We start from the raw sequence: 71,922 nt of genomic DNA on the forward strand, positions 1-71,922 counted from the left end.
TTTTTGTCACTGAGCAAATGAACGGTGAGGAGAAGCTGGAGATCCGGACTGTGTTTCTGATTTTGCTTCTTGCAAAGGCCACTCCTAATTCTGGCTATGACTCCTTTTACGGAGGAATGAAAAACTGAGGTGGTAAACCTTTTCTCAATACTAGTCTTCTGGAGCCTGGCAATGGCTTTATATGTTGAGCCTGGTGAAGAACCAGAAAGGAGTGCGCCCTCTGCTGGTAATATCTGTCATGGGAGGATCTTGTAGAATTCCTTAACCTGGGGAGAATTTTAGCTCCTAGAGGTAACCCAGAGTCTTCCCTGCAGGAAAGAAATGATTTCCTGGAAAAAACATCACTTTGGAGTGGTATTTTAAAAAAAAACCCTCTAAATATCTTTGTGCAATTTGATTTTCAGGAAAGACAGCCTCGTTAAAAACATTTAAATCTAAAAGCAGAGATATTTCAGAGCTAATGGTAAAGAATCTCCTGCCAATGCAGGAGGCGAAGGAGACACAGATTTGATTCCTGGGTCGGGAAGATCCCCTGGAGAAGGAAATGGCAACCCACTCCAGTATTCTTGCCTAGAGAACCCCATGGACAGAGGAGCCTGGTGGGCTGTGGTCCATGGGGCCAGAGTCGGACACGACTGAGCCACTGAGCATGCACTCACGTGAACTGCACAAGAAGAAATGACCGCGATTGTGAAGCATTTTCTAAACCAGAGAGTGATGCAGTGATCCTAGTTTTAGTCGATGGAGGCCTCCAACTCTTCCCAGGGATTTCAAATCCCCAATGCTGGGAGCTGTGGAGAGTAGGAAATTATGGAGTAGGGGAGCTGAAAACTCAAGACCGGTTAGCACTCTCTTGGCAGTGTGGGGGTAACCAGGGGCATGGCTAAGGCAAAACTAGAAAGGGTCTTTTTTGAGACTGTGATTTTAGGCCAGAGACGCAAAAGCAAAGAGTTGCTTTAGAAAAAGAGTCTCTGTGTAGACTAATTCTGGTGGGCAGGGTGTGGAAGGCAGATGCGCTGGGGGTTGGGGTGCTGTGGTCCTAGAGAGACTGGCCTCCAGGGATCAGAGGAGGATACTACACAGCAAGCCAATAAGGGATTTCAGCTAATTCCTTGAGCGAAGTGTCTAGATTTTAAGTCGATTGGAAAGTCACAGTTCAGAGAGAGCCAGGAAGCATTTAAGGGATAAGGATCTTAAGATGCTATACTTTGGACACCTGGCTAGGAGCTACTCTTCAATAATAGACCTGGTGGGACTTCCCTGGTGGTCCACTTCTAAAGCAGGAGGGCATGGGTTTGATCCCCGGATAGGGAACTAAGATTCCGTATGCCATGTGGCACACCCCAGAAAATGAACAACAACAACAACAACAAAAGACCTGGTAGTGAGCTGAAGCTGAAGCTCCAATACTCTCATGACCTGATGCAAAGAGGTGACTCATTGGAAAAGACCCTTATTCTGGAAAGATAGAGGGCAGGAGGAGAAGGGGGTGACAGAGGATGAGATGGTTGGATAGCATCATTGACTCAGTGGACATGAGTTCGAGCAAACTCTGGGAAACAGTGGACAGGGAGACCTGGCATGCTGCAGTCCACAGGGTTGCAAAGAGTCAGACACAACTGAGCAACTGCACAAATGAACTGAAGAGATGGTATTATGGATAATGTAAAACTAGTCTTGTTAAGAAGATACTACAGGAAGACCAGAGCTGGCTAATTCTGTACTGCCAGACCACTGTGAACCAGCTTTGGTAGTTTTCTTGTGAGGAACTCTTCTCGGGGGTGAGCAGAAATTCTCTCAACGTTCTCACTACCCTTATAATCCTTCCTTTGCAGGAAGTCTTGCCTGAAGGAAACCAGCCCAGAGCTGTGGCCCATTACTCCTGACCTGGGAGCATCTTATATCACAAAGCTGTTAGTTAGTTCTTGGCTGTCCTGTGACCCCCAGCTTATAACCACACAGAAGGGCTAACGTGATGACCAAGGAAACACTTTTAAGTTCTGGTTCCAATGCAGTGGAGGCAGGAGGTGGTCGGAGAACAAGAGTTTGAGGTTGGAGCTGACTCAACACTTGATTGGACCAGCAGAAATGTTTTTGTGGCCTTTGGACTTACCGAGGTGTGGGTTTAAATTCTAGCCTGTTCACTCCTCTCCACAGGGCCTTAGACAAGTTATTTAGCCTGTCTCAGCCCCAGTTTCCTCATCTAAAAAACTGAGGATGATGGCTATGAGTCTGTTGATTGGAAGAAAGTATGTGAAAGTGTTAGTCGTTCAGTCGTATCTGACTGTTTGCGACCCCACAGTCTATAGCCCACCAGGCTCCTCTGTCCAAGGAATTGTCCAGGCAAGAATACTGAAGTGGGTTGCCATTTCCTCCTCCAAGGGATCTTCCTGACCCAGGGATCGAACCAGGGTCTCCCAAGTTGTAGGCAGATTATTTACTCTCCAATCCACCAGGAATCTCTGTTGGTGGTGATGAGCAAAAATGCTTGGTGTCCACCCAACAGGTGTTCACCAGGCGCCCCCTCCCTTATCCTGGCCTCCCTTATCACTGGCCCACCTCCCTCCAGCTCCACCCAGGATCCTGTACCTTTCACATTGACGTTCATGATGGTCTCTCGCGGGACAGCATTCCTGACGTCAATGACAGAGGCGGTGTGGATGACCACTGAGGTGCCCTGGCAGGCCCCCTTCAGGCACTGCTCATCCAGAATGTCTCCTTCCAGCAGGGTCAGCTTGATCTTGCTCTGGAGCTCTGTGTGAACAGGAGGCAGGTCACTGGAAAGCTCTCTGCATCTGAAAGTTTCCTGATAAAGGTGGCATTTTACCTAGGTCTTCAAGGATAGGTAGACTGAGGGGAAGGAGAGATCGGGAGGAGAGGTGAACAGCCCATGGAAGGAGCAAGTCAACAAGGGCATAGCAATCAGAATGTGCAGCATTTCTTGAGAAACAGCAAATATCTCTTTCCATCCCATCTCCTTCCAAAAACATAAAAAAAGAGAGTTTGAGCTATGAGGAGTCATGAGTACCTGGAACACGAAATTGTGAAAGAGACTCATGCGGCATGTATAAAATTCATTAAGGAAAGAATTTGCATTTAATTCAAATTAAATGCAATGGGGAATCAGGTATGGATTTGGAATTAAAGGAGAAATGTAAGCAAGAATTGTGGTGTAGGAAGCAAACCCCTGCTGCAGTATTATAAAGCGGATCAAGGTGGGGGGTGGCTAAGAAAAAGCAAGGTGACTGAGGGATTAATCGGGCCATGGCACCACAGTTTACATGACGAGGATTGGAACCAGGGATCCAGCAGAGGGAGTTGAGAAGAGAAGAAGTACAGAAGGTTTGACTTTCAGACCTTACCTTCCAGGTCCTGGTTCTTACTGGAGACGGGCTGAGAGGAAGAGTCAAAGGCAGCCCGAGTTTTTTCCTCTTGAGTGATTAAGAGCATGGTGGTGCTTTTTAACAGGAATTTAGAATGAGCCCCAATGCTGAATTTAACTGCAAGAGCTCTTATTAGATATCATCAAAAGCAGATATCAGTGCTGAAAATGAGCTAGCCACCAAGGGACTAACATTCTGACTATCTTAGCCAAGGATCACAGAGATGTCATCAGGGTCTCCGGCTCCTCTGAAGCCCAGGGAGGTGGCACAACATCATCACCTCAGATTAGTGTGGTTGCTCAGCTGAGTCCTACTCTGTGCGACCCCACAGACTGTAGCTGGCCAGGCTCCTCTGTCCATGGGATTCTCCAGGCAAGAATACTCGAGTGGGTAGCCTTTCCTTTCTCCAAGGAATCTTCCCAACCCGGTGGTCGAACCCGGGTCTCCTGCATTGCAGCCAGGTTCTTTACTGTCTGAACTACCAGGGAAGGCCCACCTTAGATTAGCCCATGAAATAAATGCCACACAAAGAGCTTAGATAAGTACCCTGCACTTATTTTGTGCTATTTATTTCACACATGACTTTCAGCTTTCTAATTTCCTTCCCCAGCCATCTCATGAGACAGGGATTCCAATTTCCACTTTACAGGCAAGGCCATCCAGGCTCAGAGGAATAGTCTTAAGTCACACTTCTAATGAAGGCTCCAGCCTGCCCACCTGCCTTCAAGCCTTGCTTGCTATCCCATCACCCACTTGCAGGACAGCAGATCAGTTCAGGATCAGTCAATTTAAATGAAATGGGCAATGGAGGCCAGAGAACAGCGAGAGAGAAATCCAGAGTGAAAAGTCTCCTGCATTGCAGGTAGATTTTTTTTACCACGGAGCCACCAGAGGAGCCAGCCAGACAGCCTGGGTTCAAATCCAGTTTTTCCATTTTCCAGGTGTGGGACCTTGAACAAGTTAATTAACCTCTGCTACATCTGGTCTGTATGTTTGTGTCCCCTCAGATCCATTGTTGAAATCCTAATGTGATGGTGTTAGGAGTTAGGGGCCTTTGGGAGGTTATTAGATCGTGAAGGTAGAGACCTCATAGATGGAATTTCCTTCTTCGGTTACAACTTGGTAAAACCATCTGCTCTCCTTTAAGCCTGTTTGAGATTAGCTCCGCCCCAGCCCCTTCCACTCCCAAAAGGCCACAGAGTGGGACAAAGGCAGAGGAGTTAACTGGAGAGCAGAATTTTCTGATTGTGTCTCTACCTCTGCCCTGCCTGTCCCTTCCCCTTCCTCTCTTTCAAGGCTGACTTCAGCAGACTGGCTCAAAGGCCAAGCGAGGAAAGACCGCTCACCCATTAGTCTGCAGGGATGCAGAGTGACAAGCAGAGGGCGCTGTAGATGCCTCAGCTGGAACCCCTAGCTCCCTCCTCCTCCAAGCCTCTGTGGGCTTGGCCAGTGTTTTGCATAGACTGAATATGCAGTGTAAGCTTACCTGTTGTGAGCGGGGTTGGAGGGAGCCCCAGAGAGAAGCTACTAGACAGACTAGCAGTTGAGAGCACAGATACTGCAGCCAGACCGTGCGTGACTCTTTGCAACCCTATGGACTGTTGCCTCCAGGCTCCTATATCCATGGAATTCTCCAGGCAAGAATACTGGACTGGGTTGCCATGACCTCCTCCAGGGGGGCCTCCCTGACCCAGGGATCGAACTGGTGTCTCCTGAGGTGGAACCTTGAACAAATTAGTTAACCTCTGCTATGTCTGCATGTTTCTGTCCCCTCAGAGCCATCGTTGAAATCCTAATTTGATGGTGTTATGAGTTAGGGGCATGTGGGAGGTTATTAGATCATGAAGGTAGAGCACAGATAGGATTAATGTTCTTATAGAAAAGACCCCAGAGAGATCCCTCATGCCTTCCACTGAGAGAGGGCACAGCAAGATGGTGCAGCTATGAACCAGCAAGAGACCTCTGACCAGAACTTGACCCTGCCTGAATTTTGGACTTCTAGACTTCAGATGGCTCAGTGGATAAATAATTCACCTGCAATGCCGGACACACAGGGAGTGCAGGTTCGATCCCCGGGTTGGAAAGATCCCCTGGAGGAGGAAATGGCAACCCACTCCAGTATTCTTGCCTGGAAAATCCCATGGGACAGAGAAGCCTAGCGGGCTACAGTCCATGGGGTCACAGAGTTGGACATGACTGAGTGACTAAGCGCACACACACACAGACTTCAGAACTGTGACCCATACATTTCAAATTATAAGATACCCAGCCTGCAGTATTTTGTTACAGCAGCCTGAATTGACTGGATTCTTCTATGCCTGTATTCTCATAAAAAAAAAAGAAAAAAAATAAACTGAAGCTCTGTTACCCATCCCAGAGAGAGGGTTGTGATGAGGAGCGAATGAGTTGACACACGTAAGATGCTGGGCACAGCGCCTGGCACAAAAGGGACCCTGTAAGTATTCTCTATCATTATCTTGACAGAGGCCCCTGCCCACCCACCACAGCACCTGACTTATTCACCTTGGGAGCTGTTCCGCTAGGTTGAGCATCACTCTCTCTGGGCATAAGTCATCAGCCTGCATATATTGCTGGGATGTAGGGATTACCAAAGGTTGGTGTTAATCATTTGTGAATTTTTTTAAAAAAATCAAAGACACTGTTGAAGCAGAGGGTAGAGGAAACAGACATTTGCAGAGGTCGGGGAGGGGAAAGGAGAAGAGAGTGATGGGCAGGGGCCAGGAGAGTGAGCTGGGGAGGAGGACTTTAAGTGGGGACGGGGGTCCTGGGCAGCCAGGGCCTGTGTGTAGATGGCCAATCCACCGGGGCTGGGGAGGGGAGACAGGGAGTTGGTTTGGGGGCACACAGGCGGGAAATGGGAGAGACTGAAGACTCACTTTGTCAAGAGTTGGCCCTCGGGCCATTGACTGGGGCTCGTCTGAGCTCTGCTCCCCATCGATCCCAGAGACTTTGACAAGTCGCTTTACCTTTGCGGACTTCAATTCCTCATTGTCCAGGCGGGTGTTACCCTCTCCTACCTTCCTCACAAGGATATTTTGAGGATCCGGGAGCAAAGCAGATTGGAAAATACACTATAAATCAAGCGTTTGCCTTGGCACTATGGGCAGCAATCAGGAAAGAGAGCCATGAGCTGCTTTAGCAGATTCTGTAGTCATGTCCTTGTGATGATGAGGAGAGAGGCAAATAGTACAAAGAGACGCACAGGGAATCCCCTCGAGGTGTGTCTCCATTCAGGCTGCCTCTAGTTCTCTTTCTGGCTTCTTTGTTGCATGCCTGTGCATCCTCTCCTCCCCCCTCTTTCTGGCTCCTTCTCTAATTCCCTCTCTCTCTCATTCACACACACACGCTCACAGAGACACACACACACTCACACACTTCACCCCCTCTTCCTTCTATTTCACCTTTAACAGAGATGCTCAGTGAAGCCACAGAAACATAAGGGCAATCAAGAAGCTCTGGAACTCACTGGTGGCATCTCCAGGTTAACAGCACTGGCTCACTCTTTGCAGACGGTACACAACAAGTAACAAGTTGAAACACTGAAGACTCGTGGACAGGGAGAAAACTGAAACATGATTTTCTAGATGAGAAGAACAGACTCTAAGTGTCTGGTCCACCGCCCACCCTCGCACCCTGGGTCGGGGCCCCTGACCCATCTGGGACTGCACCATGTATTACCCTACCCCGTCTTCTGACACTACTTGTGATTACACCATGGTATTACTCCATCTGTGATCTTCCTTTCTGATAACAGGATTAGCCTTGATTTGGCTACCATTTTCCTTAAGCTGCTAGACAAGAACCCCCTCCCCCACACCCACATAAGTCTTCAAAGGGAGCTACACGCCCATGACTCGAGCTTCAGTTCAGTTCCGTCGCTCAGTCACGTCCGACTCTTTGTGACCCCATGAATCGCAGCACGCCAGGCCTCCCTGTCCATCACCAGCTCCCGGAGTTCACTCGCTTACTTACTAGAAAATTCCTCCCGAACTTCTGGTCTGAAGACTTTGTCTAGCACCCGGATTTCCTGCAGATCCTTCTCCTCCACCAACAGGCAGATGATCCTCTGGCCCAGAAAGCCTCCTCCTCCGGTCACGAGGCAGCTCCACCCTGCCATGGCCAAATCTGAGCACTGAGAAACGCTCACCAGGAACCAGAAAGCACTGGGGGGCAGTTTGGGCCAGAGGACGATGCTGGAGAGATCCACAAAGACAGTTCAAGTGATTCCGTGCTCATAAAGATACACTGTGTTCCTTCTATTCCATTTTTGCAAAAATCCCTTGTGCCCACCTCCCAGGAGTAGCAGAAAGAAAGTGAAAAAGCTCTAACCGGTCAGATTGTGGCAAGCCAGATGAAAGCACCCAGGTTCTGATCTCCAGATCTCCAAAAGACGGGACTGGAGAGAGCTTTATATGCTGCTGCCTCTGACTCAGCCCACTCAGCCTTGAATTCTTACAGTGTACACATTGCTCACATCTCCTCACTTCCTCTCCAAGCAGTAGTGACCTTTACCTTGTAGCCCTCATTCCTCTAAGGCATAGGAGGAGAGAGCAAGCTTCGAGGCCACAGCGCGATAAAGATTCTTGATTCTACCCTCAACAGGGCTCCTGGCAGTCAGTGTCTGCTGCCTGGGATCCACCGTCTGTGAACTTAAATGGGACGGGGCGAAATCTCCAGCACTGTGAACTGTTGCCTCATGCAGCAAAGACATCTGGAGGGCGTGGGGGTGAGGTGGATCCACGGTAGCCTGTTGTCTCCTCTGTCAGAGTGTTCTTTGAAGTGTTGCTGTTTTGCAGAGTTTAGAGTTTAGAAATTTGCAGTGATGGAAGCTCCAATCACTAAATTCGGTGGAAGGCAATTTTCTTTCCCACCCAACATATCTGGATCCTCAGTTTCTTTCCCCCTGCAGAGCTCTGGGTTTCTGGAGGAAAAGCACCGTTGAAGGGAAGCTATCTGGTGATAACTGTCTAGTTCTATGACCTGTACAACGTGAGTAGGTATATGGCTGTTAGCATAACTATCTCCACCTTGGTCCCTTACAGTTTCTCCTGTCCTTTCACTAACCCTACCCAGGACTGTACAGTGAACCACTTCTCTGTTATCAAGGGTTTTGTTTTTTTTTTTTTAAAGATATTAGTTGTTGTTGTTATTTGGTCACTAAATGGTGTCCGACTCTTTGTGAACCCATGGACTATAGCCCAACAGTCAATGAAGATTCTCCAAGCAAGAATGCTGGACTGGGTTGCCATTTCCTTCTCCAGGGGATCTTCCTGACCTAGGGATAGAACCTGGGTTTCTTGTGTCTCCTGCATTGGCAGGAGGATTCTTTACTGCTGAGTCACCTGGGAAACGCAATAGATACTGCTTAATAACTGTTAGGGCCAAATGGCCTCTAGGCTCTGTTAGTCCCAAACGACAATGAAACTATTTGTATTCCTGGCACCCATGAAACTAGTTACCCTTTCATAAATACTAATTTAGGAATGTATGTCTTGTATGCAGGAGTTCCTAGCACCTACCTCATACCCTAGGTTAGTTATAAAATTGTCCCCATGGCCCCTCAGCAATGCTGAGTACGTGTGTGAATGCTTGTGGGTCATTGTCCACCAAACCCTACTCTGTAAGTTACACTCTGATAAACTGATCCAACGATTACATGGAGCTGCCTGCTTCACTTTTCCTTCCCAAGATGTCTTCTCAATTTGATGGGCATGCCTCCAACAGTAGGGGTCTGTAGCTGTGGGCCATAGTAGCTTTTATTATGAATGTTTGCACTCAACCCACATTTGGTTTGCAAAAACACTCTCAGTAGATTCTTGAACGGATGATACTTACATGGTTCAGAAGCCTATACCTCAGAGATGTCCAAATACCACTGCCATCAGCATCTCAAGATACTGTCAAAAGATTGAGGTGTAATTTACGTGCCTTAAAATGTCCAGATCTTAAACGTTAGTTCAACGAACCATTGCAATTATGTACAGCTATGTAAGAAACCACCCAAAACAAGATCTAGAATGTTTTTTTTTTCCCTGCAAAAAATTCTTTCCTGCCCATTTTCAGTCAATTCCCACCCTTCCAACCTACCCCAGAAACAACTACAGTCTGGTATTTAGTGGATAGATATTCTCCTAACTTTTCTTCTAAAGCCTTCATCATTCTGGATGTATATTTAAATATAGAATTCATCTAAAATCAAGTTTTATACACTGCATACAGGAAATTTTACTATTGTATTCCTCTATTGTCTATCTATTTTCTCTCATCAATATCTCGTTTTAATTATTTGCTTGCTTTTATGTACTTTGTGTTTAATTTATACTTTTCAAGTTTCTTGTGGTCGAAGATTAGATACTTGATTTCTTCTTTTTGACAACGGGCATTTGCATTTAAAGCTAATTTCTGTCTAAGCACCATATTACCTGCAACCAACAATGTTTTTTTTTTTTTTGGTGGGGCACACATTGAAGGCATGTAGGATCTCAGTTCCCGGACCAGAGACTGAAGCTGCAGACTACCGTGGAAGCACAGGGTCTTAACCACTGGGCCACTAGGGAAGTCCCTTAGCAGTTTTGTTACCATTCAGGTAAAAATATTTTCTGACTTACCTGTGGTTTCTTCCTTAATGCATGAGTTATTCCTAAGCATGTTGTTAAATGTCAGAAACCAGAGATTTTCTAGATAATGTTATCAATTTCTAAGTTAATACTATAGTGGGCAGAGAATATAGCCCGTATGATTTTGATTTTCAGATATTTATTGACAGTTGTTTGGTGGCTCAGTACAAATGGTCTGTCTTAGTGAAACGCCACAAGCACTTGAAAAGAATTCTTTAAATTGCCAACAGTTGCAGAGAGTGATGCTTTATAAGAGTGGGTTTGACACCCTCCTTCAGGTCTCCCCCTCTTCCTGCGTTGTGGACATCCTCCTCTTGTCACTTGGGACTTGCTCCCAATGCCTCAAACGCCCTTGCTTGGGAAAGGCACTGAGCTACAGCGTCTTCTTCTCTGAGCACTAACTAAAGGCCCTCGGTCTCACTGAGACCTGTGGCGCCTATCTGAGGTCATCAAGATGCCTCGTACAGCTTTGCCTGCTGTGGGGATGCTGTAAGTGGGCATTTATACCTCCTATCCCCTCCAAGGCTGCGGCTGAAGAGCTAATTCCCCCAGCTCTTGGAAATGTTGGAGGCTGGTAGATTTCATCTAGTTTCTCTCTGAGGATTGCCTTCAGCCAAAGAACCAGTGGAACAAGAGTTCAGAGTTGATGAGTGGAATTGATAAACTGTGTAGATGGTGAGAGATAAAGGGGAAGGCAGACGGGGGCCAGAACATTACTTTTGTTTTGTTTTCAGACATCTTTGCTGTAAAACAAATTTACATGACATAAAATTAACTTATTTTAAGTGTACAATTCGACTATTTTAAGTAAAATTATGAACTTGTATAACCATCACCATAGTCCTATTTTGGAACATTTCTGGGTTTGTGTATGTGCGTGCGTGTGTGTACTAAGTTGCTTCAGTCGTGCCCAACTTTTTGCAACCCTATGGTCTATAACCTGCCAGGCTCCTCTGTCCATGGGATTTCCCAGGCAAGAATACTGGGGCGGGTTGTCATGTCCTCTTCCAGGGGACCTTCCTGACCCAGGGATGGAACTTGAGTTTCTTACGTCTCCTGCATTGGCAGGTGGGTTCTTTACTGCTCGTGTTGCCTGGGAAGGCCTGGAACGTTTCTATCCCCACTAAAAGATCTCCTGTACCCATTAGCAGCAACTCCTCATTCATGCTCCCCAGCTATGTGAAAGTCGCTCAGTCACGTTCAACTCTTTGTGACGCCATGGAGTATACGGTCCGTAGAATTCTCTAGGCCAGAGTACTGAAGCAGGTAGCCTTTCCCGTCTCCAGGGGATCTTCCCAACCCAGGGACTGAATGTCTCTCACATTGCAGGTGAATTCTTTACCCCAGCTGCAGACACCCTTTAATTAACTTTCTGACTCTATAGATTTGCCTTTTCTGAACACCCTATAGGTAGAGTCATACAGTGAGTGCATGGTCTTTTGTGTCTGGCTTCTTTTTCTTACCACGACACACTTTTGAGGCTCATCAATGTTGCAGCATGTATCAGTATTTCTTTCCTTTTAGGTGTCGAGTACTATTTCATTGTATTGATCTCCCATATTCTGTTTATTCTTTCACCAATTGATAGTTGGGGTGTTTCCACTTTTTGTACTATTATGGATAAAGCTGTTAGGAACATTCCCATACAAGTGTTTGTGGGGATGTATGTTTTCATTTCTTTTGGGTGGATAGCTAGGAGTGAAGTTGTTGGGTCATATGGTAAATTTATCTTTAACTTAAGACATTGCCTAACTGTTTTCCAAAGTGGTTGTGCTCTCTACCAGTACTGGGTGAATATTTCAGTTTTTCCACATTATTGTTTCTTCATATTCTTCAACTGATATTCTCTATTTTTTAAAAAAATTATTTACTTCCGGTTGCGCTGGGTCTTCACTGCCTTGCACAGGCCTTGTCTAGTGGTGGCAGTGGGGGTTACTCCTGTGGTGCATGGGCTTCTCCTTGCGGTGACTTCTCTTGTTGGCGAGCATAAGCTCTAGGCGCACAGGCTTCGGTAGTTGTAGCACGTGGGCTCCGAAGCTGCGGCTCACGGGTTCTAGAGCGTGGGCTGGGTAGTTGCAGACATGCGTTTAGTTGCTCCGCAGCATGTGGAATCTTCCTAGACCAGGGATTGAACCCAGGTTCCCTGCATTGGCAGATGGGCTTTTATCCACGGTGCCACCAACGAAGTCCAGCGTTGTCTATTTTTAAAATCATAGCCATTCTTGTGGGTAAGAAGTGGTATCTCATCTTGGTTTTGATTTGTATTTCACTAATAATGAGTGATGCTAAGCATGTTTTCATATGCTTATTAAACATTCCTATAGCTTTTCGGTGAAAAATCTATGTGATTCTTTGACCATTTTAAAATTGGGTTATTTATCTTTTTGTTTTGATTTGTAAAATATTTTATATTCTATATCAAGTTCTTTCATAGATACACGATTTGAAAATATTTTTCCAAGTCTATAATTTATCTTATCATGTTATTGATAATGTCTTTTGTTTTAATACTTAAAGCATTTTTTTTTTTTACAATTTTGTGTTGGTTCCTGCCATATAACAGTGCAAATCATGCATAATGACACATACACCCCTTCCCTCCCTAGTCTCCCCCCTCCCCCGATCCCATCCCTCCAGGTCGTCACAGAGTGTCAGACTGTGCTCCCTGTGCTCTACAGAAACTTCTCACCAGTTGTCTGTCTTACACCTGATAGTGTGTATGTTGATGCTGCTTTCTCCGCTCTTGTCGCTCTCTCCCTCCCAACTGTGTCCACAGTCCATTCTCTACATCTAAGTCTCCTTTCCTTCCCTGCAAATGCTGGAGAGAATATGGGGAAAACGGAACCCTTCTACACTGTCAGTGGAAATGTAAACTGAGACAGCCATTATGGAGAAATGTATGGAGATTCCTTAAAAAACTAGGAATAAATCTACCGTATGACACAGCAACTCCACTACTGGGCATATACTCTGAGAAAACCATAATCCAAAAAGACACATGTGCCCCAGTGTTTATAGCAGCACTGTTTACAATAGCCAGGACACAGAAGCAACCTAGATGTCCATTGACTGATGAATGGATAAGGAAGATGTGGTACATATATACAATGGAATATTACTCAGCCATAAAAAAGAATGAATTTGAGTCAGTTCTAGTGAGGTGGGTGAACCTAGAACCTGTAATTCAGAGTGAAGTCAGAAAGAGAAAAGCAAATATAGTATATTAATGCATATGTATGGAATCTAGAAAAATGATATTGATAATGTCTTTTGAAGAATAAATATTTTTAATTTTGATTAAGTCCCATTTTTCCATTTTTTTTCTTTTACCACTCGTGTTTTTGTCTAACTCAATGTCGGGAGGTCATGAAGATTTTTAATCTATTTTTTCTTCTAAGAAGTGTATGGTTTTAGCCTTTACATTTATGTCTATGATCGATTTTGAGGGGGTTTTTGCATGTGGTGTGAGTTAATGGTCTAGTTCAGATGGTCAGTTGAAAAGATGTCGAGTAACTTCAGTGGGAGAAAATGATAGCCTTTAAACAAATGACTCTGGGACAACTGGACTGTCCTCCATCCCCTTCAAGACTGAGATTTGTACCTGTTCAGGGAAGGTCAGAGCCTGTTAAGTAAGGCCAGGCCCATCTGGGTTACCCCCAGTTGGCATTGGAGTTTGGGAAGAACTCCTCAATATGACGCAGCATGGGTTGAATAATATGCTGTATCAGGGACACTCACAAAGGCCTAAGGTCAGCAAAGGAACAGAGGGCATGAGTCCCCCATCCTTCTACCCTACACTGATTGATGCATGAATGTTCAGGAAACTGCCAGGCCTGCAGTATGGGTCTGTATTCTAGTGTGGGGACACAAGCTTCCTTTATTCGATTTTTTTTTTTTGATATCCCATTAGCACAAGAAAGCAGGCTAATCAGTAGAGGAAAATACATCCTGTTGGTGCCAAGCAGTCTGAATTTGGAGTGCCAGCTATTTATAAGTTATATGAGGGGACTTCCCTGATGGTCCAGTGGCTAAGACCCTGTGCTCCCAATACAGGGGGCCTGGGTTCGGTCCCTGATCAGGAAACTAGATCCCACATGCTGCAACTAAAGATCTTGCCTGCCACAAGGAAGACAGAAGATCCCATATGCAGCAACTAAGATATGGTGTAGACAAATAAAATAAATAAATAAATATTTAAAAAATAAAAAAATACCAATTAAAAATAATAAATTTTGAAAAAGAGTTGTATGGGAAAGACAACTGCCCAGCACCTGGAGTCCGTGGGGCTCATAGGAAGTGTTTCTCTCTCTTTGGGAAGAAGTCACTGTTTCCAAGGGATCTATTCATGGTACAGTCTCTCATGCTGGGAAGAGGGAATTCCTTTACCTGGATAAGTTGTGAAAGTCCTGGGCCACTTAGGACAATTAAGTTCCTTGTGCCACAGTTCTAGAGAGGCAAATTTGGAAAGAGAAAGCATATGATAATTTTTTAAGCCACAGGGTTAGGTGAGATACTATACGGAAAGAATGCTTGTGGATACAAGGAAAAGCCTCAGAACTGAAACCCGGGAAAAACTTAACAACATATAGAGGTTGAACAGAGGAGGACGAGCCAGCTAAGGTGATGGAGCAGGAGTGGAGTAAGGCAGGAGGAAAATCAGGAGAGTATGACATTAGGAAAATGACATGAGGGAAGTACTTAAAGAAGGAAAATGTGGTCGACTGTGTTGGATGTTGCTGAAGCATCAAGTGCAATGAAGAAAACAATTGACCATTGGTTTTGACAACGTGGAGTTCATAAGTAAGTTGGTAAGATCAATTTCCATGGATTTCGAAATTCTAATTGGAGTATGTTGCAAAACAGATGACGTCAATAGAGCGACTACAAAAAAACACTGGGTCTTGTTTTTAGATCCACTCTGACAGTCTCTGTTTTTTAAATCTTATTTGGTGTATTTAGACCATTGATGCTTAAAGGAAGTATTTATATAGCTGGGTTAATATCTATCATATCATAAGAAATAACAAGTGTTGGTAAGGATATGGAGAACAGGGAACCCTCCACTGTGTATTATTTGTGGGCATGTAAATTGCACCCACTACAGAAAACAGTATGGAGGCTCCTTGAAAAACTAAAAATAGAACTACCATATGATCCATCAGTTCCACTTTTGGGTGTTTATCCAAAGAAAATGAAAACACTAACTTGAAAAGATTTATGCATTCCCCCATGTTCATTGCACCATTATCTACAATAAACAAGATACGCAAATAATCTAAATGTCCATCAGTGGGTAAATAGAAAAAGGAATGGAGAGTTAGTATATATGGAGAGTTAGTTCAAGGAACTGAACAATACAAGTGTGTGTCTGAAACACAAGAATCTGGGAGAGGGTGGAATTAGATGAGGTTGTCAAGGTGAGCTGGGCCTTGACATGCATAGTCTTGAAGTCGTGATAATGATTTTGGCTTTCTCCTAAGAGCAATGTGAAGTCAAAAAAGAAATCTGAGTCATGCAGTGGCATGATGAGAATTACATTTTTAAAAGGTCACTTTGGCTCCTGTGTGTAGAACAGATTAGTGTAAGCTAAGAAGACTCAGAGAAATCCATTGGGAAAGGAGTTTGGAAGTGTAAGACAAAGGATGGTAACTCACTCTCAAGTAGTGATATGGAGACAGAGAAAAGGTGACAGGCGCATTAGCAATAGAAGGAAACATTGCAGTCCTTCTAAACCACATGCCAGGTACACATGTTATGGTCTGTCTGAGTATAGCCACTGGCTGGTGTGTGATACTCCCTGGAAATCCACGATTTTAAGTAGAATGTGCTAGTTCAGATTCATACCCCATGTTCTATGCTGTGTTGGTTGATTTTGTAAGAGGCAGGAGATGGACAGTTTGTAATAATGTCGCAAGGTATGTGTTTTGCCTCCTGGAGCCAGCAGAGGGTAGGCAGCGTAAGGAGTGTAAACAGGTCAAGAGTGCAGAGGAAAGGCTCACCCACTCCCTGCAGGCCCATTGATTTAAAAGGTTAAGCGTCTGCCAAACCTGTAGCCTTATCTAGTCTAGCTGAGCCACTCTTTCTAGACACTTGACAGGACTGTTAACAATCATTAAACATATTTGATTAGTGAAAACTTTCCTCTAAACAGTCCCATGAAATGTACCACATCATTGAAAAAATGCATTAACCCTTCTAAATTCAGTACCAATAGCTCAACACAGAACCCAGTGTAAATATACCCTAAGTATATGATAACAAGGAGGGGTACCAGATAGGCAAAGGGAGAAGGAGTATGAGAACAGTTTGTCTGCTCTACTTAATATCCGATACTTGTAGCTTTCATGCTATGACATCAGACTTAAGTAGATGCAACAGACTGTATGGTCTGCAGTGCTTAAATTTTACCATCTGGCCCTTTAGAGAGAAAAGCGGTCTGTCTCTAAATAGAACCTGTTCAAGAGAGTAGTAGGCTTCTTTTTTATTATTCGTTTATTTACTTCTGGCTGTGCTGGGTCTTCGTTCCTGCGCGGGCTTCTCATTGCAGTGGCTTCTGTTGTTGTGGAGCACAGGTTCTAGGGCACCTGGGCTTCTGTAGTTGTAGGCACATGGGCTCAGTAGCTTTGGCTCTCAGGCTCTAGAGCACAGGCTTGGTAGTTGTGGCATATGGGCTTAGTTGCTCCGAGGCATGTGGAACCTTCCCGAACCAGGCATCAAACTGGCATCCCTTGCACTGCAAGGGAGATTCTTATCCATTGGACCACCAATGGGAAGCCCTGCCAGTTCTTGATGTCCATGCATATATGTAGTTACTCCTGTTTACAGAAACCTTTGAATTTGGCATTAGTGACAAATGGAAATGGAATTGTTCATTGTTATTCAAGAGTAAAGCCAGACATGATGTACTGGGTAAGAGGAACTCCAGTCAATAGGCCTATAGTGATGTGCTGGTAAGGTCTGTGATAGGGAAAGTGTTTTCTAGTCCTATGGTTAGTCTTAGTCTTTTGGTGAGCCTGTAACCATGGACTGTGAATTTCACCAGTGCTTCTTGGTCCCTCCTTGCCCCCTTAAGTGGGACCGGGTGGCTAGAGGGGGCTGGAGTTGGGTATTTCCCATCTCCCAAATTGGTTTCAAAAAACTAAGATCATGGCATCCGGTCCTATCACTTCATGGCAAATATATAAGGAAACAGTGGAAACAGTGACACACTTTATTTTCTTGGGCTCCAAAATCACTGCAGATGGTGACTGCAGCCATGAAATTAAAAGACACTTGCTCCTCGGAAGAAAAGCTATGGCAAACCTAGATAGCATATTAAAAAGCAGAGACATTACTTTGCCAATAAAGGTCCACCTAGTCAAAGCTACGGTTTTTCCAGTAATCCTGTATGGGTGTGAGAGTTGGACCATAAAGAAGACTGAGTGCCAAAGAATTGATGCTTTTGAGTTGTGTTGTTGGAGAAGACTCTTGAGAGTCCCTTGGACTGCAAGGAGATCAAACCAGTTCGTCCTAAAGGAAATCATCCCTGAATATTCATTGGAAGGACTGATGCTGAAGCTGAAGTGCCAATACTTTGGCCACCTGATGCGAAGAGCTGACTCATTAGAAAAGACTCTGGTGCTGGGAAAGGTTGAAGGCAGGAGGAGAAGGGGACGACAGAGAATGAGATGGTTGGATGGCATCACCAACTCAATGGACATGAGTTTGAGCAAGCTCTGAGAGATGGTGTTGGACAGGGAAGTCTGGTGTGCTGCAGTCCATGAGGTCACCAAGAGTCAGACATGACTGAGAGATTGAACAACAACAACAATTTGGTTAGGTTGTGATAAAATCCTAGTCCGTGAGGGTCTGGTAAAGTGGTTTCTCTTGAGGGCATGCTCATGTTCAGTCACCCAGTCATGTCCAACTCTTTGCGACCCCCATGGACTATAGTCTGCCAGGCTCCTCTGTCTGTGGGATTAAATCAGCAAGAATACTGGAGTGTTTTGCCATTTCTTCCTCCAGGGTATCTTCCTGACCTAGGGATCCAGCCGCATCTCCTGGGCTCCTCCATTGGCAGGTTCTTTACCACTGCGCCATCTGGGAAGTCCCTCTTGAGGGCAGGCCTAGATAAGAACAGAACATACTATTGGGACTTCCCTGGTGGTCTAGTGGCTAAGACTCCAGGCTCCCAATGAAAGGGGCCCAGGTTTGATCCCTGGTCAGGGAACTAGATCCTACATGCCGCAACTACGACCCACTGCAGCCAAATAAATAAATAATAAATATTAAAAAAAAAAAAAAAAGAACAGAATTCACCGGAGTACTTCAAAATGGTTACTCCCCCCTCCCAGTGGAAGCTCTGTGGGATTTTTCTCTGGTATTCACTGTGAGAACCTAGTAGAGCTCCTGTTGGTAAAACAAAAGTATGGGGCAGAGTCTCCCCTGACTGTTTCCGCCTGGATTTTGAATTCTCAGATTTGTCCACTATGAGCCTCCAGCTATTCATCAGTTACAGTTCAGGTTTTCTAATGTCAGGGCTGGTTTTCATGGAGGCTTCTGCTCATGGATTTCTGCTCAGACAAATTATAGTTCTCTGTATCTGTTAGTTCTTCCAATCTGAGGGGCAGTGGTGTGCCCTGTGACTTCATTTTTCTGAAGGAACTAGAGGAGCTGTCGATGTTTCAGTTTGTTCAACATTTTGCTTGTTTTTGGGATGGACTAGCAACTTCCAAGCTCCCTATATCTTATATTGGGAATCAGAAGTCCCCTATAGTGTTTAATTTTCACAGTGAGAATCCAAGGAGATTGGTATTATTATTTAGTAGAAGAAGCAAAAGATGTTTTGGGTCTTGCTAAGAGTCTTGAAGATAGTAGAGTCAGAATCTGAATCCAGATAGCCTGACCTTGGAGTGACTCAAAAGCTTATCCTCTTTATCAGAACACATTTCTTTTACATACTCAGTGTTCTGTTCAATTGTTGAAACTTTCTAGTGGGGAGGATTTCTCTGCCTTCTTTACAAATGCATTCTAGTGTGTGACATCTTTGGGCTTCCCAAGTAGCGCTCATGGGAAAGAACCCACCTGCAATGCAGGAAACATAAGAGATGCAGATTCAGTCCTTGGGTTGGGAAGATCCACTGAAGGAGGGCATGGCAACCCACTCCAGTATTCTTGCCTGGAGAATTCCATGGACAGAGGAGTCTGGTGGGCTACGTCTGTAGGGTCGCAAAGAGTTGGACACAACTGAAGAGAGTGAATACGCAGGCACATGGGACATCTTTAGAGGCCAAGAAGTGCCTTCTGATGTTTCATATGTATCCCTCCATGTAACTGAGGCCATTCTGTTGTCCACACTTCTGGTTCATTGGACACTCTCTTTATAACATCTTTGCCCATATCCCTTTGAATCTTAGATCCATCCCTCTGAGTCCAGAAGGAAAAGCAACTCAAAAAATAACACATACATGTGTCCAGGACCAAAAAAGAGTACAGTTATCACCCAAGTAGAAGTGCCCAGGGAGAACTTACATCAGATTCTCTCATAAAGTAAGCTAACTCCATTATCTGCACACCAAATTACCTTCATGCCATATGCTATTATGATTTATTTCTCTCTTACCCCAAACTGGATGACTCAGTCAAGATCCCAGCGGTGATTTCAGGACAGAAGAGACTTCCTGGCCATCATGCCTACTTAGAAGGGGTAGTAGACAGCATACCCTGTAATAAGTACAGTTATTACAGAGAAACTTGGCTAATTTTACTGCATGTTCATCAGCCAGCAAGATAATCTTAGCATGAAAATAAAAAATTTGATTTATGAGATTGTGGTGAGGTGGCTAGGGAAGTGGATGTTCTCTTACCAGTGATTTCTCTGGTGTCAAACCTTACTGTCAAGGCTGCCTATTTATTCTTTTAGACCACAAAGGACAGTGTGGTACTGTGATATTCTCATTTGGTTTCTGACATAAGAGAATCATGAGACCAGAGTCACAGACTTAACACAAATTGGAAGAGACTTCAACAAGTGGTATCTGAGGCATAGTTCTGTGATCTATAAGTGGAATTCTAGAGAGTGAATTTCTAGAAAGTGCACTAAGCCCCAGGGGATGCGATGCCGAGTCGTAATGGGCAACAGGGATATGAGGGCTGAGGAACAGGGCAGAGAAGAGCAAAGTCCATCTAGACATGATGTGGCTGGGCTGTCCAGTTCTCTCAGGAGTCTGTCCAAAGCCTATCTACTGTCAGAGTCCATGTTCTTCGGGACCCTTGTGTAAGAAATTATTTTTTAGACTTTAATCTCTTTAGTTGGTTGAGCACTTAATGGAGAAAGCCTACATCTATCTAGTAAAACTAAAATATGAGTGCAGTAAAGGCCTCTCCTTTCTCATTTATTGGTCAAGAACTGATGCCTATGAGCATGCTTGGTTTCTCAGTCACGTTCAACACTTTGCAACCCCAGGTTCCTCTGTCCATGGGATTATCCCGGCAAGAATACTGGAGTGGGTTGCCATTTCCCCCTCCTGGGGATATTCCCAAACCAGGGATAGAACGCTCATCTCCTGCATTGGCAGGTGGATTCTTTACAACTGAGCCACCCGGGAAGCCCCGCAAGGACTGATACAGTCAATTTTAATTTGTGTTCAGAGTCCCCGAAGCTCTTGACTGAAAACTCTCTCTTTACTACCTGTCCTGGAGGTCAGTGTGCTACACAGAACAGGCATACTTAATGGGCCATTAGGTCCTGTAGCATCCTAGGTCACAAGCACAAATGTTTTACGCTTTCTCTTGCTTTTCTGTTCTCTCATGTCTTTGGTCTTGGCTCTGTGAACTAAAGTAAAAAAAATTCCGGAAGATTCCCACAGCAGTGTGTGAATTAGTCTACACTGTGACCACCCCTGCACCATAAAACCCTTTTAGGTCCTGTGAACCTTCCACATGTTTCTTCTCCAATCTGTGTGTTGAGGGCCTTCTTCAAACCCATGGTCATTTAGGCCTCCTGTCCCACCGCTGTGCAACGGTGATTGCTGTGTCAGCCAGGCAGGTGCCCTTGGACATGGACTTTACTTGGTATGTCCCTAAACTTTGAGCACAAGCACCTATTCTTGCTGCCAAATTAAGACCCCTCCTTGGCCTCAAACTGACCATGAGCCTGACAGTGTAGGAGCCAATTTTAACTTTTAATTGAATAAAAAGATAGGGTCTAGCACAAGGGTCACAGTCAATTACCTTTTTCCTTTTAAAACCCATTAACAATGCCATCTAACTCACTCTCCTGGGCCTCTTTTCAAAGACCACAATTCTATAAAGAGGTTACTGCTCTTTCAGTATTCTAACTACAGTAACTTTCCTTTCCTTCTTTATTCTGGTTCATCTGTTCTGCCCTGTCTGATAGATAGGGAGTATGATTTTTGTTGGGGAATATTTTATGTGGATAGCTCTCTGTCCAGAGTCCAAATTTCCACAGTTATGTCATAAAGATATAGCAGATGTACAAAAAATAGAGCTATTTCAGTCATTGCTGATCTGCCCTTTAAAGATCTTTTATTCAGAGAAGAATCAAAGGAATCGATGATTTGGGAGTCTGGGTGTTCACATCTCCTGTATTCTGGGTTCTAAATAAACCCCAGTATAAGCAAACAAGATTCTCTAATGCCACCATAGTTTAATTTCTCTTTACAAATATGTAGGTGGCATATACTCCATACCTTTGGGTAGGCAGATGGTTAGGGCATCAAGAGTTATGATCAGGGAGGCTACCACAGGACTGCTTTCTCTTTCTGTGTTTTCCATGCTATCTAATGTTCCCTTGATCTTGCTTATATGCAATAAGCTGGGCAACAGAGGACTTTTATTAAGGCAGGAGTTCATGCAGAAAAGTGTCAGCCTAGGAATGATAGGAGACTTTCCGAGTCTGTTGGCTTAGATTGTGATTGATTCAGCTTCTTTCTGTTGCTAACTAACTGTGTTCCCTCTGGGACCATTATATTTCTCCGTATGTGGCAACGCAATTTGATCCAGCTTTTTCTTTTTGGATTAATTCATTTAACACATATTTACTGAAAGCTTTCCATGGAGCTGGGCCTGGTTCATGCTCTGGGAATGAAGAGGTGACCACAGCTGATAAGGGTGCTGTGGTAGTGCAGATGAGCAATAAACAAAGGATAAGTTAATTGCCAATGGTATTAAGTGCTGGGAGGGGAAAACACAGGGTGATGTGATGAGTAAAGGAGAGACTATTCTAGATGGGATTGTCAGGGAACTCTCATCTGATTGGGGTGGTGACACTTAAGTGTAGTTAGTCGCTCAGTCTTGTCTGACTCTTTACAACCCCATGGACTGTAGCCTACCAGACTTCTCAGTCCATGGGATTCTCCAGGCAAGAGTACTGGAGTGGGTTGCCATTCACTTCTTCAGGGAAATCTTCCCAACTTGAATCTTGCCAACCCAAGGATTGAACTCAGATCTCCTGGACTGAAGGCAGATTACCGTCTGAGCTAAGCTGAGATCTAACTATAGGGAAAGAGCCATTCATGGGAAGAGGATGGGGAAGGACATTTTATGTAGAGGGAATAATAAGGATGAAAGTCCAGAGTTTTACTTATTTAAGAAACAGAGATGCAGATGTAGAGAACGGACTTGTGGGCACAGAGGGGGAAGAAGGTGGGATGAACTGAGAGAGCAGCACTGAAATATATACATTACCATGTGTAAAATAGACAGCTAGTGGGAAGTTGCTATATAGCACAGGGAGCTCAGCCTTGTGCTCAGTGATGACCTAGATGAGTGGGATGGGGTGGGAGTGGGTGGGAGGGAGATTCAAGAGGGAGGGGATATGAGTATATTTATAGCTGATTCACTTTGTCATAGAGCAGAAACCAACCATTGTAAAGTGATTATCCTCCAATTAGAAATAATAAAAAGAAAGGAATAGAAAGGACGCATTTTGGCTAAGGCATGATGAGGGAAGGGGAGAGTGAAGGCTGAGGGAAGAACCAGATCATGCAATCTCCTGGAGAGCTGATGCTCAGTGTAGAATTGATACTGAATGGAATAGGAAGCCATAGAAAAGCCTTAAGCAGGTGAGGTATAGCATTTGCCTATTAGAGATCATGGCATCCAGTCCCATCATTTCATGACAGATAGATAGGGAAACAATGGAAACAGTGACACACTTTATTTTCTTGGGCTCCAAAATCACTGCAGGTGGTGACTGCAGCCATGAAATTAAAAGACACTTGCTCCTTGAAAGAAAAGCTATGACAAACCTAGACGGTGTATTAAAAAGCAGAGACATTACTTTGCCAACAAAGTTTTGTCTAGTCAAAGCTATGGTTTTTCCAGTAGTCACGTATGGGTATGAGAGTTGGGCCATAAAGAAACCTGAGCACCAAAGAACTGATGCTTTCAAACTATGTTGTTGGAGAAAACTCTTGAGTGTCCCTTGGACTGCAAGGAAATCAAACCAGTCATTCCTAAAGGAAATCAGTCCTGAATAATCATTAGAGGGACTGATGCTGAGGCTGAAGCTCCAATACTTTGGCCACCTGATACGAAGAGCCCATTCATTAGAAAAGACCCCGATGCTGGGAAAGATTGAAAGCATGAGAAGGGGACAACAGAGAATGAGATGGTTGGATGGCATCACCAACTTAATGGACACCAACTCAATGGACACAAACTTAATGGACATCATCAACTCAATGGACTCCAACTCAATGGAGTTTGAGCAAGCTCTGGGAGTTGGTGATGGACAAGGAAGGCTGGGATGCTGCAGTCCATGGGGTTGCAAAGAGTAAGGCATGACTGAGCGACTGAATTAGGCTCTAAACTAGCAGGATTTGCTTGTACTTAAAAAAGTCAATGACTGTTGTATAGAAAACAGTCTATAACAAGGACCAAGATAGAACATGAACACCAGTTATGAAATTATCAATATTTATTTAGGATATCGGGAATTTATCCTTAACTTCCTTAATGTCTTCAAGTGTCAGATCTTATTTAGCCAAGCGCCCCTGCTCTAGAAGTCTATTCTTGCTGACTGCTGGTCTGGGGAGTTTTTACTCTGATAGGGCATTTATTCATTTTCCCATCTCTCCTTTCACCCTTTTCAGTCCATCCACTCATCTATCCATCCTACAAATGTTTATTGAGATGCTGCTATATGCCAAACCCAGTACCAAGCATATAGTTTCTTGCTCAGAGACATGTAAAGTCTATTTATGGAGAGAGACCAATAAACATAACACATTATAATAAGGATTGTAATAGTATAATGTGCAAAGCACAATAGGAAACCTTTAGCAAGTAGCCAGGTAAGAATAGGTGATATTTGAACAAGATCTTAAAAGATAAATAGGAATTTGCCCAATAATAATCATAAAAGCTAATAGCTCTTTATTTTTTAAGAGGGATTTTTTCAAGTTTTATTTATGTATTTTAATTTTTGGCCACATCCTGCAGCATGTGGGAACTTAATTCCCCCACCATAGCTTGAATCCACACCCCCTATATTAGAAGGTGAAGTCTTAACCACTGGACCACCATGGAAGTCCAAAAACTACTCTTTCTTAAACTTAGGGGCTAAGCATTGTGCTCTGAACTTTATGTATGGTATCTCCCTCAATCTTTCTCCCAACCTAATAGGGTAGGTATTATAAACCTCATTTTATACACAAAGACATGGAAGAACAGAGATCAAAAAACATTCCCAAGTCTCACAGCTTGTCAGTAACAGACCTGGCAATCCTGTGTCTGTATGACTCCAAAGCTTATGTTTTTAACTATATTATTTCTCTGTTGTCTACAGATAGGAGTATGATTTTTGTTGAGGAATATTTTATAGGTATAGCTCTTCTGTTCTTGGGTACAGATTTCCATAGTTATTTCATAGAAACATAGTATATTCAAATAGTTGTAATCACTAGTTATTTCAGCCATTGCTGATCTGCTCTTTTAAGATCTCTGCTTTCAGAGGAGGATTTCAGGCAAGACAGCAACATATACAAGGCGGTGAGGCAAAGAAGGGCATTGGCATATTTGAGGAAGATGAGGGATTTGGGGTGGAGTGGTTGAGGGTGCAGGGATAAACTGCTGGCCAGGATGGGACTGAGGCAAGAGGGCATCACACACCCTATGATTTTGTCTTCCTCCTATGGGCAAACTCTGCAGTCAGGCCATCGGCTGTCTTTCTTTACAACCTGGAGAACTGGATCAGGTCCTGATTGATCTCAGCAACCGATCGGCAACCTAAAAAAAAACAAAAAAAACAAAATGTAGTTTAAAAGCTCATTTCTCTGAAACCCCAGTCACCACCCCACCATGGGGATAGAAACAAGCCTTGACCCTTGCCCTCACCCTGATAAAATGTTATATATACAGAACATATCACGTAATTCTGATTACATTGGGAATTGTTTTGTGAGCCTGTGCTTGTGTCCTCTTTGAAAACAGCCATGGCAAAATGGGATGGTAAAAAACATAAAAGCAGTATTTCAGCCTTTTGAAAAGTCAGTTTGTGTGCAGTGAATACCCCTGACTACTGAACCACCAGGGAAGCCCCTGGTGTTGATGATAGGTGACAGGAACGGCAGGTGAGGGATGCGTAAATAACTCATAAAATGAACTAAGTCAGCAGAAGCAGGAATTTGGAGCCAGAGGTGCTCTCATCAGAAGTGACAATGATTTTGACAGCTCTGGGTTTCCACGGGGCAGACAGAATTGTGCAGCTTTGGAGAGGGTAGACTTCCTCAAGGAGTGCAGAGATGCCAGAATAGAAACTGCTGATACACTGTAGTAGAAATAAATATTTAAACTATGCAAAAATGTCTCAGTAGTTGCATCGAAGTGTGTGATACCATTTTGAGACACTTTGAAGCATCCCATGTAAGCCCTTGTTCTACTTATCAGCATGAGCTCAGCAGATGGAGTCTTGGTCCACATGGTACCAGGGACACTGCCTTGTTCTTGGTAGAGGTTCACTAAAGGTTTAACAATGAATTCATAATTACAAGGTACTCATGTTTTTTTCATTACTGTAAATTAGGAGGATATTCACACTAAAACACTTTGGCTAAATTAAAACAGAGTGGGTAGTTTCGAGCAATAAAACTCAAGAAGATTCAGCCCCTATTGAATCTTCTGTTTCAGCCCCTGTCCCTTACAAGAGATGAGACCTAAGTGAGGTCTGTGTACACATGATTTATATGTGCACAGTTTTGTTTTCCAAGACAAATTGGGATTGTAACGTTCCTATATGTACAGTTTTGGCATGTGGTCTCACAATTAGGAAAAGATGATTTCTAAGCTTATTTTGATTTCACATGCAAATAGGGTTCTCTTCTCAGGGCTGAGATGTCACAAGGTTACAGAGGAAAAATGTCACACATCTCCACGAGGTTTAGGAGAGAGAAGTCATATTGACTGATCACCTCCTGGGTGCTGGTTTTGTGTCAAGCATCTTACATGCATTGTGCAGGGAAGGGCTGATCTTGGACTGCAAGGAGATCCAACCAGTCCATCCTAAAGGAGATCAGTCCTGGGTGTTCATTGGAAGGACTGATGTTGAAGCTGAAACTCCAATACTTTGGCCACCTGATGTGAAGAGCTGACTCATTTGAAAAGACCCTGATACTGGGGAAGATTGAGGGCAGGAGGAGAAGGGGACAGCAGAGGATAAGATGGTTGGATGGTATCACTGACTCAATGGACATGGGTGTGGGTGGACTGTGGGAGTTGGTGATGGACAGGGAGGCCTGGCATGCTGTGGTTCATGGGGTCGCAAAGAGTCGGATGCGACTGAGCGACTGAACTGAACTGAATGTGAAACTCTATGGAGTTTCACATTATGATTTTCTATTTGAGTGAGTTCCACTGAAAACACAGCCCTCCTCACCTGAGACCCCCTTCTCCCCAGGGATCAGCTTGGGGAGTCTTTCCTGCGGGACCGATACCCACAGAGAATGCTGAGGGATGTCCTTCAGCCTAGATTTTCTCTTCTTTCCCTTCTTCCCCAAACCCTCCTGCCTATCCCACATTTAGTTGTTGATTAGTCATTTTTCTCTGCATTTAAACAATACATTCTCATTGGAGAACAATTAGAAGGAAAGAAATATAAAAAGTTAGGCATAAAAGTATTCATCATCCTGTTTTCTCTTTCTTTTTTTTCCTGACCCCATTTAAGAAGAGGGCTCTCTACCCTTTATTTCAGAAAAAGATTTTCCAGTCTCTATTTCCATCCCAGTGGTTGTTAAGTATAAACTTTTGGTGGAATAAAAAAGCTTTGTTATTGTGAATTCCCCCTCCAGGCTTCTGTTTTAAAAGGTCAGACATAATGTCACAAAGACAGGAGAAAATATTTGGGGGAGCAACAGAAGTCACCTCAATCTCTCGGAACCTGCAGAAACTCATAGATCTTTCCATCTCTCTCTCCCTCCCAAGGGCAAAAGACATCAACATGATATCTGTTCACACTTGTGCCCTCCTCGCCCTCATGGGAGAGACTTGGTAACCTTGGGTTATTTATTGACTTATCTTCATAGGCTTTGGCCCCAGATGGAGAGTCCTGGTCCATGATGCCTTAATCCACTCCCCCAGTTTTTTTTCCTATTAATCTACTCAGTTGAAAGGGACTGGCATTAATGCTGGTCTAAGTTTTCTAGCTTAAACTACTTAAGCCCAAAAGGCTGAGTTCACAGCCCCAGTGAACACTATGTAGCTTGGATGCTAAGTACAAGATACTTGTCTAGATAGCTGATGAAAACCAGACTAGAAAAGACCTGGACACCTTGCCTTGTGCCTGGCAGATGGCAGACACTTGGTAGCATCATCTGTGGAAATAAGTCAATGGCACAAAAACGACTCCACTTCAGATCTCTGGATTCATTATTTTGTTACTTCTGGAGGAAGTTCCTATTATCACCAAATTTTAGAATTGAGGCATGAATGGAGGTCTTATTTGGGTTTATCTTGTCTGCCTCTCACATTACAATCTATTACCATCTACAGCAGACAAAGACAGTCAGAGACAGAGCTACCGATGACTGGCATTTGGGCAGGCTAATTTTCTATGAGACAGCTCCAAGCATTTTAGAACATTTAGCATCCTTGATCCCTGAGTACTGAACACCTCCAACACCAACCCTGCATCATTGTGCCAGTGAGAAAAAAAGGATAAGCCACCCCCCACCCCCAAACTAAATGATTCTGAAGAAGGAAGTTACCATCATTATCTGAGAACCACTATTTCACAGGATCACTGGATTCCAGTGATCACATGGATTTGCTGAACACATGTAAGTTTTTATGAACACTGCTTTATAGTTACCTCGTTTATGCCTGATACCTGCCTGTGTGTAACTCTGAGACGTTCAAGTTTGTCTTGTTGCCTGTGGTTACTCAGGATGATGTTTTTCCTTCTCTCTGTTCTGTCATCCTGCTTGCTTCCACCTTTACAGTTCCTCCATGCTTTCCCTGTGACTTAATTTCCCTACTCTTAACAATCCATGAATCTTACTTAAAGATCACCCCAAGAACTACATCTGACAAGTTTGATGGGATCTGAGCAGGCCAAAGTGAGATGGGACCCTCTTTACCACAATCTGAAATTGCACTTGCTTTTGTGGCAGAGGTATCACATTCTGAATTTGTGCTTAACTGGCTCAGATGGTAGAGAGTCCGCCTGTAATGCAGGAGACCCAGGTTCAATCCCTGGGTCGGGAAGATCCCCTGGAGAAGGAAATAGCTGCCCACTCCAACGTTCTTGCCTGGGAAATCCCACGGACAGAGGAACCTGGCAGGTTTACAGTCCCCAGGGTCACAAAGAGTCAGACACGACTGAGAGACTAACACTTTCATTTCACTTTGTCTCAGGGATTTCCTCTGTGCTCTCTCTGGGTTTGGGAGAGGCAAATGAGAAGGAAGGGCCCGAGCTTCTGTTCTTTAGACAGCCTGCTTTTAGCTCTGAGTTAGGAAAAGCATGGTAAAAAACTTACCTGTCAGGGTCATGGAAGTGTGGAATTCATTTTTTAAAATGTCCAAAACTTCCTTAACACCATGTTCACCCTGCTCACAAGACAGAGAAAAGAGGAGACTCAAAGTGGCATGAAGGAACATCCTGACCACAGGCTGAGTTTCAATACTAAGTGAGGGGACTTCCCTGGCGGTCCATGCTGTCAATGCAGGGGGCCTGGGTTTCATCCTTGGTCAGGAAACTCGATCCCATACACCTTGACTAAGAGTTCGTGTGCCTCCTCTAAAGAACCCATATGTCGCAACAAAACTGAGGATCCTGCGTGATGCAACTAAGGCCTGGTGCAGCAAAGTAAATAAACATTAAAAAATACTTCTAAGTGAGCTCAGAGCTGTGGTGGGGCGGATGGGGGCTATCTGTGAAATTTGAACTATGTTGGGAATAAAGGAAAGCAAAGAGTAAAAAGGTGGGGCTGAGAGCTCTTGAAAATTTACAACATGCTGTGGAAGAAGTGTGGAGGGGCAGGTGAGGTGTCACTGTCCTTCAGGATCTGTGGCACCTCCAAAAACTGGTTAAACTTGGGGGTTAAACCACAGAAGCACGTGGAAACAAATAAGAAGTGGGGTGCCTTCCGGTTGGTTTTCATTTTACCACTCTCACCTTGTAGGCAAGACCCCACAGAATGGGTCTCCCCACAAAAACGCACTTAGCCCCGAGGGCTAGAGCCTTCAGCACATCGTTGCCAGTCCGGATCCCACCATCCAGGTACACTTCAACCTTCCCTTTCACAGCGGCCACCACTTCTGTCAGGGCATCGATCTGAAAACAAGAGACAAGTGTGGCTCAGAGACTTCCTTTTGGACTCTCAGGGTGTCACGGGACAGCACTGCCCCCCAGGTTTGGCTGGCTCCAGGAGGTCTAAGCTGGGGCAATGCCTCAGGCTTCTATGCTTGAGGCTGCAGATGCTGTCAAAGCAGGGTAGCTACATTCCCAAGGCCCAGGGACTCTTTCTAGGCTACCCGCTCCTGCCCTTTCCTGCTCCACCAGAGTTCAGGTGTTTACAGCTTGGAAGAAATTCTTGGTATTTCTTAACATCCCCAAGGGGGCATTTTTCCATTTGTAGTGTTCGCTTTTGTGTGCTGAGTCACTCAGTCGTGTCTGACTCTTTACTGCCCCGTGACTGTAGCCCTCCAGGCTCCTCTGTCCATGGGATTTTCCAGGCAAGAATACTGGAGCAGGTTGCCATGCCCTCCTCCAAGGGATGTTCCCAACCCAGGGACTGAACCCAGGTTCCTTGTTTTTCCTGCATTGGCAGGGAGATTCTTTAGCAGTAGTGCCACCTGTTCTTTTTATTTCATTTTATTTTTTACAAACATTTATATTGGGGTATAGCCAGGTAGCAATGTGGTAGTTTCAAGTAGACAGCAGAAGGATTCAGGCATACATATACATGTATCCACTCACCCCCAAACTCCCCTCCCATCCAGGCTGCACACAATGTTTTAATCTTCTTCTTTTTAAAGGACATTTTGACTTTTGATTCTCTTCCACTTTCTCTGCTTCTAAGGTGGCACAATTAGAAATGTTCTCCATTGCTAAGGCCCTAAGTCTTTTTGGCAAAATAAATGCGATTAACCGTGACCCTAGTGTCTGAACCACAGCCTGTTCCATGTAACTGGGCTGTAACTTATTCCTGACACAACACATCTGAGCAACTTGTTCCTGACTCCCTTACGGGGTATCTGAGACACGGGAGAGAAAGGCAGTGGTAACATTGTAAGAGCTTGGTTGAAGCCTTAGAAAGACAAAACAAAAACACCTGATCACTCTGGCTGCCTCTCTCAACTGGATCTTTTCTCCCACCTTTTTTTCTCTTTCATTCCCAGCTGTGTGGTCAACAGCCCTGTCGAAATAAGGTGCCCCAGACTGAGCTATGTTCCTGGGCACCTCCAAGTCTGTAAGGAGGGGTGATGGCAGAGTCTGGGGGGAGGGTCCTGAAGGAAAAGTTTCTGGAACTGCCTCAGGGCTCCTGTTCTGTCTCTTTGAGGAATAACTGAAGAGGAGGAGTAGAATCTGCAGCGGAAGGAGTCGATTGAATTCTGCCTGAATGAGATCCTTTGGTGAGACCAAGCAGAGTATGAAATCAGGGAGGAAAGAGCTTTGTACTTTCCAAGTGGGTGGGGGAGAATTGAACATTTTGTTAACCTACATGTAAAGACTGGAGAGAATGTGCATCAAAATCGGTATTTTTACAGTCCCACCATGGTACTATGTGAAACATTTCTACAGAAGGCTCAATAGCTGTGGCACTCGGGCTTAGTTGCTTTGTGGCCTGTGGGATCTTCCTGATCCAGGGATCAAACCCACGTCTCCTGAATGGGCATGCTGTGAGAAAGAAAGAAATGTACTCATGCAAACTCTTCTGCCCTGTGCACTCAGTTGCTCAGTTGTGTCCAGCTCTTTGCAACCCCATAAATCGCACCCTGCCAGCCTCCTCTGTCCATGGGGATTCTCCAAGCAAGTATACTGGAATGGGTAGCCATGCCCTTCTCCAGGGGATTTTCCCAACCCAGGGATTCAACCCAGGTCCCCCGCATTGCAGGGGGATTCTTTACTGTCTGGGCTACCAGGAAAGCCCTTCTAGTGAGCCACATTGGACAATGGAACTGAGAGTAGTTTAAGAAGCACAGTAGGGGGTGAATTTCAGCCTGCGGTTCACTCAGTATGGCTTGAGAGTTAACTTTTGATAAGCCACAATAGGGCATTCATTAGAGTCTTCTGGGGCCAAAGCTAGCTTTCCCCTGGTTCTGGAAGGAAGCACAGGAGTGTTAGATATGAAACATTACAGAGATGGACTATCACTGAGACAGTCACACCCCTCACAAGGAGGGACTGGGTTGAGAAGAGTGAGCAACTTACCCCAGGCACAAAATTTAAAGGGTGTCAAAAATATAAATAATATTTGAATACAATGTTTATAAAAATCAAATGGCAAACTTTGACCTGCAAGCTGGGGGCTTGTTTTTATAAATAAAACTTTATTGGAACCAGGGCCAGGTTACAGTGAAATGAGTGAGGCAACATTATGCAAGTGCAGGATCAGATCCTATCTCTGTTAAAACTGTTGCTATTCACTGTGGATTTTTTCTGCATTAATTTTCATCTTTCAAATGGTGCATGAAACTATTATTCCTAATTCAGTTTTTTTTGGCATCTTCTTGAATTTTGAGCCAAGGGTGGGTCTCTCACTAGCCTCCCACTAATCTTGGTACTGTCCCTGGATGATCTTGGGTTTGGCTGTTAGGTCAGATGGCCTGGGAGAACAGCATGTTGATCAGTGTGATGGGGCAGAAGAAACTCTTTTTGTTCTGGCACCTTCCTTCCTCACTGCTCATTCTTTTTTGAGGAAGTGCAGTGTGAAAATTAGTGGGCCATTTATCCCCACTCCTCTCTCAGAACTCCCTGAGGGAGCAAGACTAGCTAAACTGATTAATGAGAGACAGCCAATTATGTAATGTTTTATTAGAGTTATTTCAAAAGTCAGTATTCTACCCTGTTTGCTGCTGGTTGGTGAGGGGCTCTTTGCTTTCTGTTCTTATTGTCAGCACAGTTGGGTCAGCTCAGAACCTGCTATGCTCTGCACACTCTATTTTGTCAATTACTGGATACGTGAGAGATGGCTTTATGGGTATCCTTGATGGAGTTGGGTGAGAGAGCTCAGCGCATGTTCTGAAGACCTACATTCTCCTAAAGTCTTAGGTCAAGAGTTGGGATGGGAAGTAGAAGGCTTGACCATTCCCTGTAGTTCAACCCATGCTTGTTTGCTATGAGGTAGAACCTGGTAGAGAGGAGGAGGCCAGTGATTGGCATTTGAAACCTCCAAGTTTCATAAACCTTGAAATGTATAAACTGGCTGGTTAGCTTTTTCTATTTCCTGTAATTCTTTTTAAAGGAGAAATTGAGAATGTGCTAAAGATTTCAGGATGGTCACTGATGTATTGTTTAAAAGAGTGAACCCTTGGAAGCAATCCAGATGTTAAACAATAGGAAGGTGGTCATATAAATTGTCCATTCATACTATACACCATTAAAAACAAAAGCGAATTTATTGAAGTAAAATGATGCTCTTGATATATTGATAAATGAAGAGAAGAAAATTGCACAATATCATATATAGTTTTCAAACCTAAAATGTTACATTTACATTAAGTTGATTACCAAACTATTGTCATTAATAATAATGATTTTTATCTTAATTCTTTTTGTTTAGATATATTTTACAATTTACTTGCAGTGAATATGTCCTACTTAAAAGACCAAAAAAAAAAAAAAAAAAAAACCCTTAAGAGGAAAAAAACTCACTTCCATTTCTCAGAATGAGTCAAGCAGCATAGAAGAATCCCTTGAAAAATACAAGCTATCAGTCTCCATGAAATCAATGAACTTCCTTTAAAAATTCTTTCTCTGCCTCCCTCCTTTTCATTTTCTTTCCCCAGACTCCATCTCTAATGGACAAATTCATAAGCTAGGGGAAAATTTAGACTGTCTTGGATTTTTAGCAAAAGATTCATAGAGCATTTTAAGTTTTACTGTGAAAGTTATTTATTAGCTTAAGTGAGGCACCATTTCTTCCTGGGATGTGTCATATGAGAAAATATGAGGTTCCAATCCATGCAGACAGGCAAGCTTCCAGCTGAATGCTTCTTCCAGAAGGCAGGTGACCACTATGCCTTGGGAACAACTCTTCTATCAAATTTCACCTTAACCACTTATTAACTGTGTAAACTCACAAGTTACTTAACGTCTCTACATCTTACAGTATCCTCATCTGTTAAGTAGGGATAATAATGCAGGACTGTTGTGCGCTTTAGAGATGACATATGTTGAGTTTGTAAGAATAGCCTGGCACACACTAGACTATTATTAATGATTAAAAGTCCTTCATATATATATACACGCATATAACCTTCATATATATATACACACATATAACCAACATAGTCGGTTAGGGAGAGGGGAACGAGCACCAAATATCACAGAGTGCCTTGCTGTGGACACACATACAAATGCATGTGCACACACACAGCACTTACAGACACACCCACTCTGAAGTCATTCTACTTACTGAAGCAGGAACCTCATCAAGCTGCCTCCCACCATGGTTGGAAACAATGATGCCATGGACATTGTGCTTCACAGCTAACTCTGCGTCCTCTTTTGTCAAGATCCCCTTAAGGATGATGGGCAATCGAGTCATGCTTTGAAACCAGGAGAGATCTTCCCAGCAGATGGATGGGTCAATTGGGGACATTTGGAAATAAGGCATTACATTTCCCTGTGGGGAATAAGAGAACCTTAGCCTTGAATTCCTTTGAGACTCTCATTCCAAAGACGAGGCACATTTGAAAAGCCGCCATTTGTAAGCTTGAAAAGAGGAACCATAAAAGCCAACACTACGTCTAGCTCCTTTCCAAACAAAACTTTTGTTAAAGAATTTCTACTCCCATTGCTTATTTGTTAACCATTACTTGTGTCCCTGCTCAATAATTTTTCTAAGACCTGGGAACACAAAAACAAATGAGACACAGTCCTTACTTTCAACCCCCCCCCCCCCACATCTCAGAGTTTATTAAGTGAGATAGATAAGCAAAAACATTTATAGGCCAATGTGATTGTTGTGACTGAGATATGTACAAGGTAACAATAACTAAGCAAGACTTCAATAATCTTAAGTCAGTATTGCGTGCCTGCTCAGTCATGTCAATTCTTTGTGACCCTCTGAACTGTAGCCTGCCAGGCTCCTCTCTCCATGGAATTTCCCAGGCAAGAATACTGGAGTGGGTTGTCATTCCCTTTTCCAGTGGCTCTTCCCCATCCAAGTATCAAACTCATATCTCCTGTGTCTCCTGCATTGGCAGGCAGATTCTTTACCACTGAGTCATTTGGGAAGCCCATATTTATCTTTGCTCACCATGTGAATCAAATATCTATAGGCCCCAAGGTATCCCTGGAATCTGAGCTAAGATACCAGAAACCCTCAAGGCCAATTTGTGGCTAAAGGGTAGAACTATTGAGTCACTTGGCTGGATATCGCAGCTGCTCATTGGCTGAAAAGGCTGGTATCATTATTTCTAATGCAGTCAAGGGATTCCAACTTTACCACAGCTTTCTCTCTCTGGGACACTTCATCCCATTGGACTAAAGGATTTTAATGGAGGAAGTGCCTTTGTAGTCACCTTGTTCAAAAAACTACACTGTAGCTCTCTGGTGCCCCATGGATGAGTTCCAGGTGTGCAGAGATACTGCTGCCCAGTTTTCAAGGCAGTCCTGCTCCATAGGCATTCACCTTGAATAGGAGCATCTTTTTCACATGGTCCATTTATCTATGTATGATCGTTTTCTAAGTGTGCCATAAAGTAGAAAATGTTGGAAGAAACTTTTACTCTTCTGTCTCATGAAAAAAAAAACCAAAAAACTTCTTTCCCTAGCTTTCTTATTTCCTAACATCCAGACCTGCCCAGAACACTTCTGGGGACAGGCTGGCCAGCTCCAGAGGTGAGAACAATTTGTCTTATATTCTGCTTATCTGGAAGTTCTGAGCAGCAGGAACTCCATCTGCTTTTTGAACTGCTGCATCCTTAGTGCCTGGCACAGAACAGGTACAGAACAATGACTTCTTGAGGAAAGAAAGAAGAGAGGAAAGAGGGATGGAAATCTGCCTCGTTACACCTGCCCTCCCGGCTCTGGTATCTTTCCTACCATCTCAGGTGATCCGAGATCTTTCAACAATAACTTCTTCATCAAGTCCACTTGGTTCGTAATGTCATTTCGTCTGTTGCCAACTTTGGGTACATCCACAGTGATGACCAGAGCTTTGAAACCCAGGGATTCCACCTTTTGGATCATCTGTTTGTTTATCTGCCGGTTCGGGTGCACATACAGTTGGAACCACCTCAGGCCCCTGGGGGCAGCAGCAACGATATCTTCAAGGCTACAGCTGGCATATGTGCTGGTGATGTAGCAGATACTGGCTGCCTGTGCAGCTGTAAAGCAAATGATACAGCTCAGGTTGGAGGGCAGTGACATTCTGAACTGGGGTGAAATGCCCTATAGGTCTGTGTTCCCTCTGGCCAGCTTGCCTGTGAGTGAAGATAAAGCTTGACCTCATTCTTCTTCCCTATCGGGCAGGCATCAGAGGTGTTTGATCAGACTGCCTGGGTCCTCCACTGTATAACTGGTCTTATAAACTCTGTATTCCATTAAAATATTTCAGGCTAGAAATGACATTGAGTCCCCAAAACCATTTCCCAAAACCATTTGAACATGTTGCAGCTTTCAGATAGGAAATGGACATCTTATGAATCCATTAATGAAGCAGAAAGAAACTAAAGAAGGTGAAGGTTGAGAACATAATTCCAAGGAGAAGACAGCTTTGCAGTAGAAAAAGCATGCTATCTGGAGGTAGAAGAAAACTAGTTCTACAACTTCTTAGCTGTGTGGCCTTGAGTCTCTTTTTCTTTATCTGTAAAGGGGGAAAATGATAATATCACTCTTATAGGGTTGTTGCAAGATTAAATAGGATACCAGCTATGGTATCCTTTTTTTTTTTTAAAGCTATGAAGTGAGGTACTGTACAAATGCTGGTAATAATGTTGTTGATGATGGTGACGATGCTGACGATGGTGACAATGATGTGCCAATTGCACCTTTCTCATTTCTCATTTTAATCATTTTCAGGGAGGGGATTCCCCAAGAGGTTAATGTCACTACCATTCTACAACTCACAGGTAGAGACTTTGACCTAATCACAATTAATATTTCAGTTCCTAACATCAACAGGAGATAATGCTTTCTCCTGCCTAAAACAACCCAACACCCTCAACCATGAAGATTTAGTAGAGCAGTCATATTCATACAGGGTATTCATATTTTAACTCAGCCAAATTTGTTCCTAACCAGATGGATGTCACTTTAGCTCTAGTATCCTTGGATTCATCACTTCCTATATCACAGAGTCAAAGGAAAAGACCCCAGGGAACCCTTGGGCAACTTGAGAAAAAAAGATTTGGTTTCAGTTGAAGATGACAAATGAATCCCAGGAATATTTTTGCCCCCTGCTCTTCCCTTCTCCTCCCTTCTTGTTTTTTGGTGGTGGCAAATGAGGGAAGAGACTGAGATGGGACTAGGAAGAAGACAAAAGCCAATGGAAAACTTTTTCTCAAATAAGATGATCAAATCAACTGTGGTTTTTCGGTCATTAAGTTGTGTCCAGTTCTTTGCAACCCATGGACTGCAGCACACCAGGTTTCCCTGTTCTTCACTATCATCCTGAGTTTGCTCAAACTCATGTCCACTGAGTCAGTGATACCATCCAACCATCTCATCCTCTGTCATTCCCTTCTCCTCCTGCCTTCAACCTTTCCCAGAGGATAAGAGAAATGGAACATTTGGACGAGAGCACCTGCTAGGACCTCATGTTAGGAGCAAGGTCATGACTTTCTCCTCGTCCTGAATTAAGAGACTCGGCATTTAGCCCCAGCCCTGGCCCACGAGGGCTCAAAGAAAGGCCTCCCCCTGCTGGCCACACTAAGCAGCCCTTACCCCACAGGGCCAGTGCCCCTTTCTTGGCATGGCTTGGTGGGGTTTTCATACTCTCCTATTCATCTGTAGCTCCCTCCCACCCTAACCATTCTTTATAATGGAAAACTGGTATTTCCTCAATCTTAGGTGAAATGATAGGCAAATGTAGCTTTAACTGTTCCTTTTCCTATCCTTGATTCCAACCAGGTTCATGTCCATAAGCGTCTTCCATAGAGAAGCTGGTTGCCCCTGCCCTGAAGGACATGTCTGCACACCTAAAGGGCCTTGGGAGGGGAGCCTCAAGGTGGGGGCAGCTCATACCTCTGGCTGTGCTCATTTCTCCATCAGGCCAGGCGAGGCGGTGGAAACCTGTGGGTGCAATACAAATGGGAGCGCTGATCTCTGCTCCTTGGATGGTGGTCCGCATGTCCACCTTAGACACATCTTTCAGGTACCGGGGACGGAGGCGGATTCTGTGCTGGACAACAAAGAGATGTTCTGTTGGTGGGATCATTCTCCAGCATGAAGGTGCTGCTGGGACCTCTAGATTCCTGGCACAGGTCTAGGACCTCATTGGGTCCCAAGAAATCACTTGTGGGGTCAGTTGGCTGGTGAGGCAGTATAGACAAGCAGGAGGCGCCTTTCTTCTGGAAAGCCTCTCCCAACCCCCTATTCCACATTGACCTGGCCTTCCCTGAACTCCCACTGCACATATAGTCTTTCTGTTCTCTGCCTGCTCAATCAGAGTCTGTGTCTTGGAGCCATGCCTCCATGACCAGACTCTCAGCATGTGGAGGCTTTGATTGATGCATCATAACAAGAACTAGAATGGATATAAATGAGCAGGGCATAGGCTCTTCTCTCTTAGGTTAAACACAAATCTGTGTGTGTGTGTGTGTGTTGCTCAGTAATGTCCAACTCTGTGTGACCCCATGGATATAGCATGCCAAGCTCCTCTGGAAATCTTGCCAAGATTTCCCAGGCAGGAATACTCTGGGGTGGGGGGGTTGCCATTTCCTCCTCCAGGGATCATCATGACCCAGGAAACAAACCCAGGTCTCCTGCATTATAGGCAGATTCTTTACTACCTGAGCCACTAGGGAAGCCCAGACACAAGTCTCTTTAAGGCAAGAAAAGGTCATTGCAAGAGGACAAATCCCAGAGAATTATCACTTTTTTTTTTTTTTGGTTAGAGGCTAATTCATTGAAGATCTGACTTAAACACTACTTTATAAGAAGGTAGGGAAATTAACAAGTGTTAATTATATGAAACACATTTGTAAGTCCCAACAGAGACTTAGTTAGCTTCGGGGTCCAAAAGTGCTTGTTTTCCACAAAATACTATTATTCCTGTACATAAACTGAGAAAAATTTTTCTGGAAATGCTGATTGTGCGAACTTCCGTCAGAGAGCCTCAGTTACTTTATCTGTGAAATAGGAGTAATAATTCGACTTTCCTAATAGTCTTGTGAAGACACATGAGAGGAAGCAATTAAAGTGCTTAATATAGTGCTCAATAAATATGAAAACACAGAAGATAGGGTTCACCTTGTGTCCCATTTTCCAGTTTTTTTCTGGCCTCAGTATCACAGAGGTCAGCAAACATTTTCTGTAAAGGGTTAGATGGTATATATTTTAGGCTTAGTGCCATGAGGTCTTTGTCACAATTACTTGGCTCTGCTGTTGTAACATCACAGCAACCACTGATAAGATGTAGATGACTGAGCATGGCTGTGTTCTAATAAAATTTTATTTATGGACATTGAAATGGAAATTTCTTATAATTTTGACATTTTGTAATTCCTCTTTTGGTTTTTGTCAATGATTTAAAAATGAAAAAAAGCACAGCCTTAGCTTGTGGACCATCCAGAAGCAGTGGGCCCGACCTGACCATCCAGAAATAGGCAGTGGGCCTGGCCTGACCTGTTTACTGACCCCTACTTTACCACTGTTGTGGCAGCCCAGCCCTTCTCTCTTGAATCAATCTCCTGCTCTCCCCAAGACTCCTTGGGTCTCCATATTTCCTCCAGCATTGAGCCCTCTCTCCTGTTATACCGCCAAGCTGGAAGTTCAGGCATTCAGGAGGTTTAGGCTTACCCAGCTGGCTTCTCCTCCCCGCCCTGGGGGCTGGAGACCCGGAGACTGTTGCGCTACCTTTTCAAGTGGCAGAGTCAGCATGATCGGCAGAGGGTGGCTAGCTTGTGCTAGTTGTGCAGAGATTAAAGGTCTCTCCACCCATCCTATCCTCAGTTACCCACTCACCTGTGGAGAGAACCCCCCAAATCCCCACCACCAACAAAAGCCCATTACGATGTTTTGAATACTCTGTTCTTTGGAGGCAGAAACCAGGACTGCTACCTTCCAAGGAGCTTTCAACCTGGGCACCTTAGCTTAGCAATAGAAAGGATACGGAAGACCAGACTTTTTAAACGCTGCCATGTTTTCATCCCGCGTGCAGCAGTCATCAGCTCCTCCTTCGATAAAATCCCAGGTGGACTTAGATAGGTGCTCCCGAGCATGCTCCCGAAAGTCTGTCAAACACACCAAGGGCATTTCTGGACCTTTAAAGGAAAAACCAAAACCAACCAAACAAAACTCAATGCGAATTCTTCAGATAGTTGAGGCGGGTGAAGGGGTAGGTGTGGACTATAGCACAGAGCTGTTTGGATTCAACGTGAACCCCCGTGTAATCTTCATCCACAAGGAGGGGCTGCCAGACAGGCTGATTCCCAGACTGAGAGCAGGGAGTCGTGCTGCCCTCCTCTGCTCTCCCAGCCCCGGCTCCCACTCCTGGTTGTTGGGTCTCCTCACTATCCCTCAGGTCTGTCCCCTTGTTTCTAGGCCTGCTGCCTCAGATCTTATTGAGGCCCCACCACCTCTTATAAGAATATTATGAAAATTTCTTATCTCTTAGTTTCCATCTGGTCTCCCTCCAGCTGCCGGGGACCTTTCTAAAATGCAAGTCTGGCCATGGCTGTTGGCTTTCGAGTGCCCAGAGCGTGGCATTTGCACCTTTCTAGGACCTGGCTCCTGACACCAGCTTAATTTCTTGGTGGCTTTTTCTCATCAGCTGAGTCACTATAAACAATTTCTGAACATTCTGGAAGGCTATTTCGTATCTCTGCCTTTTGGGAAGGAGATCCATCAGGCCAAGAAAACTGGGTCTGAACAGAAATCAATATCTGGGAGTTCCTAGGAACCTCTGGGTATATGAATACATGAGGCAGTTAGTTCATTATCTGGTAGGAAGTTGACTTTTTGCAACTCTTTGGCTGGGTCATTGAGCATGGTGCTAATTTTGAGCCAAAGAAAATGATACATGCTCTCTCCATTCATTCCTATCCCCTTATTTGAACCTCATAAATACGTGGAGCTTGGTACTTCTGCTATGACCATACCTGAAAGAGGAAAAAGGGCAGGATTAGGTGGCAAATTTCTCTAGTAGGAGCAAGTATCTACAGAAATTCTGAAGGCACCGGTTACGGTCAGTCTCAGCATGTAGAGCTTCTGCATAAGAAGGTTCTACTATGAAGGGTGATGAAATCTGTAGTACGTAGCTCAGCACATCTCCCCAGCAGTTGGCCATGGGGTGAGTTACCCAAAGCCTGTGGGTAGAAACTAAGTGCCTACCAAGTTATCATCTGAAGGATGCAGATAAGACCCAGGGACTAGGGCTTCTAATGAGGCAGCTCCCTTAATGAATGATGGGACCAGAGAGGCCAGATGAAATGTGGGGTGTTGGGAATCTTGGTGGAGGTGAGGCTGTGCCAGAATCCAGTTAAGTCAGAGGAAAGTAGCCTAAACACCCGCTTGAAGGGCTAAGCAGAAAGAAGTTATACAACAGACAGGAAGCACCCCTGGGATGTGCCATGAGTTCTGCAAGGAGGCCTGGAGGTGGAGTTTGGAGCACAATCACAGAGCTTTTTGTGGACAGCACAACCTGTCATGGGCAGAGAGCAATTGGGGTGCTAAGTTGAGTTTGGCAAAGTGCAGGAACAATGTCTAATTTATCTCATTCCTATCTGACCCTTAAAGGCTCAGTGACTTTCAGTGAATGAATTCATCATTGTATTTATCCAGCTGTATTGCAATCAATTATTTAAACCTCTCTGTGCATAAAAGGGTTAATAAAGCAGACCTGAGAATGCTAGACCTCGGAAAGCTTGCATAAAGTTTGGACCTTGGCTGAAGTCTGGGAACTTGGATTTCAAGCGGGTTCCCACCATCTCCTGATAAGAATGTCTCTCTGTGTCTAAATTATTTGTGCAAACAATGTGCTCTATGCTGAACATCTGCTTTCTCTCTGAGAGTCCAGAATTTTGGTACGGGCTAGGCAGACAGTGTCCCTGTGACCAGCTCCCAGCAAAAAACCTTGGGCATCAACTTTCTAAAACAAGCTTCTCGGGTAGACAGCATCTCACAAAGTGCCGTCACAGCTCATTTTGGGAGGAATTAACTGCATCGTCTGTGATTCTACTGGGAGAGGGCTCTTGGGAGCTTATGCCTGTTTTCCTCTAGATTTTGCCCTTTGTCCCTTGCTGATTTTGCTTTGCATTCTTTCACTGTAATGAATCATAGCCTCAACTGTCTACTGTGTCCTGTAGATCTTCCTCGTGAATCACTGAACCTGAGACCCCCAACACACTTTGCCTCCCCAAGCAGTGGGACGTTATGTGACACTGAGCTGCTGTTCATAAGTGTTCGTTCCTTGAATTTACCATTCCCCTGTGTATCATCTCTCTGCTTTGTGGGCTGAGAATTCATCATCAAGTTTCAGCTCCCAGTGTCTCAACAAATCCCCATATCCTAAACATTACCCGCTCACAGAAATGTTCTTCTGCAGACTTTTAGCATAAAAACTTAACAGTATTTGCTTCTAATCTAAAGGAAATGGTACAGCCTCACTCAGAATCACTCACCTGGGATAATGTGAATAAAGCTGCTTGGAAATAAATAACGCACCATCTTTACGTATAGCAAACACAATTTTATCTAATGTCTGTCTACTATTTCCTTTTTCACCTACTATTTCCTTTTTCTTCCTAGTGAAGGAGATGGAGAAGGTGTTAGTTTCCTCTGAAGAGAATGGAGCCTGGGAAACAAATACTTTATGAAGGATTAGACAGTCAATTATTACAGGGGAAAGCTCAGACTCATGTCTTCTAGTAGTTTCTAAAGGTAGACAGTTTCCATTTTCAATTTCATGGTACAGAGCAAAGTAGTTGGTTTACCTAAATTACTTGTTATACTGAGTTTAAAAGAATTTTGTAGGGGGAAAGTATAATGATGATGCTTCTTTATTTTCTTTTCATAGCATATGTAAAATTTAGTAGAGTCCTGAGCCCATAATTTTTACTAGAGGTCTAACATAAGGTTCATAATTGAAGAGAAGGACAATTGTGTTGTTTCAAGTTTTCCCTATTTGGGAAGGAAACTAAGGACTATATGTTTTTATGTATTTCAGTTTGACCCATATTGGCTTTAAAGCCCCAGAAATTAAAGGGAGGGTCCAAGTTGTCTAACGGGTATGTTTTGTATTCCCATTTCATTTGACCTTCATTCCAGCATTTTTTTTTTCTTCTTTTCTCCTCTACCCCAGTTATGCAAGAGGAAGAGAAAAGGGAGAAAAGGATGAAAGTCTTTTGCTCGCTGATCAACAGCTTAGCTCATTTTAGCTCATTTCATCTGTTTAGCTTTTTTTTTGTCTAGGGTAAAAAAGAAGATAAGGTGCAACTTACATACCAGTAATAAGGAAACTAAAACCTAAGTGTAAAGACACTCAGTGGTACCTGTTGCTAACGACCTGAAGTTCAAATCTTCCCGAGTGAGGGAAAGGGGAAGTTCATAGACTGGGGCTGGTTAGCATTTCAAGGCAGATTTTGCTTTCTTCAAAATTGCTAAGTACCTACCAAATTAGGCTAGATAACAACCTGTCTTCCACTGGGGTTTCATATGGCTCATATGTTGATGTCTCTTTAGGAATGCTTTGACTTGTATGCACTCTGTAATAAATCTCGGGGTGAGGGGACATCATGGTGCAGGTGGCTGAGATTCAAGGGAGAATCTCAGGGCTATCTCAGATGACCTGCCTCCAGGATCAAATGCTTGGTGTCCTTTAAGTCCATGCGGCCTTGTCCCCTGGGAGCTTATGCCAAGTTTCCCAATGGAGTGGTAGAGATAACATCAAGGCTACATGTTGGCAGCCTTGTTTGAGACATTACTCTGTTCAAGGTTGGCTGACAGTGCTTTAATCTCTTTGTGAGTGACTATCTTAAGGACAGTGGCTGCAAAGCCTGGAGCCATTGCCATAGCAACAGTGGCCTTGGAACCAGAGAAGCTGTAGCAGGAGGAGGCCCTGGGAGTGGAAGGTGTAGACAGGGGAAGGAGGGGTCCTGGTATTGCTGGAGCCACAGGCAGTGTCAGGACCAGGAGATGGGAGTCAACAACACCCATAACTGAGGCAGGTGAGCCCCCAGGGAATCCTGAAATGAGGAGGGAAGGTCAAGGTCAGGGACTTGGATTCCTCTGTTGATGGACATCAGATGAATGGATAAGTGAATTGTGGTACATTTAACACAATGGAATATTACTTGTCACAAAAAAAAAAAAGGAACGGAACTGGGTCATTTGCAGAGATGTGGGTGGACCTTGGGATTATCATACCTAGTGAAGTAAGTCAGAAAGAGAAAAACAAATACCATAAATTAACGCATGTATGTGGAATCTAGAAATATGGTATAGATGATATTATTTGCAAAACAGAAATAGAGACATAGACATCTCTATGTCTCTCTAGCAAACATATGGATGCCAAGGGGGAGAGTGGGGGTGGGATGAATTGGGAGATTGGGATTAACATGTATACTCTATTAATACTATGTATAAAATAGATAACTGGAGAGAACCTACTGTATAGCTCGGGGAACCCTATTCAGTGCTCTGCGGTAACCTAAATGGAAGGGAAATCCAAAAAGGAGAGGATATGTGTACGCGAATAGCAGACTCTGCTGGACACCAGAAATTAACACCATGCTGTAAAGCAACTAAACTCCAATAAAACGTAAAAACAGAGACAGGACTTGGACTCTCGGGAACATAAGGTCAGATGTCAGTAAAGATGGGATGGGAGTGTCCCTAACACTGGTGTGCCCTGAGGAACCACGGATGGCATTTATATGGGGGCCTGGAGGCAGAGGGCCCAGGGTGGGTCTGACAGGTGCCGGTAGTCTAATGCTGCAAGAATGTACCCAGGGCTCTATCAGCCCAGGGTCAGCTCTGGCCTTTTCCCTGAGGCTTCCCACACTGAGCCGAGGACTCAGGACCCCTTCCAGGACAAGAGGGCCGTGGTTTTGTTTTATTCTGTTTGTGCAATAATAATCTGTCCTCTCCAGCCACCACCCCACCATCCTTTCTCATGAGCTGGTTTTTCTCCCCAGTCATTAAAATTCCCCTCTTGAGCTGTGGGCACATCTTCCTATGAAGAGTAGTACATGTGGGCTCTTCAGAACCTATTCTGCCACTAACTATGGAGACTGTCTTTGTCTTACTCTAGGAGCTCTGTTTAAGGAGAGTGTGAGGTTGTGAGGGGAGGTACATTTATATTAATGCTCATTCTGGAGCTGTTGTGACCTAACTAGGTTATTAGTGACCCAGTGTTCCACCTCTGCGGATGGTAATGATTGCAAATCCTGCCTGGTGAGAATGAGAAGACAGAGCGGCTGTGCTTGATGGAGCTGAGAGGGACTTTAGAGAGATGGAGAGATGTCCACAAGTTCACAGCACAGCGGAATTAAAAAATGAGCCTAGGTCTCCTGTCTGCATGCTCAGTGCTCTTTCTGATGCAGTATGTGACTCAGAATTTCTCTGAAGAGCCTGGCGAAATTACCTGGAATTTGTTTATCCTTACGTGGGCATTAGTTTCTAGTGTAGACCTGAGGTTTCTAGAGACTGAACTTATCTACACTGGATTTTATCACTCCAACTCCTCCTGACCCTGCTTGGTTAGCCAATATTAGCAAAAAGGGGCTGAAGCTGGAGGAACAGACTAGATTCTTGCCTGTGTAGTCAGTGGACCCACACTTGTGGGGGATGGAGAAGCAGTCTGCTTCAGAGGAGGTTACTGACACTTAGCCCTATGAGCAGAGACACGTTACTTCCGCTCTTTGGACCTCAGTTCCTCATTGGAGAAACTATGGTTTTACATATTTAGGTGTAATCTCCACCAGATTTGGGGGGCTTTCCAGATGGCACTGGGGCTTCCCAGGTGGTACTAGTGGTAAAGAACCCTGCCAATACAGGTGGCATAAGAGACGCAGGTTCCATCCCTGGTTTGGGAAGATTCCCTGGAGTAGGAAACGGCAACCCACTCCAGTACTCTTGCCTGGACAATCCCACGGACAGAAGAGCCTGGCAGGCTACAGTCCATGGGGTTGCAAAGAGTCAGACACGACTGGGTGACTAAACAACAACAATACCAGATTCGAAGCCACTAGAGAAATTAAAGGTTGGGCTGATGTTTTATGAGGTCCTCATTCTATGCTTCCTTTGCCCATAAAAATGCAAAGACCTCTGTTTAGATGGATCACATTAGCATTCTTGTTCAGCACTTACTTCACGGTGATAAAGTGCAGAGCAGGGAACAAGCCCCTTATCTAGGCTGGTTCCTGACACCAATCAGCTGGGAGCTCACAGACATCCTTTGCTCTTCCTCACCAACCTTGAGGCTGGTTTTTACAATCTCTTCTGACCCTGTGGTGCAACCAAAGGCTTCAGCAGGGAACACTTCCACCAGTCAGGGCACTGTTTCCCTTTTACAGGTGGGTTCTCACCCCACCTGGGTTCCCAGATGGCCCACCAGCTAATTCATCATCCTACACACGTATTCTCTTCTTTCCCTGATTTCTCCAAACTATTGGTTGATTTTTCTTTCAGGAAACCTTTCTCACTTTTTCCCTTTCCCTAGTTTCTCCCATATCCTTCCCTTTTCCATTTGCAAACCAAAAATAACCCCCTTGTGGTGGATGAGACTGGTGTTGTGGAGTTCCTTGGATTATGAACAAAGTGAAAAAGTTCTGAAGTCACGTTGCTGCTGCTGCTGCTAAGTCAGTCGTGTCCGACTCTGTGCGACCCCGTACATGGCAGCCCAACAGGCTCCTCTGTCCCTGGGATTCACCAGGCAAGAATACTGGAGTGGGTTGCCATTTCCTTCTCCAATGCATGCATACATGTTAAGTCGCTTCAGTCATGTCCGACTCTGTGCCACCCCATAGAGGGCAGCCCACCAGGCTCCTCTGTCCACAGGATTCTCCAGGCAAGAATACTGGAGTGGGTTGCCATTTAGACTTGGTTAAAGAAAACCTCCAAAGCCTTTGAATACACCCTCAGGGGCACAAGACTTCTACCCTCTGTCACCACAGAATTCTTTCTTTGTCTAATTAAGCCTGCTTGTCCTCTTCATCAGCATTTATAAAAACAAAAGAAACTATTTAGTAAGCAACTTCTTCGTTTTCAGTTTTAGCCTATTTCTAGCGTACAGGACTCTATACTCATTTGCATTGCAAATATGCTAATTTTCTGCTACTCTGGAAATCAAGTGGGTATTTTCAGTAACCTAGGAATCCAGCCACTATCTTAATAGCTTTCTTTCTATGGGAAAATATGCGCTGAGTTCCCAACAAATGACCTCCTAGTAGAGCTTTGGAGCACAAGCCTCGTTGTGAATAGTGTGCTTTCTATGGGCTGTTGGCTATCGTTTAGGACGTACTGGGAGACCTTGATCCAAGGGTTCACAGGGTGTTTGCAGAGACTGGGAATTTTCTTCTCTTGAGCAGTGGAATCATTTGATTACACAAAGGCCCTTGGAGACAGCGTGGTGGCTCCTTAATAACAAGAATAGTGACGATAAATTCGCAACCATTTATGGAATGCTTCGTGACGTGTCACGTAGCTTATTTTAGGTGCATTAATGTGCAATCTCCAAACACAAATATCATTATCCTCATTTTGCAGATGAGAAACCGCAGGTTCAGAGAGATTAAAATATTTTGCCCAGCATCACATATCTAGTCATATACTCTGACTCCTGTGGCTTGGCTCTTAAGCATCACGAAAAGAAGCAATAATCTGAAGCCAAGTGTGGTTTGTAGGGTGAGAGCTGGCATCGAAAATGGTGAGAGTCCCATTTTATAAATGAAAAAATTAAAACTCAGAAAATTCAAATAAGTCGTCTCTATTCACATGATGAGGATGGCAGGGCCTGCCTAGGAATTTTCTGGTTTGCTCTGAATATTGTTTAGTCGGCCAGTACATGGTCTTAGTGGTTTGCTAGGCTTCCCAGATGGCACTAGTGGCAGAGAACCCGTCTGCCAATGCAGGAGACATGAGACGTGGATTCAATCAGGAAGATTCCCTGGTGGAGGGAATGGCAACCCACTCCAGTATTCTTGCCTGGAGAATCCCATGGATAGCGGAGCCTGATGGGCTACAGTCCACGGGGTGGCAAAAGAGTTGGACACGGCTGAAGCGAATTAGCACACACACGTACAAGATCAGTTCAGGTCTCTGCTCTATAGGGTCAGAAGAGTTGCACAGGGACTTGCCTGGTGATCCAGTGGTTAAGACTCTGAGCTTCCAACACACGGGTTGTGGGTTCAATCCCTGGTCAGGGAATTAAGATCCCACATGCCTTGTGGCATGGCAGAAAATAAAAGAGCTGCACAAAGTGAGCTTGATCAGTTCCCACAAGATCTAGGCCACTGGGAAAGGTGTCCTGTGTGGAGATCACAGCCCTGCACCTTCGTTTGCTCAGAAAGGGTGAAGTGCACTAAACAGATCTCAGAAACTACACAAAGGTTCAGAACAAGCTCTGAACTCTACTATTTTCACTCCTGACTTGAGGTCTCATAGGCATAGCTCTACGCAGGAGTGGCAGCTCCTGAGAGGCAGCAGGAGAGGAGTGAGAAGACAGAGAAGCTGCTCACGATGCTCCATGAGACATCAGTAGCTGAGGGAGTGCATGGAGCCAGGAGGACAGGATCTCATAAGTGTTATGTCTTGGGAAACATGGGCTCAAACTCAGCTCTGCTGCTTGTTCACCAGGTGCCATGAACAGGTTATTTGTAAAAGAAGATTATTAATGCCTGTCCCACAGGGCTTCATGAGGACTAAACACTGCTGCTGCTGCTAAGTCGCTTCAGTCGTGTCCGACTCTGTGCGACCCCATAGACGGCAGCCCACCAGGCTCCACCGTCCCTGGCATTCTCAACACTACAGTTCACATAATGTTCCTAGAGCAGTGCCTTATATAGATTAAAGTGCCAGTGGAAGTGTTAGTCGCTCAGCCACATCTGACTCTGTGACTTCATGGACTGTGATCCATCCTTCAGAGGACCAGGCTCCTCTGTCCATGGGATTCTCCAGGCAAGAATACTGGAGTGGGTTGCCATTCTCTTCTCCAGGGGATCTTCCTGATTGAATCCACGTCTCTTATGTCTCCTGCATTGGCAGACGGGTTCTCTGCCACTAGCGCCATCTGGGAAGCCTAGCAAACCAGGGATTGAACCCAGGCCCCTGCTTTGCAGGCAGATTTTTTTACTGTCTGAGCCTCCAGGGAAGCTCTTGTATAGACTAGACTATCCTTAAACGGTAGAACCATTGGCATTCTTTCTCTTGTTGATGACATTCTCCTCTGAGGCTCTGGAGGTTGAAAGTGGATTTCACCTTCGAGTAATTCTGTGATGGTAGAATTTATTTTTTTTCCTTTTTTATTGGAATATAATTGCCTTACAATGTTATGTTAGTTTCTGCTGTACAAGAAAGTGAATCAGCTGTATGCATACAAATATCCCCTCCCTCTTGGACCTCTTCCCCCTACCCCTCACCATCCCACCCCTCTAGGTCATCACAGAGCACCGAGCTGAGCTTCCTGTGCTAAACAGTAGCTTCCCACCAGCTAGCTATTTTACAAATGGTAGTTTATATTTGTCAGTCCTAATTTCCTATTTATCCCAACCTCCTCTTCCCCTCCTATGTCTGCATGTCCATTCTCTAAGTCTGCCTCTCTATTCCTGCCTTGGAAATAGGTTCATCTGTACCATTTTTCTAGATTCCATGTATATGCATTAACATACAATATTTGTTTTTCTTTCTGACTTACTTTACTCTGTATGACAGACTCCAGGTCCTGGTGATGGTATAATTCAAACTGTGTCGGATTTACTCGTTGGTTAATCCCACAAGGCTTGTCTAGTGCACACTCTCAGCCAGGACGAGCAGAGGCAGTCACTGTTCCGCACGTGCTCCTCGATGGTTCCCAGCTGCTTATAGGTAGGCAGGCTTTATATGACTAGTTCTGGTCAATGGGCTAGAAGTGGAAGTGACTTGTGTTCATTTTGGGCCAAGAATTTAAGAGCTTCTATGTGACTCTCTTTTTTTCCCTCCTGTTACAACATCCAGGGGCCATGTCCATCAGGAGGCATTGCTATAGGATAAAGGTAGCTTAGATCCCTGAATCATCACCTGAAAAGGAGGAGCCCTGGGGATCAGCTGGTTTTTTTGAATAAGAAATAGATGTTTGAATGTTAAACCACGAAGAATTCAGGGTTTATTCCTTACCACAGCAAAGCCAAACCCAACCTATTATATCTAGGCATCATGCCAAACACTACAGGTTAAAAAAAGAGCTACATGATGTTAGTCTCTATTCCCAAGAAGCTTACAGTCAAAAGAGAAGGTGGATTTCAACAGCTGACTCTCCTTTAGTCGATATGATGTTGCCTATAACAGAAATCCTTTTCTAGGAAGGGTTACCCAGAAATGTGGGAATATTCCCATTGCTTCTCAAATGGTAGCCCATAAGTGATGTTCCACTCCATCTAGTCTAGACAAGCTCCAATTCTCATCTACCTATAAAGTTAGGTTATGGCTGTCTGTCCCACAGAGCTCTTATGAGAATCAAAGGATCTTGTCAAATGCAGAATAGCCTAATGATAATAGTAAGTTATCATTTAAATAATAGTAATGATCATAGTAAATTATCATAATAAATTATTACTATTACTTCAATAGTAAAGGCTTTGGAGTTTTGCTTCCTGTTAGGAGGTAGGATATCACAAAAAGCCATTTCTCCCTTGATCCTGTTTCCAGACTGTCTATTACAATCCACTGATCTGGGTATCTTTCTACTAATACCACCCTGACTGATCACTGTTGGGGGAAGTTCTTCCCGGACTGATCCATAGATTCAACTTGAGTGCATGCATGCTCAGTCTTTGGGAACTTACAAATTATAGCCTGCCAGGCTTCTCTGTCTATGGGATTCTTCAAGCAAGAATACTGGAGTGGGTTGCCACGCTCTTCTCCAGGGGATCTTCCTGACCCAGGGGTCGAACCTGTGCCCCCTGCATTGCAGGCAGATTTTTTTACTGCTGAGCCACTGGGGAAGCCAGATTCAGCTTGACCCAATTATAATTTCAGGAGGCTATACACCAGAAGGAATTGTTACCCGGATCCAAGTAAACGTACTCCCCAAAGAAACTACACCAGCCTGACTGTCTGACAACATTAACTTTTTTGCTTTTTAGGAGCAGTCGCTGCATCACTGTTATCCTCTGTGGCCACGAAGCAGTGGTCAAGTGACAAAGTAGATCCCCGGGGGCAGGAACTGTGACTTTTAGATTTTCCAGAACCCTTTCAAGTGGACATCTTTTAAGCTATCTCCCCTCCTAAGGACATCCATAAATACTCCCTCGGGGCTATTCCTTGGTGGCCTAGCAGTTAGGATTTCAGGCTTTCATTGCTAGGGCCAGGGTTCAATCCCAGGCCTGAGAACTGAGATCCTGCAGGTTGCTTGATATGGCTCACCCCAACCCTCCAAAAAAAAAAAAAAAAATTACTCCCTCAGGTGGTTCTAAAACTTAACTTCCCTAGACATAGCCTCTCTATCTATAGTTTTTTTTTTTTTGAGTATGATTGTATCACAATGTTGTGTCAGTTTCTGTTGTACAGCATAGTGAATCAGCTATTTATGTACATATATCCCCTCTTTTTTGATTTTCTTCCCATTTAGGTCATCACACAGCGTTGGGTAGATTTCTCTTGTTATACAGTAGGTTCTCATGAGTTACCTACTTTATATATACTACTATGTATAAAATGGGACTTCCCTGGTGGCTCAGATAGTAAAGAATCTGCCTGCAATGCAGGAGACATGAGTTGGATCCCTGGGTCAGGAAGATCCCCTGCAGAAGGGAATGGCTACCTCCTCCAGTATTCTTGCCTGGAGAATTCCATGGACAGAGGAGCCTGGTGGGCTAAAGCCCATGGGGTTGCAAAGACTTGGACACGACTAAATGACTAACACTTTCACTTTTTAACTTTTTTGTATATAATAGATAACTCATGGGAACCATCGGAGTGACTCTGCGGCAAAGCCTTCCTTTGCCAGGCCCCTCAGTGTCCTACTCCCTGTGTCCACATGGCGTCTTTCTGCCGAGACTCTTTCTTTGAAGACTCACATTTGAGCACCTCCAGTGCCTCCAAGGCAAATTGGAAGTGGTCAGACAAGAGATGGCAAACTGAATGTCGACATTCTAGGAATCAGCGAACTGAAATGGACTGGAATGGGTGAATTTAACTCAGATGACCACTATATCTACTACTGTGGGCAGGAATCCCTCAGAAGAAATGGAGTGGCCATCATGGTCAACAAAAGAGTCCGAAATGCAGCACTTGGATGCAATCTCAAACACGACAGAATGATCTTTGTTTGTTTCCAAGGCAAACCATTCAATATCACAGTAATCCAAGTCTATGCCCCAACCAGTAATGCTGAAGAAGCTGAAGTTGAACGGTTCAAATGAAGACCTACAAGACCTTTTACAACTAACACCCAAAAAAGATGTCCTTTTCATTATAGGGGACTGGAATGCAAAAGTAGGAAGTCAAGAAACACCTGGAGTAACAGGCAAATTTGGCCTTGGAATACGGAATGAAGCAGGGCAAAGACTAATAGAGTTTTGCCAAGAAAATGCACTGGTCATGACAAACACCCTCTTCCAACAACACAAGAGAAGACTCTATACATGGACATCACCAGATGGTCAACACTGAAATCAGATTGATTATATTCTTTGCAGCCAAAGGTGGAGAAGCTCTATACAGTCAGCAAAAACAAGACCAGGAGCTGACTGTGGCTCAGACCATGAACTCCTTATTGCCAAATTCAGACTTAAATTGAAGAAAGTAGGGAAAACCACTAGACCATTCAGGGATGACCTAAATCAAATCCCTTATGATTATACAGTGGAAGTGAGGAATAGATTTAAGGGCCTAGATCTGATAGATAGAGTGCCTGATGAACTATGGACTGAGGTTCGTGACATTGTACAGGAGACAGGGATCAAGACCATTCCCATAGAAAAGAAATGCAAAAAAGCAAAATGGCTGTCTGGGGAGGCCTTACAAATAGCTGTGAAAAGAAAAGAAGCGAAAAGCAAAGGACAAAAGGAAAGATATAAACATCTGAATGCAGAGTTCCAAAGAATAGCAAGAAGAGATAAGAAAGCCTTCTTCAGCGATCAATGCAAAGAAATAGAGGAAAACAACAGAATGGGAAAGACTAGAGATCTCTTCAAGAAAATCAGAGATACCAAAGGAACATTTCATGCAAAGATGGGCTCGATAAAGGACAGAAATGGTATGGACCTAACAGAAGCAGAAGATATTAAGAAGAAATGGCAAGAATATACAGAAGAACTGTACAAAAAAGATCTTCACAACCCAGATAATCACTATGGTGTGATCACTGACCTAGAGCCAGACATCCTGGAATGTGAAGTCAAGTGGGCCTTAGAAAGCATCACTATGAACAAAGCTAGTGGAGATGATGGAATTCCAGTTGAACTATTCCAAATCCTGAAAGATGATGCTGTGAAAGTGCTGCACTCAACATGCCAGCAAATTTGGAAAACTCAGCAGTGGCCACAGGACTGGAAAAGGTCAGTTTTCATTCCAATCCCAAAGAAAGGCAATGCCAAAGAATGCTCAAACTACTGCACAATTGCACTCATCTCACAGGCTAGTAAAGTAATGCTCAAAATTCTCCAAGCCAGGCTTCAGCAATATGTGAACTGTAAAATTCCTGATGTTCAAGCTGGTTTTAAAAAAGGCAGAGGAACCAGAGATCAAATTGCCAACATCCGCTGGATCATAGAAAAAGCAAGAGCGTTCCAGAAAAACATCTATTTCTGCTTTATTGACTATGCCAAAGCCTTTGACTGTGTGGATCACAATAAACTGTGGAAAATTCTGAAAGAGATGGGAATACCAGACCACCTGATCTGCCTCTTGAGAAATTTGTATGCAGGTCAGGAAGCAACAGTTAGAACTGGACATGGAACAACAGACTGGTTCCAAATAGGAAAAGGAGTTCGTCAAGGCTGTATATTGTCACCCTGTTTATTTAACTTATATGCAGAGTACATCATGAGAAACGCTGGACTGGAAGAAACACAAGCTGGAATCAAGATTGCCGGGAGAAATATCAATAACCTCAGATATGCAGATGACACCACCCTTATGGCAGAAAGTGAAGAGGAACTCAAAAGCCTCTTGATAAAAGTGAAAGTGGAGAGTGAAAAAGTTGGCTTAAAGCTCAACATTCAGAAAACGAAGATCATGGCATCTGGTCCCACCACTTCATGGGAAATAGATGGGGAAACAGTGGAAACAGTGTCAGACTTTATTTTTCTGGGCTCCAAAATCACTACAGATGGTGACTGCAGTCATGAAATTAAAAGACGCTTACTCCTTGGAAGGAAGGTTATGACCAACCTAGATAGCATATTGAAAAGCAGAGACATTACTTTGCCAACAAAGGTTCGTCTAGTCAAGGCTATGGTTTTTCCAGTGATCATGTATGGATGTGAGAGTTGGACTGTGAAGAAGGCTGAGTGCTGAAGAATTGATGCTTTTGAACTGTGGTGTTGGAGAAGACTCTTGAGAGTCCCTTGAACTGCAAGGAGATCCAACCAGTCCATTCTGAAGGAGATCAGCCCTGGGATTTCTTTGGAAGGAATGATGCTAAAGCTGAAACTCCAGTACTTTGGCCACCTCATGTGAAGAGTTGACTCATTGGAAAAGACTCTGATGCTTGGAGGGATTGGGGGCAGGAGGAGAAGGGGATGACAGAGGATGAGATGGCTGGATGGCATCACTGACTCGATGGACGTGAGTCTGAGTGAACTCCGGGAGTTGGTGATGGACAGGGAGGCCTGGTGTGCTGGGATTCATGGGGTCGCAAAGAGTCGGACACGACTGAGCAACTGATCTGATCTGATCTGATCTGAGTGCCTCCTGAAGTCTCTAGCCTCTCTTCTCGTCCCACCTGCCACCTGCTCTCCCACCCCAGTTCCAAATACACGGTAGACAACCATCAACACACCTGGTATTAGCCTCTTCCAGTGCCTGGGGATAGTGGTGTCCGGCAGCAGCCACCCCGATCTTGGCTCACAGCTGGCTGTGGTGGGAATGGCAGGTCTCTATCCACAGCCCACTGAAGACAGAAGAGGTTCAAAGTTACAAGTTAATCTTTAATGGGAACAGCATCTAGCTTGGAAGCCAGTGAGCAAGTGGGCCAAAGCATGTTAACCATGAAATGAACTTTGCCAAGTTACATCACATTCAAGTGACATTCATTACCAAATTCAACCTCAAAATAAAATAGCTGTTAATTTGCTCAAGCCATATATTTCTCCCCTTGGGCAGCAAGGAGATCAAACCAGTCAATCCTAAAGGAAATCAACCCTGAATATTAATTGGAAGGACTAGGGCTGAAGCTGAAGCTCCAATACTTAGGCCACCTGATGTGAAGAGCTAACTCACTGGAAGAGAGTTGTCTGGGAAAGATTGAGGGCAGGAGGAGAAGGGGGTGACAGAGGATGAGATGGTTGGATGGTATCACTGACTCAGTGGACGTGAGTTTGAGCAAACTCCTGGAGATGGTGAAGGACAGGGAAGCTTGGTGTGCTGCAGTCCATGGGGTTGCAAAGAGTCGGACATGGCTTAGTGACTGAACAACAATTTATTTTCCCAATCCTTCAAAGATGGCTAAAGGAAGAGAATCAGTGATTTCAGTGGAGAATTACAAAAACCCCCATGTTGTAAAGGAAAGGCTTGTCTGGGGAAGTGCTGAGGGGATGGGTACGGAGCAGTCACACCTGGGAACTGGAACACAGGCAGCAGTGACCCAGCCAGGTTGTTCTGAGGGCTGTGCTATGTCAAGTCCTCCAGGCCTGACCAGAGACGAATAAGGGAAGCAGGGGGAACCACTAACACTTCTGAGTGGGAGAATGACTCAGTAATCAGGTGTAAGTCTGAGGAAGCCAATGCAAATGTTATTGTTGTTGTTCAGTCGCTCAGACTCTGCAACCCCATGGATTGCTGCATGCCAGGCTTCCCTGTCCTTCACCATCTCCCAGAGCTTCCTCAAACCCATGTCCATTGAGTCGATGATGCCATCCAACCATCTCATTCTCTGTCACCTCCTTCTCCTCCTACCTTCAATCTTTCCCAGCATCAGGGTCTTTTCCAATGCGTTGGCTCTTCGAATCAGGTGGCCAATGTATTTCACAATAGTACATGTTAAGAAAAAAAAAAAAAGAATTCCCCAAGAGCAGTCCTGTGGGGCTCACTAATGTCACTAATTAATGTCTAATTTGTCCAGGCCCTTCCCGCTGTGCTCCTGAGCCAGCCCCTCATTCTGCACCAACCACGTTATGAGTTGCTGACAATAGGCCTGACATGTGACACACATTATTTCACTTGATTTTCACAGCAACCATATGGGGCAATATTATTTTCCCATTTTTCAGAAAAGAAAATGAAGTTAGCTGGCTCAAGCTTTCCATCAGTAATGAGAAGAGTTGGGATTTGCATCTAGCCTGTAGCCCATTCAATGGCAGGTGAAAATTCTAGGCTATTTCAAGGACCATGGCAGCGGGATTTCCCTATCGTTTAGAATCTGCAGCTGAACTGAAAAACAACTTTGCTGCTGATGTATTTACCTTCCCCATTCAAGGCTCATTCTACATTCACTTGAGGGTAATTGCTACCTGCTGTTTTACCACTAGATGGCAGGCTTACCTCAGAAATACTTTCAAAGTGACCCTCCGGCAGGATCTGAAAAGTCCTTTGCCACGGTGATTTTTACCCCTCCATAATCAGCCTCCAGGGCATGCCCACAGTCAGCTCTCACACCACCGGACCTCCTAGCTATCCAGGAGACATTATGTTATGGTCAGGAACACAGACCCTGGAGCCTTGTGAGCGCCTGAGTGCCCGTCTGTTGCCACTTCTAACTTCTGAGTTCTGCAGTTTCTCCCAATGTCTCCTACACTTTAATGAGAAGTAAATGAGTTAATACTTACAACGTTCAGGTAGTCGGTGGAACAGTGGAGGTTCTATAGCTCTTATAGCTAGATTCATAGTTTGAATCAACTTCAAATTAGGTTCTCAAGTTTGAATCTAATGTGAAGTCCTGGGGATCTTTCAAATCTGGTCACTGAGCTAAGGAACATTTTCTCTTCTTTAGTATCAGCCTTCACTGCTGTAGCCTAAGTGAATTAATCCCCACAGGGGCACAGAGGGACACAAGCAGAGCTCTCTTGAGGTGGTTTGTAGCATCTCTTGAATTCCAGAGACTGGAACCATCTGGTGTTCATGATGGGTTCAGCTTTGGATTTGACATTGGGTTGGACAGGACAGCACCAGTGTGCTGGGAGCATGTTTCAGGGAGGCTGTAAAGAGATGTTGTTTTTCAGGTAGCCCTGGGGCTTCCCAGGTAGTGCTAGTGGTAAAGAACCTGTCTGCCAATGCAGGAGAGAAAGGAGAAGTGTATTTGATCCCTGGATGGGGAAGATCCCCTGGAGGAGGTCATGGCAGCCCACTCCAGTATTCTTGTCTGGAGAATCCTATGGACAGAGGAGCCTGGTGGGCTACAGTCCGTAGGGTCACTAAGAGTCGGACTTGACTAAAAAGTGACCTAGCATGCATGCACGCATGGGGTACCTATTAATCATTGTATGTGTATGTGCTAAGTCACTTCAGTCGTGTGGCTATAGTCCCTGAGGTTCATCTGTCCATGGGATTCTCCAGGCAAGAATACTGGAGTGGGTTGCCATTTCCTTCTCCAGGGGATCTTCCCTACCCAAGAATTGAACCCATGTTTTTTATGTCTCCTGCATTGGCAGGCGGGTTCTTTACCACTAGCACCACCTGGGAATGTGCCTGCTTAATTTGGGTGAAGGGAAATGATAGGTTATTCTTGGGCAGTCATGGCCCAGCTCTTAGAGAACAAACGTAGTTCTGCAAGCATAAAGGCACCCCCCAATCCCCTATGATGGGGGGCACCTAGGCCCTCCTGGTCCCAGCTGTGCCATGCAGCCATCTGTCTTGCTTAAGCTGATTCCAGAAATCAGACGAACCTGGAACTTTGAGGTCTGGGCTCAAGCCCACCACATGCCTGACCCTAAGGAGGTGCAGGCAAGTTAATATTGAATTATTGAAGCCTGAAGCCAACCAGTTGTGGATGGGGTCAAACGAGGGACAGTTTGATCTTTCTGCAGCTACTGAACCTCTCAGAGGCTAAGAGGCCAGCAGTGTGGTTGTTCCCCTGGGTGGGAGCAATTGTGCAGTGAGTCACAGGGAAGGATGGGGACACAGCCTGAAGAAGGGCTTTTGGGGGAATATGGTTATATGCCAGTGATGTTTGTCACAGGGCTGCATTGTCTGTCCTTGTTTTACAGGGTCTGAAGGGGGAAGGAAAATTCTTTCTCCATTTGCTAAGTTTGCTACATAGATCAGGTCTGATAGGAAGTAGAGAGAGCTTCTGAATATGAAGGTGAGCTAGGTAGCAAGAGCTGGGATTATAAAGCTTCCCAAGATCTTGGAGAAATTTGGGTGCGGGGTGCAGACAAGAGTTCAGGATCTCAGATTCTGCCGGGTGTCTGGGGTCACGGGCACGGCTATCCCCATGGGAGACAATGAGGGAGCCGCCATCAACAGCCCATTGATATGAGAGCCGCTGGCATCTTGGAGATGATTTGTATCCTTCAGAAGGTTTATGCTGATTCAGGATCAAGCATAGCTTATATATGAGTTAGGTGACAGGGAAGGACAGTTGGTACAGGAGAGGAAGCAGTGGTTTCCTCCCTAAAGACACCTCATTTGTGACTTGGTCTTGCTCAGACACCAGGGGGTCTCACAGCTGCCCCATGATGAGGTGTGTAAAAGTCCTCACACTGTGCTCATAGTAAGTGAGTGCTCAATAAATGGTAGTGTTATCCTTAACAATAGTCAATAACACTTAAAGGACATTTACAATGTGCCAGGCAGTGTTCTAAGGGCTTTGCATGTATTAATTCATAGGGATCAACTTTATCCCCATTTTACAGATAAGGAAATTGAAGCACACAGCAGAAAGTAACTTTTTCCAGATCACACAGCTGGCAAACACAGAGCTGGGATTCAAAGCCAGAAAATCTGGCTCCAGAGTCTACGCTGTTAGACAAAGTGACAAAGTGTTAGTTGCTTAGTCTTGTCTGACTCTTTGTGACCCCATGGATTGTAGCCCACCAGGCTCCTCTGTCCATAGAATTCTCCAGGCAAGAATACTGGAGTGGGTTGCCATGCCCTCCTCCAGGGGATCTTCCTGACCCAGGGATTGAATCCTGGTTGCCCACATTGCAGGCAGATTTTTTACTGTCTGAGCCACTAGGGAAGCCTGACACTGTTAACTATTATGCTATTAATTCATATTTCAGAGTAGCTTATGGGAGACCAGAGGAGGAAGAGGTTGCTTCTGGCTGGGGTGACCAAGGAAGTGGGGGACCTGAACTAACAGATGTTCATCTGGCGCTTTCACATAAATTTAATTCTATTTCCTGTTTTCAATCCCAGTCCGTGGGTCTGAAGTTGAGCCTACAAGTCTTGCTCCTATGTGGACGGAGCTAGGGTGTTCAGCTGAGGCCCCAGACCTGCTGAACCCAGAGCCAGTGGGCCAGTTAAGGAAGGACTCCTAGAGATCAGGAACTCCGGAAGACTCAGCGAGGGCCTTTGAGGCTCGCTGGCTGACTTTTGTCCCCGCTTGCAACCAAAACATGATGTTTCCATGTCTCTGCCTGTACTTGCTATTCCTTCTTCCTCAAATTTTCCCTTTTTTTTTTTTTAGTTTTTAAAATTAAACTTAAAAAAATTTTTTTGAGATAATTGTAGATTCACATGCATGCTTCCTGGAATATTCTTACACTCCTACTTGTCCTTATGATCCAGTCGATGTGTCTTCCCAACCGTGAAGGCCTCCCCAGGGCTGTCAGGCAGAGCTGGCACTCTGTCTGTGTGTATGTGAGTGAGTGAGTGTGTGTGAAACATGTCACACTGTATTCCAATTGGTCCATTATGGCTTTGCAGGATTTGGAGTTCCTTGAGGCCAGGAACCCTGTTGTATTCATTCTTGAAACTGAGCCCACCAGAGCCTGACATGTGACGAGTATTTGTTGTAGAATTAGAGAATAGGTGAAGAAGCAAGCATAGATGCTGTCAGCATCTTCCCTTTACATTTCTACCCAACCTCTCCCTCCTCTCTCCTTTCCATCATCTGTCTTACTGGAAGAGCACAGCCAGTTTAATGCAAAGGTCAGGATAACTTTGGTTCGTGAACTGTTGACTGATGTTCACATTTCTGAACGTGCAATGACCTCAGCAGATCTAGGGCCAAACTCCATGTAAACACGCTGGGTTATGTAGGGACAATCAGCTTCGTGAGGTGGTAGCTTTATTAAAGTCTTTAGATTCTGATCAGCCCCAGCCCTTTGCCCACAAACATCGCCATTGACTCCCACTGGAGCCCAGCCCTGTGGTTGTTGCATAAGCTGCACCAGGCCCCAGTGGGCTAACTAGCCTGCGATGTCACTATGGATAAGAGGAGGCCCTAGAGTCTCCGAAAGCAGATGCTAGAATCTGCCTTCTCCTTCCCTCTTCATGCACTGACTTTGCATGGTCTCCTTCCCTGAAAGTCTCCTGCATGTGCTCAGGGCTCATTCCTTGAACAAGGCGTATTCAGGACAGGCATATTCAAGTCGCATGAACAGGCTACCTGGCTATTCTTGTATTTTGCAGGGAGGTGACTGCAAGCATTTAATGTGCTTCAAAAATATTTGATATTTGAATTGATAAAGAAGATGGGGTACATACATACAATGGAATATTACTCAGCCATATAAAAGACTGAAATAATGCCATTTGAAGCAACATGGAGGCAACTAGAGATTATCATACTAAGTGAAATAAATAAGAAAAAGACAAATATCATATGATATCACTTAAATGTAGAATCTAAAAAAATGATACAAACAAACATATTTACAAAAAAGAAAAAGACTCCCAGACATGAAAAACAAACTTGTGATTGATTACCAAAGGGGAAATTTGGGGGAGGGATAAATTAGGAGTTTGGGATTAACATATACACACTACTATATATAAAATGGTGGCTTAGACGATAATGAATCTGCCTGCAATGTGGGAGACCCAGGTTCAATCCCCGGGTCAGGAAGATCCCCTAGAGGAGGGCATGGCAACCTGCTCCAGTATTCTTGCCTGGAGAATCCCATAGACAGAGGATCCTGGTGGGCTACAGTCCATAGAGTCGCAAGGAGTTGGACATGACTGAGCAACTAATATATATAAAATAGATAACCAATAAAGACCTACTGTATAGCACTATACTCAATATTTTATAATAACCTATAAGGGAAAAGAATCTGAAAAAGAATATTATACATAATATAAAAGGATATTATATATGTGTGTGTGCTGCTGTTGCTGCTTCTTAGTCACTTCAGTGGTATCAGACTCTGTACAACCCTATGGACTGTAGCCCACCAGGCTCCTCTGTCTATGGAATTCTCCATGCAAGAGTAGTGGAGTGAGTTGCCATGCTCTCTCCCAGGGGATCTTCCCAACTCAGGGCTCAAACCCAGGTCTCTTGCATTGCAGGCAAATTCTTTACCACTGAGCTACCAGGGAAGCTATATATATATATATATATATATATATATATATATGGAAGCCATATTCCAATATATATTGAAATATATATATTCAGATATATATATGAATCACTCTGTTGAAACTAACACCTGAAACTAACACAACATTATAAATCAACTATACTCTAATAAAAAATCTGGGGACTTCCCAGATGGTGGGCCAATGGTTAAGACTCTGCACTCCCAATGCAGGAAACCCAGGTTGGATCCCTGGTCAGGGAACTAGATCCTGCATACCATAACCAACAACCAACTGAGTGCAAAAAAAAAAATGATCCATAAGCTGCTGAATCTAATTCCTAGAACCATGGGTTGACTATCATTTAACTACTAGACTACAATGGATCCCACTGTCCCAGCCCCCAACTCCCAGTTATTTCCACTAAGGATTGACTGTATGATTCCTGACGGTTTAAGGCCTAAGGCATGGAAAACAAAGTGGAAGAGAAGGCAGAAATAGAAACAGAACACAGTTATGTTCCCCCAGTAGCTGAAACAATCTTAGGTTTCATTTTAAAAATTAGAATGTAATTTTTACACAATAAAACAAACTCACTCTAAGTGTACAGTCTGATGAATTTTGGCATAAATGGTATAACCACTGCCAGTGTCAAGATACTGAACATTTTCCTTGCCACAGAAAATATCCTTGTTTCTTTCCAGTCAGTGGCTTCCCACCCACAGCAGAGATCACTGTTCTGATTCCTATCACTATAACTTAGTTCTGCCTGTCCTAGAACTTTACATTATTGGAGTCAATTAGATGGTTATTTATGTATGGATAGGTCCTTTTACTCAACAAATGCTATAGAGATACATTTCTGTTGTTACTTGTATGAGTGAAAGTGAAGCCGCTCAGTCGTGTCTCACTCTTTGCAACCCCGTGGACTGCTTCTTAGTCACTTCAGTGGTGTCAGACTCTGTGCAAACTCTATGAATTGTAGCCCACCATGCTCCTCCATCCATGGGATTCTCCAGGCAAGAATACTGGAGTGGGTTGCCATTTCCTTCTCCAGGGGATCTTCCCAACCCAGGGATCGAACCCAGGTCTCCCGCATTGCAGGCAGATGCTTTTAACCTCTGAGCCGACAGGGAAGCCTTGTATGAGTAGTTTATTTCTTTTTTTAACTGTTGAGTATTGCTCTATGGAAGAAGAGTAAGACGGTTGGATAGCATCACTGATTCAATGGACATGAAATTGGGCAAACTCTGGGATATAGTGAGGGACAGGGAGGCCTGGCATGCTGAGCCCATAGGGTCGCAAAGAGTTGGACATGACTTAGCGACTGAACAACAACAACATCATTGCTCTATTATATTAATATAACACAAATATGTTTCTCCATTCACCTGTTGGTAGGCATTCAAGTTGCTCCCAGTTTGGGGGGTTATTATGAAAGTTTATTATGAAGCTTGGAGAAGCATTTCATAATTTCTGTGAAATTTCTTTTACAATTCTTTTTGTGAATGTGTTTTTTGTTTTCTCTTGGATAGATGCCCAGGAGTAAAGTTGCTGAGTAACAGAGTGAGAACATTTTTAACTTTGTAAGAAAAGTTCTCCAGAACTTTGAAATAATTGTGCCATCTCACACTCCCAACCATCAGAGTACTCCCACCATTCTCGGAGTAGGAGAATTTGGTTACCACCTAGGCTTCATTGTATTATCTCATAGTCGCTACTTAGAGAAACAGGTCAAAGAACCTTAACATTGGTTCTTATAGATTTCAGAGAGCGGTCTGTCCCTATGAAATGCCTCATTCTTGTGTATCCTTGATAGGAAAAAGATTTTCCATTCCTTGGGACCTAAGACCCAGCATGCAAACTTAGGAAGGATGCTTGAGGATTGGTGAAGGGGGACGGCACTATAGCTCAGCCCACCATGCAGGATCAAACCCAGCTATCAATTTGATGACAGATGTTCAAGCCAGATCACCCTCATCTCCAAGAGTGGCTTTGTAACAAGTCACTATCCCAGGCCTAAGTAATCAGAGAATTTATTTGCAGTCTGTTAGCTAATTGTTCCCATACTGAGCACAGATCTTAACTAAATGCCAAAGTGACATTTACATTTCTGGTCTCCATTATGAAACAGCTGATAAATTACCATGCTTATATCCTGCCAGTAGAGTTTAATTTGCTTAAGATCACAGCTGATTTCTGAGATCCCTAAACAAGATAGGATAAATATCCCAGGATATGATGGAAAAGTTAGAGAAGACACAGATTTGCAGCCAGGACAAGGACATTACACTCCAGCTGTAAGACATTTAGCAAGTCACATCACTTCTCTCGGCTTCAGGTCCCTCAAAAGCAAAGTGGAAACAATTCCTATTTCTATCCACCTACCTGCTAGGGTGGGTATGAAATTCAAATCAGATGCAGCTGCATTCAAATCTTGGCTCTGCCAGTTTCTACCAAAAGTTTGACTGTGTTACTTATTTAATTTCCCAAATCTGGGGTTTCACCTCTGTTAATGAAGATCATAAATGAATGCTTTGTGTGTGTGTTAGTAGCTCAGTTGTGTTCGACTCTGTGTGACCCCATGGACTATAGCTCACCAGGCTCCTCTGTCCATGGGGCTTCTCCATGCAAGAATACTGGAGTGCCATTCCCTCCTCCAGGGGACCTTCCTGACCTAGGGACTGAACCTGAGTCTCCAAGATTGCAGGTAGATTCTTTACTGTCTGAACTGCCAGGGAAGCACAAATGAATTCCTCGCACAGTTATAAGAATTAAGTAATGTACATAAAGTGCCTACTGGTAATGAAAGCCTCAATTTTAAGCAGACTACTTGAGTTATACATGAATCAGATGGCAGTTTTCTCAATCAAATGGCATTTACTCACTTGCCAACCAACCTTTGTTGAACTGGGCACCATGTCCTGCTGATAAAGCTCATACAGTGACAGCAACACTGCCTGGGGGGTGTTTTGCAACCCAAATTTCAACTGTTTTTCTTGTTTTTATTCTTCATTGGCCCAAATGTAAAACACATCTTTCCTCTTTCAGTAAGGTCATTTCCTCTTTTCTCCTATCATGTACTAATAATTAGGGTGCTCTGTTATTAATTATTCAAATAAAAGGATTTATTCTAGCCCCTACCCATATTTCTCCTCTTTTATTTTCCTGCACTTCTTGTATAGAATGGCTTCTGACAGTTATACTTTTCTTAAATTCACACTTAATCATTTTGTGTAAGTGCAAACATGTGACCCAATTGCCTGTCCTAATTTGTTCATGTGTGAATATCTACATATTGAAACACATTTTAAAAAAAAACCATATGCTACTATATTTTCACCTTTGTATTATATTAATCATTATGACATTACATTGATTTTCATAATAATGCGCATAACTGATTTTATTGTCAATGAATTTAATTTTAGAGTAGTAGAGGAGACAAAAGGCTTCCCAGATGGTGCTAGTGGTAAAGAAACTGCATGTAAGCTGTAAGAGATGCAGGCTTGATCCCTGGGTTGGGAAGATACCCTGGAAGAGGGCATGGCAACCCACTCCAGTTTTCTTGTCTGGAGAATCCCATGGATGTAGGAGCCTGATGGGCTACAGTCCGTAGGGTCGCAGAGTTGGACATGACTGAAGCGTCTTAGCACAGCGTGACACAAAGGGGACAAAAACTAAGGATACACAGTACAAAGAGGGTGTTGGGTCTGATGGTGTTGAGAACGGTCCTTGCGGGTGAATTGGAGCGGCATCTTTCCATTCCTTTGGCTCCTCGTTTTGCTAGTACCACTCTTGCTAGAGCACGGGCTGTTGAATGTAAACCTGCAGTAGAGGATGGAGTCTCCTTGGGACCCTCCTTTGTCTGTGAGTGCTGTATCTGTATGCCATCTGCCCCCCTGTCTTTCCACTAGATGCCAGCAACGTCCCAGGAGACTGCCTGGCTGTGCTGGGCCTCCCCGATGGTAATGGTTATGGTTTAGTCGCTAAGTCATGTTCAATTTTTGTGACCTCGTGGCCTGTAGCCTGCCAGACTCCTCTGTCCTTGGGATTTCCCAGGCAAGAATACTGGAGTGGGTTGCCGTTTCCTTCTCCAGGAGATCTTCCTGACCCAGGGATCGAACCCATGTCTCCTGTGTCTCCTGCATTGCAGGTGGATTCTTTACCCACTGAGTCATCAGGGAAGACCTGGGAATTTTCAGAACAACACAAGGGCAGTTGTTCCAGCTCCAAGCATACAGCAGTGCTCCTGGAGTTGCTGATGGTATCTTAAGTGTGTGGTTTCCTACCTGCCCTGGTGTCAGAACAACAAAAGGGTCAAGTTTAGGCACACAGCGAAGTATCGGGTGAGATCCATGGCATAACCACGGGTGAGATCCCAGCTTCTGTGCTGATGCCCTCACTGACCCACTCACTCACCCACTGACCCACCCACCCACCGAGTACATCTGCTGGAGACTGACCATAAATATTTACCTTTCATTAAACATGTCATCACTGCCGTTCACCCAGAGTCTCAAGAGTACCAGCACAGAAGCCAGGGGGGACTGGAGCTCAAGGCGGCCAAGAGTGAACCTGTGATTTTTCCAATCCCTGGAAAACAGTGCTCTGCATTCTGCCCTGGTCCAGGAGCCTAGGATAAGGCTCTGCCTGTGCTGACAACTATCTAGCTCTTAGATTTTGCTGAACAGAATTGAAAATGAATGAAAGGCCTCTCAAAGGAAAACTATATCTTCTCTGGATGATTTTATAAAGCTGAATTTTTGGTTAATTTTCTTTCAGCCAATAGGTTTTTGCGAATTTCCTTTTGGCAAGCTGGTTTTGCTTCTGGGTTCCTAACAGTTTTCCTCTTCCCTTAAAAATCTCCTTGCTTCCCCTCAACCTAACCATCCCCCTACCCCTTATGCCACCACCAGAAATGAGCTGTATCTGGAAATATGCATTCCTTGTTCTTCTCCAGAGACACCCCTTCCGGCCTGAGGAGGAAGCATTTCATTGTCAGACTAGCTGTCTGGGACTGTGACAGTGGTGGGCTGTCACTGGTGTCATCCTGGTGAGGCTGGACCAAAGATTTGGCTTCAGTTCTGATTGGCTGGGGCTTGTATCATAATATCTATCAAATATTTTGAGTATCATCTCTGGCAACCATTATGTGGGTAGCACATCCGTTTTAAAGAGATAATCCCTGATGTTGGTAAAGGGATACTATGTCCAGAAGCTTCCTACATTTTGCTCTCGTCAGCCTATGAGAGCCTTAGGGCAAACCCCATGTCTGTATTTTCCTTGTTTGCATCTCTAATGACTGACCTGTGTCAGACACTCAGAGGCCTAGTGGTTAAAAGCGAATGAGGACTGGTCTGGATTCAGAGCCCGTGAGATATGTGACGCTGGTGAATCCTTCCACCTCTCGGAGGTGTCTGTCCACTGGGGAAAATGACAACAGCCTTCTGTCTCATCAGGATGCAGGGAGGAAGGGGTGTCAAGGGCTTTGAACAGAGTGTGACACGTAGTGAGCACCCAGGAAGTGCTAAGGATCGCTGATGAATGAATGAGAGAGAGCTGGTTTGATCCTCACAGCTATCCCGCCAGTTCGGCATTATTATATGCAGATAACCCACATGTCCCTTGGGCCTCCATGCCCTTTGGGGAGGCGCTAGTGGTAAAGAACCCACTTGCCAATGCAGGAGACGTGAGAGATGAGGGTTCGATCCCTAGGTCGGGAAGATCTCCTGGAGAAGGGCATGGCAACCCACTCCAGTATTCTTGCCCGGAAAATTCCACAGACAGAGGAGCCTGGCAGGTTACAGTCCATAGAGTCACAAAAAGTCAGACATGACTGAAGCAACTCAGTACACACAGGCCCTTTGGAGATTTAAGTGAAATGTACTCACACCTCAATTCCAGGACTGAGTAAGCCTGATTTCTCCATAGAAATCCTTGCTTCTTACCCTTATGTTCTTACTGTTTTCTCTTCCTGACCCTCTTGATTCTCCTCCAAGAACCTCATATCAGATCCATATTTCCACAAGAATCCAACCATACTTAGCCTTTTCTGAAGTGGGTCATTTTACTGAAATTTTTACAGCAGGTCAATAGCACCCATTCATCTCCCCCCACCCCCACCCCGCCCCTCCCCAACAAGTCTCCACATGCTCTCTGGACTTTTTGGGCTCTAATACTTTCTCCGTTTGACCTTCTGCCTGACCCCACAGCCCTGGAAAGTGCTGTCCAGTTCTGGTTCTCCGGCTGTGCCATTTCTCATGAGGAGAGGTCTTGCTGGGCCAATTTGCTACTCCTCAGCCTTCCTCTCCCCAGTGTCTTACCTTCCACCCAGAATTCTGGTCAAAAACATCCTCAATATCAAGTACATCTTGTTTTGAGAAAAAGGTTTCTAGCTTGTTTCAAATCATGCAGACAATCTCCTCATGCAGACCTTAGTGAGAAGAAAGTATCTGGCTTTATCGTGTCTGTTAGTTTTTAATTTTTTATTGAAGTATAGTTGATTTATTGGGTTGGCCAAAAAGTTTGTTCAAGTTTTTCCATAAGATCTTATGAATCTTTTGGCCAACCCAATAAAATGTTGTATTAGTTTCTGCTGTACAGCAATGTGAGTCAGTTACACATATACATCTATCCATTCTTTTTAGATTCTTTGTGCATACAGGTCATTACAGAGTATTGGATAGAGTTCCCTGTGCTACACAGTAGATCCAGTCAGTTATCTATTTTATAGTATATACGTGTGTGTGTGCTCAGTCACTTCAGTTTTGTCCAGCTCTTTGCAACCCTATGGACTGAAGCCCACCAGGTTCCTCTGTCCATGGGATTCCCCAGAAAAGAATATCAGAGTGAGTAGCCATGCCCTCCTCCAGCTTCCTGATCTAGGGACTGAACCCATGTCTCCTGGGTCTCCTGCATTGCAGGACCCACTAGGGAAGCCCTTATAATATATATAGTAATGTGTATATGTCCTCTCCAATCTCTCAATTTATCCCTGCCCCACACTCTCCCTGCCACCCCTGCCCTGGGTGGGTAAGTTTGTTTTCTACATCTGTGATGCTATTTCTGTGTTGTAAATAAGTTCATTCATACCATTATTTTAGATTCCACGTATAAATGATATCATATGATATTTGTCTTTCTCAGTATCTGTTTACTTGTGGCATCCAGCTTGTCAACCCATTCCTCCACAGAGGTTGCTGATATGGAGAGGGTCCCTTTCACTGCTGGCTAAGCCGACCTCATTCCCCACTGGCTTCATCCATCCCAATGAAGCAGCCATCCCAGGAGGATCAAAAGTGGAAGCATAGAGGTGAAAGGTGACCTGGATGGTGGGCAGAATTCTCAGCCACATCTGCTGCTCGTCTTGTCTCCCCATGGGGAACCCAAGTAGGTAGGGTGGCATGTTCTCTCTTCCCCACTTCTAAGGTTTTCTGTATTTTGTAGAGAAGAGAAATGGTACATTTTCAAGTTGTTTTGCTCTAGGCTCGGACAGTCCCTCACTCTGGCTTATTTTCCACCTGGAACTTGGGAAGGCTCCTGGAGGCAGGCAGTCAGTCACAAGGAGCCCATCTTACTGCAATTAAAACCAATGGGTAGACATTTCCATCTCAGAGTTTTGAGCAATTCTTTGCTTTTCTGGAATCCACCCACCTCTACCGGGGCTAGGTAGTGAGGCTGGGTGGTGGGTGGGCCTATTTGAATGGTCACATGCAGACTGAGGGCTCTCCCAGCCAGAGTTGAGCAACCTGGGTAGACCCCAGGTCAGATAGACTTTGAGGAGGAGAGGGAAGACAACATGGAGGAAAGCCTACTGGGACCCCCAGAACTCAGTCTCTGGAGGCTGAGCCCTGCAGGCCACCAGCTGTTGAGTCTTCCCTGGCTCCTCTGGACTCCAATCATTCTCATACTGACAACTTCTCCTTTCTTCTAGTCTCTGGTGAAGACTGAACCACTTCCAGAAGCTCACACCCCACTAGATCTTGCTCCAGTAGGCCCAATTTTCCAAGGTGATCTCTCGTACCATGGCTTACTCTTTTAGCTCGTTCATGAAAATCTTCTCTTCTTTCTAGTATTGCTTCTGTTCTGCATTTTCTCCTTTTCTGAAGTTGGGTCTGGGTGAGGAGGCTGCTCTCGCTCTTTGCCCCATGAAGTCATAGGCCAGTTAGCAGTGAGGTGAAGGGGAGCTTTCCAGGATCTTCCCCAGCCTCGCTGACTTGCAGAGTCTGCTTTGTATCAGCACAGATCTCTTGTGATTACAACCCTAACCTGTGTCCCCCTTCTCTGCCATTGGACGTACCTCAGTAGAAACATTTGAGAAGCACTGGCTCTGGACAAAGGGGCTCAACTGGGCTGCTTTTCTCCTAAGCCTTAGGCTAGAAGCCTGAACAAGCCTTTGGGGCTCACACATGGTCTACCTCACCAGGAAACTTCACAGACATGTGGGTTCCAAAGCCTCAGATCATAACAAGGTATTTGCTCACCTGGGGCTCTGTCCCTATAAATCCCTTGGAGACTTGAGCCTTGTGGGAAGGTAGTCACAAGCCAAGGAACCCATGACAAGTTACCCAAGTTCTCTGAGCCTTGATTGATTTATCTGTAATAGGAGAGCTATAGTTTGTATTTTATGAAGGACTTTGATGAGAATTAAATAGGATGATGTGTGTGGGAACCTAATATGATGCTTCCTATGTGGTGGGTCTTCTGGATTGGCTTCTTGTTCATCCCTTGTTAGACGTCATACTGCATTGTAGGCAGCAGGGCAATGCCTCATGCTCCCAATTTCTACATGTTCCCTTCCCTTTCATCATCAGAGTCTGTCTGACCTTAGTCCTATCCCCTCACCGCTTTGTTCGCAGAACTGATGAAATAAGTCAAGCTAGGGTGGGATGAAATTCAGTAGACATCACTATCATGCGTTATTTGATCAGACACTGTAGGCTGCATTCACCAAATTGATCCTCACACCTCCCCCACTCCCAACTTCTTTCTTGCTAGTAGAATCTGATTTTTTTCCAGGTGTATACACTTTTCCATGTAGCAATGTCCCCAGAAAACTCCATCCAATTTCTAACTCAAGGGTAAAAGCTGATGGGAAGTCCATTCTCTAAGCCAGTACTTAGTTTGGAAGTGGGCATATAACCCTGTTTCTGTCAAGGATGGGGAGGAAATGTTTGCTCTGGGAGCTTTCGATAAAGGTTTCCTCATTTTTTCAGAGTTGCCACTGGAAGCTGCCATGTCTGTGAGTGTCATGTACAGCTTCTGTGCATGCTTGTCACCTTGAGGAGGGTATGTGTCTGTGAGTAATAGCATGCCTGTCACCTTGAGGAGGGTCAACCCAGGTTGTGAGCCAACATGCTGAGGCTGGCAGAGGACAAAGACAGAGAGACCTTGGGACATTGCTGATGTCCTTGAGCTGTGTCATTCATCAGCCCTGAGACATTCTAACTTCTTGTTATGGGAAGATAACAAACTGTCCATTAGTTTGGATCTATTTGAGTGTTTTTCTGTTACTTTAGCTGAGACATTCTGAATGATACAGTGAGATACCAGATATGGGTGTGGAAGATGGAGAGAGGAACATGGCAGAATGTTAATTCCCAGGGAGTGTAAAATCTACCGGGAAAGGCAATGTGTGTGTGTGTGCCTAGTTGCTCAGTGGTCTCCTACTCTGCGACCCATGTACTGTAGCCTGTCAGGCTCCTCTGTCCATGGGGATTCTCCAGGCAAGAATACTGGAGTGGATTGCCATGCCCTCCTCCAGGGCATCTTCCCAAGCCAGGGACTGAACCCAGGTCTCCCACACTGCAGGCGGATTCTTTACTGTCTGAGCCACCAGGGAAGCCCATGGACACTGGAGTGGGTAGCCTATCCCTTCTCCAGGGGATCTTCCCAACCCAGGAGTCAAACCAAGGTCTCCTGCATTGCAGGTGGATTCTTTACCAGCTGAGCTATCAGAGAAGTCCCAGGGAAGGCAGAGGAGGACACAAAAATTTCTGAGAGGGCTTAAGTAAAGGCATGGAAAACAGAGTGGGAAGAGAAAGGAGGGCTGGTTGTAATTCAACCACAAAACAATCTGTAGATCCACAGTCCTCTTTCTCAAAGTGAGACAGCTTGGCTTGTTTTTCTGACTAGCTAAGCAGTGGCCTGATAACATGAATCTTTAAGTGTTTTTGTTTGTTTGTTTGTTTTTCCGCTGTGCTGGGTCTCCGTTGCTGCGTGAGGGCTTTCTCTAGTTGTGGTGAGCGGGCTCCTCTCTAGCTGCAGGGCACGGGCTTCTCATTGTGGTGGCTTCTCTTGTTGT

At 44.5% G+C, this 71,922-nt stretch overlaps 2 protein-coding genes across 6 annotated transcripts in view; both read right to left on the bottom strand.

Annotated features, from left to right (window-relative positions):
* HSD3B1 (hydroxy-delta-5-steroid dehydrogenase, 3 beta- and steroid delta-isomerase 1) overlaps positions 1-7,761 on the bottom strand; it is a 9,898-nt gene extending 2,137 nt beyond the window's left edge. The window contains 3 exon segments of one of the 2 annotated variants that reach the window (NM_174343.3): positions 2,590-2,754; positions 7,377-7,597; positions 7,734-7,761. In NM_174343.3, the coding sequence (NP_776768.1) occupies positions 2,590-2,754; positions 7,377-7,521 (310 nt within the window). In that variant the 5' untranslated portion in view covers positions 7,522-7,597; positions 7,734-7,761. 2 annotated transcript variants of the gene reach the window in all.
* Positions 7,762-17,216: 9,455 nt separating this feature from the next.
* HAO2 (hydroxyacid oxidase 2) lies at positions 17,217-55,094 on the bottom strand. 4 transcript variants are annotated; one of them, XR_003033184.2, is made up of 11 exons: positions 54,994-55,081; positions 39,976-40,114; positions 37,875-38,026; positions 35,733-36,016; positions 34,099-34,308; positions 29,634-29,792; positions 28,996-29,065; positions 25,136-25,252; positions 19,623-19,723; positions 19,085-19,218; positions 17,217-18,126 (listed from the first exon to the last, which is right to left on the bottom strand). XR_003033184.2 is itself a non-coding variant. In XM_005204012.5 (9 exons), exons 3-9 carry the CDS (start codon positions 40,104-40,106, stop codon positions 25,197-25,199), a joined length of 1,062 nt encoding a protein of 353 aa, XP_005204069.1. In that variant the 5' UTR covers positions 40,107-40,114; positions 49,708-49,914; positions 54,994-55,081; the 3' UTR covers positions 23,925-25,196.
* Positions 55,095-71,922: the final 16,828 nt, after the last annotated feature.

This window comes from Bos taurus, chromosome 3 (assembly GCF_002263795.3).
Source record: "Bos taurus isolate L1 Dominette 01449 registration number 42190680 breed Hereford chromosome 3, ARS-UCD2.0, whole genome shotgun sequence".
Classification (NCBI taxonomy): Eukaryota; Metazoa; Chordata; class Mammalia; order Artiodactyla; family Bovidae; genus Bos; species Bos taurus.

Excerpts from the sequence above, each read along its gene's own strand:
- HAO2 (XM_005204012.5), bottom strand. The coding sequence starts at position 40,106 with ATGCCCTTGGTGTGTTTGACAGACTTTCGGGAGCATGCTCGGGAGCAC. Across the intron at positions 36,017-37,874 it reads AGAAATGAGCACAGCCAGAG|CTGCACAGGCAGCCAGTATC; the intron begins GTATGAGCTGCC and ends TTTGCTTTACAG. Across the intron at positions 34,309-35,732 it reads ATCTCGGATCACCTGAGATG|GGAAATGTAATGCCTTATTT; the intron begins GTAGGAAAGATA and ends TATTCCCCACAG.